The following is a 72,089-nucleotide window of genomic DNA, read 5'->3' on the forward strand; positions in this document are numbered from 1 at the left end:
AAATTGCAGTTACTTAACACTGATAGCATCTCATGTTCTCTCTCTCATTTTAGAATGTCTCCAACACAACCTGAAAGTGTAGGAGAGTTAATGTCCTCTGAGGACAGCTCTCAGTGAAGTGGAAATAAGAACCATAGGTAAAATTGTCAGTTTTCAGGTCTTCATGAGGACAACTTAAAGAAGTTTCTCAGGACCTTTCAGTAAAAGCAAGCCTTCATTTTCTATCCACAACAATTATATCAACAATGTACCTCTTTGACAAAGTTGCTTCTTCACTGTATCACTTTCCCATTCTTTTCTACCTTGGATAATCTCCCAGATAAACTAACAGTACTCAAATCCTTTGTCCTACTCTTTGCTCTCAGGATAAATGGAGCCAAAAGACTTAGATTAATATCAAGTTCTGAATGGGATCTTAGAGCTATTTCTGTCCAGATTTTCATAAACATAGGGACCTTTGAATTATCAGGCTATAAATAAGTTCTAAATGGAGGGGGCAAAAGCAAAAAGTAGAAATTTTTATGTTTGATTTTTAATCATGATTAATTGACTATTGATTATTATAAATACTAACATTATAAAAGTGTGGATCTTTGTAAAACAATGTCTTAATGTAAGAAAGAAGTTGCATAGTCCTTTTGAGAATATTAAACCAAGTGTTCAGGTGCCATCTAATTTCTTGTTTAATCCAGAACTTTGGTGTGCATCATCTTGAGGAATAGGATTTTGAAGTCCAGACAGACTAAGAGAAAACTGATCCAAATGTGTGTGTTTATATTTCTGCTTTTGTTGTAAAAATCAAAGTGTGATTGCTGGTTTAAAATGGTAAAACTAATAATGTTCATGGACTCGATTATAAATTTTCTAATTGTATGGGAAGAATCCAATAAACATAGAATTAATTGATTTGCAAATCCTCAAAGAGCTACAGGATCAGGTAGTGGTATGTTCTGATTCAACAGCATCATAATGCAGCATTTTATATGTGTGGCTAATGGATATTTTCATGAATGTTTGCTAGCTAGTCAGCCAATACAGAGAAATATTAGGTAGCGTAATTACTCACAGTTGTGTTTAATAAAATGAGAGAAAATTATCAAATGACACTAATAATAATAATCCTATAGCAGGCTAAATATTCAATGATAATTACAAGTATTAATCTAGCTTTCTTCCCTGATTATGACTCTGCTCTCCTTTATCATAATGGGAGTGAATTGTCTGCAGTGAATTGTGAAAACGCAGCAGTGACTTTGGCAGTGAAGGCCTCCCATCAATTTTGATAGGTTAAAATGATTCTGGTTGGTCTTGAGCAAATGTGTCAATTTTTTTATTCTGTGTGTGTCATAAAAGAAAGAAGCAATAGTAAATTCTTGCTGTTATTCCATGGAGCCAATAAAATCATACTGCCAACAAGAGGCTGTTGACACCATAGGTGTAGTTAACTGTCTTGAAATACTACGCCTGGAAATAAAATCCTAATATTTCACATAACCTCTTTTTTTAAAAGAAACAAAACAAAACAAAACAAAACAACTATACTGCTTACATTTAGGGCCCTGCTGTTGTGTAACTATTTTTGAACATGTCTTCTGTAAGTGTATATATATATATATATATACATATTTTTCTGTGCAATAAATTCATTTAGAGATAAATTTGGATTGCAAATTATTTTGGGGGAGGCGTGGTATTTGTGGCTAGTCTTACAAGTAAAAAGGACTAAAAGAAAGAAGAAAAACATTTTTTATTACAGCATATTTACATCTGTCCAAAGTACTTATCTACTATAATACTGACTAATGTATAATACTGTACACAAAGAAAGAAGCTAAATGAGTTATAATTCAGTCAGTGTATAGCTGGCCATTTTAAAACTTACCACTGAATCTTTCTGGTATGCAATGTGATATCTGGCAATCTGGTCCAGTTCATTACATCAGGTCATTTGTATGTTCTTATTACCATTTTGATAGCATAGCACATTTTATAACCCAGACATTTTACAATGGAACTATGATGCATGTATTTTCAAAAGTATAGACATACATGAAGCTATGAGGTCAAAAAAGATGAATGTCCGTAGTACCATATAGACTCAACAAATAAAAGTGTCCAAGGGTCTGAGTGTGACTTATGAATATTGTATAAGATTAGGCCAACATGTGGTTTTGATATAAATAATCTGTTCTTAAATTAGAATTACAATCGTTGAGTACAGTGTTGAAAATGGCAGATAGATTTTAGCTATCTTTGCTCACTAGGGAAAATGGAAAAATGTTTAGTTTGGTCAGATTTTCACTTAACTTCTGAAAAATCTTACGTTTGAGAGAACCCTTCTGAAATAAGAATCCTTAAAGACATAACCCCTTTGGCACAAGTTTTCAAGAAACTTGTTTGATGTTGTAGACAATTCTATGGCACACGTACTGTTCTAGATGTTTCATGCCAATAATATGTAAGCCATACCAAGGCTACATATACATATAGAGATGTTCCTCAGCTTACAAGGGGGCTATGTACAGAGAAACACATAAAAAATTGAAAATGCATTTAATACCCCAAAACTATCAAATATCATAGCTTACCTTAAGCTTATTTAAACATACTCAGAACACTTACATTTGCCTGCATTTGGGCAAAATCATCTTAAGCAAAGCCTATTTTATAACAAAGTATCAAATATCACATGCAATTTATTAAATATTACACTAAAAAAAGAAGAATATATATATTCTATATATATATTCTATATATAGAATGCTTGTAAGAATATCAGGTGTTCACCCCTGTAATCTTCTAGCTGACTGGAAGCTGTGGCTCACTGCCGCTGCCCAGCATCACAAGATGGCACCATATAGAACAAGAGTTTCAGGTGGTAGGTGTTGTAAGTTTTACCCAAACTGACATTGGTTTTTGTCATCATATATGTCAAGTAGTTTTCTCAGGTTTATTTTTAGAATATCCTTGTATAATGAATATTTACACTGATATCTAGTATAAAAATCTTGCAATTTAACATTAGAAACATTAAGATATTGAAAATCAATCTATTTCTTTAATTCATTGAAGACATTTTTGGCTTGTTTCCAGTACTTTCTTACTGGTTAAAAAATGAATTTGAAGTAGTCTGGATTTCATTATTATATGGCACTTTCCCTTTGATGAATACAAAGACGATATTCTATATTAGCTATCTGAGAAGAATTTATTTTTTTAATTTTATTTATTTGTAAGAGAGAGAGTGAGAGAGAGCACAAGCAGGGGGAGCAGCAGGATGAGGGAGAAGCAAACTCCCGGCTAAGCAGGGAATCTGTTGCAGAACTGAGTCCCAGGACCCTAAGATCATGACCCGAGCTAAAGGCTCAGGCGTTTAACTGACTGAGCCACCCAGGTGTCCCAATCTGAGAAGAGTTCTGTATGCTATTCCTATTAATATGCAGTTTAAAGTCTAGGTAATTAACTTAATATTTTAGTGGCTATTGCATAGATAGCACTATGTTCCAGGCAGAGAGTAAGAAAGAAATATTAAATCAACCATATTCTATGCATTCTAAATGAAAATAATTAATCGATCATAAAAATCCTTCTATTTATGGAATATCAACTTATAAGCTTTCCTCCATATGAACAATGCCAAATACCAGAATAAAGGGTCATCTAATACAAATAAAGGATAGAATTAAAGAATTCTGGTAAGCCATTTAATTTTGAAAAATGGTGTTCTATTGTTGCTGAGTTGTGGTTTTCCGTTACATAATATCTGATAAGTGTAGAAGTAACATGAGTGTTACGTGAGATGAGAAATGGTATATAATTAAGATATTTTTAAAAGTACAGATAAATACAAATTTGTAAACATAGCATTATGGAGGAGTAAAAATAAATGATAGCTACACACTCTAAAGTGAATAAAACTTGGAAAGCTAATAGAGAAGTAAAACAAGGACAGTGCAAAAAGTATGGTACATTTTTATGAAGTTCAAACAAATTCTGTGAAATCATAGATGGACTTAAAGATACTATTATGTATCAAATATTGTAAAAATTAAGCAAGGAAATAGCAAACATAAAACAACCAAAGCATACAAACTTGGGTAGATACAAGAGGTGTGATCATGTTCTACTTCATAAAGAGATGAGTTAATAGATAAATACAAGTAACTAGACTTTTTAGAAGTTCATAAAACGTTGCCTGTTATTTCTTAGTAATATAAAATATATGGTTTTCTAACAAAAACGTTTATCTTAAAATATTTAAAAATAAATTTCAGGCTACTCCTAAGGTTATATTTACTTTTCCACTGTAGGAAAAGCTGGTTGTTGTAGTTGTATTTGTTTGTTTGTTTTAGTCTCCTCCTAGTTTTTATTATTATAATGTGGAATGAGGAATGTTAGATTGAAAAGTGAATTATTTTATAGACAAAAATCATTACTTGATTCACCTCCTGGTACAGCAGATGGAACTCCTGAAAATATGCCCTTTTGCCTTATGGAAGAGTAACAGTTATGCTTACTTCTGAAACATACTTGGTGGTGGCCCTAAATAGTGACACCATAGTAAACATTTTGAATATTTGCAATTAATTTTTATAGTCATAGGGCTCCAAAAGGCACTGCAGGTATCTTAGCAGGTATTTCAATAAGGCTAAAATTTGCCTGACTGTTTAAAAATATTAGCAAGGCACAAAACATGGCAGAAGTATTGTCCTCAGATATTATTTATTTCCATATGCTCCTGATTCCAGACATGGCAAGTTATTTTTCAAATATTTATTATAAAAGTTTTTATTTATTTATTTGACAGAGATCACAATAAGGCAGAGTCAGGCAGAGAGAGAGAGGAGGAAGCAGGCTCCCTGCTGAGCTGAGAGCCCCGATCCAAGGATCCTGGAATCATGACCTGAGCTGAAGGCAGATGCTTTAACCTACTGAGCCACCCAGGCTCCCCCATGACAAGTTATTTTGATAGATGTATATACAGTGTATTTTCCAGTTATAAGAAAAATGGTTCTGCTATTTTTAACCTTTTTAAAAATTAAATAATTTTTTTCATTGAAATTTTATTTTTTAATGTTTTACTTTTCTTTTCTTTTTTTTTAAAGATTTTATTTATTTATTTGAGAGACAGAGATCACAAGTAGGCAGAGAGGCAGGCAGTGAGAGAGAGAGAGAGAGAGAGGGGGAAGCAGGCTCCCTGCGGAGCAGAGAGCCTGATGCGGGGCTCAATCCAAGGACCCTGAGATCATGACCCGAGCTGAAGGCAGCAGCCCAACCCACTGCGCCACCCAGGCGCCCCAATGTTTTACTTTTCAATATACTACTTAGAATATAAAACCTATTCCATTTTGTAAGATGTTTACCATTTAAAAAATGGTAATTTTCTCATTGTGTCTTCCCCTCACATTGCTTTATTTTGAATAAAAAATTTCACAATAAACATAACTGATGCTTTCCTTCTGATGGTCCCTCTGTTGGTCATATTGTATATGAGCCATGACAATTAGTTTTACAAAATTTATTGATGTTTGTTGATATGTTTTATCATAACTAATTTTCCCTCCCTTATCTAGATTCCCCAGCTTTCAGACAGGTGGACACTTCAATAAACCATACCCAAGGGATGTATCAAGTACTTCTTAGACATTCTCTCAAATCCTTGAGGTCTCATTTTGCCTAGGGATTTGCAATAGGTTCTGCCAGAGGCACCACTGTGACAACTGATGTCCATGGTCTATCTCCTGCTAAGCTCAAGAGGTCACTGGTTTCCAAGTTTATCTATACAATTAATGCATACCAGCAAGTTCTTTTTTTTTAATATTAACAAACTTATTTTAAAGTTTATATGGAGAGGCAAAGACTCACAATAGTCAACATAGTGTTGAAGGAGAACAAAGACTGAGGACTGACTTCAAAGTTTACTAAAGTGATTGGGCGCCTGGGTGGCTCAGTTGGTTAAGCCTCTGCCTTCCGGCTCAGGTCATGATCCCAGGGGCCAGGGATCGAGTCCGGCATTGGGTTCTCTGCTCAGCAGGGAGCCTGCTTCTCCTCATCTCTCTCTCTGGCTGTCTCTCTGCCCATTTGTGATCTCTCTCTCTGTCAAATAAATAAAATCTTAAAAAAAAGTTTACCATAACGATAATTGTAAGCATGATATTGTAATACCACAGAGAGACTAGATTAAAGCAACAGAATATATATTATCAATTATATTTTATATTTAATAGAAAAGCAAAAGCAATACAAGAGAGCAAAATACAATCTTTTAAACAAATGGTTCTGTAGCAATGGTGAAGGTAAATCTAAAAATATAAAATAAAATAAATCCAGGCAGATATCCTACACTCTTCACAAAAATGAACTCAGATTGGATTATAAACCTAAACATGAAACATGTAGAAGGTAATATAGAAGAAAATTTAAATGACCTTGGTTTTCGCAATAACTTTAGCTACAAAAGCACAAGCACTGAATTTAAAAATGTCTACTCTGTGAAACACAATGCCAAGAGAATGAAAAGGCAAAGCACAGACTATGAGAAAAAATTTGCAAAATACACATCTGGCAAAGGACTGTTAATCAAAAATACACAAAGACCCCTAAAAACTCAACAATGGGGGAAAGACTGGATTAAAAATGAGCCAAAGGCCTTAGCAGATACCTCACCAAAGAAAATATTACAGATGGCAAATAAGCATATAAAAAGATGCTTCACATCACATGTCATCAGGAAAATGCAAATTAAAACAAAAAAGAGACACCAGTACATACCCAGAATCCAGAGCACTGACAACAGAACACGAAATGTTGGTGAGGATGTGGAGCAACAGGAATGTTCTTCCATGTGTATTGAGAATAAAGAATGGAAAACAACTTGGCAGTTTCTTACAAAACTAAACATATTCTTGCCAGATGATTCAGCAGTAGCAGCTCTTGGTATTTATCCAAAGAAGATGAAATCTATACCCACAAAGATGTCTATAGTAGTTTTATTCATAACTGACAAAAGCTTGGAAGCAACCAAGATATCCTTCCATAAGTGAAAGGTCAAAGAAAGTGTAGTACATGCAAACAATGGAATATTATTTAATGCTAGAGAAATGAATTACCAAGCTATGAAAAGATGTGGATATAAATATTTAATAAATATTTGATTTTAGGCTTCTACAAGTCTATCAATGTTATTAGTATATTTTAACAGTGAATGCTCAGCATTCATGAATTTACCTAATAAAACATTTTGGGTTCAATATTTTAAATACTTCAACCTCTATGATTATATTCCTAATAATTTTGAATTGGGGTAAATAAACCTTAATTTTTTGTAACTTGTTTCTTATTGCAAGAGAGCTCAATGAAATTTTAGAAAATAAAAATTTACAAAAAAAAAGTTTAGTTTACTATTGCCAAATAATTTAAAACTTTATCTTATATTCAAATACATATATTTTTCTAAATTGATTTATATGCTACTAAAACCAAAAACTTTTAGTTATACTAGATTTCATATCCTGCAATCAATGCCAGAAATCCATCTGGCAATGATTTGTCTTAAATAGAGTTAAGATGGGTGTTATTACAATGCAAGATGGAAACAAAGATAGTATAACAATTGGTGTTACATAACTTTTCCGTTTTGATCAAGTTACTAATCTACAAAAGGCTTTTATCAGTGACAGACTTGGGACTTTAACAAAACTTTTAAACTAGCATGTGCGACTCATTCCTAGAAAACAACACAATCAATAACACTTTATTTAGATTAAATCATGACTATTTCTCCATTTGAATAAAAAAGGTAGCAACCCCAATAAGTTTATTGAACATGAAAAGTTGAAATGCTATAATGCTCCTAAGGAATTAAATGATCCAGTCAAGAATTACTAAAAAAGGATATAAATTACCAAAGTGTTTGTATAATTGTAATGTACAACTGCCCATTATCGTTCCATAGTGTAGGCTTGTACAAGAACTCTATAAAAGAACTCCACTTCTAAACTGTGGAAAATATGTTCCCTTTTCCCCTATATACAACTATTAAGCCATTCATTTAGCTTTTAAAATATCCACTTAATACAGGCTTTTTACACATTTGAACAGGCAGCAGGGCTCTATTCTTATCGCTTACATCTGAAGGATAGACTTCTAGCGTAAGAGGTAAAGCCCATAAAGGAGCCCAATAATAACAACAAAATACAGTTTAGTGAGCCCTTACAATCTGCCAGCTACCTTTCTGAGAATACTTCAATTAATAAAACATATAAAATACCTGACCACAAAGAGCTCACATTCTTTTGAAATATAATAGTGAAATAAACCAATAATAGAGGGGCACCTGGGTGGCTCAGTCCATTGAGTGACTGCCTTTGGCTTGGGTCATGATCTCAGGGTCCTGGGATGTAACTCCCCAGCAGGCTTTCTAGGCAGTGGGGTGTTTTCTTCTTCCTCTGCGCACCCTCCCAATTCTCTCTCTCTCTGTCTCAAATAAGAAAATAAACCAGTAATAGAATAATGATTGATGGTTGATGGTGATAAGTGATACAAAGAAATACAAGAAAGGTAAAAGCCATTGGGGAATGCTGGGATGAAAGTTAATTTTATTTTGTTTTGGGTGGTTATATCTCATTTATGAGATGTTATTTGCACAAAGACCCAGGAAGTGAAGGAGAGTGTTATACAAATATTAAAGGAAAAGATTGCTCTAGGCAGAGCAAGTAAGTATATAGACTTTGTGTGAACAGCTTGTCTGTTACTTTTGAGGAAAAGCAAGGAGGCCAATGAGGAGTTCATAGTGGTGGAGAGAGGAAGAACGTATTGATGTATGACCTTCTAGTACATTGAAACGCCTTCAGTTTTTATTTAATATGAAAGGGGAAGATACCAAAAGTCTTTCAACAGCAGAATAAAATCATATGACTTGATTTTTAGGTTAAATTCTGTACCAAAATAAATTTGCATGGAGAAAGGAGTGCAGTATGTGTGGAAGTGGGGTTATCAATCAAGTCAATAATTCAGGAACATATGATGGTGTTTTTAGCATGCTGGGTGGTAATAGAAGTGGTGAGGTATGGTTTTCATTGTGTATATATTTTGATGGTGAATATTCTGGTGAACAGGATGGGGTATGTGCAGGACAGACATCAACATTTATTTTACCTGCACAAACAGAAGGGTGGAGTCTTCATTCCCTGATATGGAGAGAACTCTGAGTTCAAATGTTCTTTCTCATTAAATGGCATAGTGATGATGAGGATTTAGTCAGACAGTGAAAGAGAGCAGTAAGCATAGTGTTAAGCGGTAAGACATTATAATACATTGGAACATCAAAAAACGTTGTGTTGGATCATCTGTTTATGTGAGTAAATAAATAAATAAAGCTTCCTGGGGTTCTGATAGAGGTAAAGAAGACTGTATATGATCCAAAGGGGCACGTGCACCAAATGTTTATAGCATTAATATCCACAATAGCCAAACTATGGAAAGAACCTAGATGTCCATCAACAAATGAAATATATATATATATATATATATATATATATATATATATATATACACACACACAATGGAATACTATTCAGCCATCAAAAGAAATGAAATCTTGCCATTTGCGTTGACATGGATGGAACTGGAGGGTATTATGCTTAGCAAAATAAGTCAACCAGAGAAAGTCACTATCATATGATCTCCCTGATATGAGGAAATGGAGGTGCAATGTGGGGGGTTTGGGGAACAGGAAAAGAGTAAATGAAACAAGATGGGATCGGGAGGGAGACAAACCATAAGAGACTCTTAATCTCACAAAACAAACTGAGAGTTTCCAGGGGGGGGGTGGGGAGGTTAGGGAGAGGGTGGTGGGGTTATGAACATTGGGGAGGGTATGTGCTGTGGTGAGTGCTGTGAAGTGTGTAAACCTGGCGATTCACAGACTTGTACCCCTGGGGCTAATAATACATTATATGTTAATTAAGAAGAAGAAAGAAGAAGAAGAAGAAGAAGAAGAAGAAGAAGAAGAAGAAGAAGAAGAAGAAGAAATAGGAGACTACTATAAATCAAATGCTATGGTTTTCAGCATAGAGTGTGTAATCAGGCATATTTTATTAAAGTAACCAAGTAAAATGAGGTCGAAAAGTGGAATAACAGAAAACATAAAAATCAGAGATTTTAAAAAGAGATATGGGACAGTGTAGAGAATATAGTCAATGATATTATAATAGTGTTATATGGTGACAGATGGTGGCTATATTTGTAGTGATCATAGAATAATGTATGGAGATCTTGAAAACCTGAAACCAATGTAACACTGACTATCAACTACACTCAAATAAAAAAATAGTAAAAGGAAACATTTTAATTTAAAAAGATAAAAAGAGGGACAAGAATTTGAAAAGTGAATTTCAAAAAGAGTAAAGATGAGGCTAAGACATACTCTGAACCTTGAGGAAAACACCATTTTGAAAATTCTTCCCATTTTGAGAAAACTCAAATGAATCAATACCATAAAAGAACCCATTTTAACCGAGAGATGTAATGAATGCTCAAGAAATAATTTTATGACAGGATAATTCTTCCCTATGAAACAGCATACAGAAACCCGGGGAAACACCTGGAAGCAAAATAAACTATACTGAAAATAAGAATTAGGAAAAAGATAAATGATGAAAGATAAGAAAATTAGACCTGCGACAGAGACCTAGTGAAGAGAATTTTTAGCTTGTGGTTTAATGTTTTTGAGGATAATCTAGAGTTCATAACTGCCTTGAGGCAGGCTGGTTGTAGGCAGTTTAGGCAGACCCCTAAGAGAGGCCTACTTTGGGCAGGTGGTGTTGGAGGAGGCCATTGGGCTGGACAAAGACAAATCCAACCATTTGACTAAAGTGTCTGTGAAGATGTTGAAGTCAGATGCAGCAGAGAAAGACCTGTCAAACCTAATCTCAGAAATGGAGATGATGAAGATGATTGGACAGCACAAGGACACCATCAACCTGCTGGGTCCTGCACACAGGATGGTCCTTCGTACACTATCATGGAATATGCCTCCAAAGACAACATACAGGAGTACCTGCAGGCCCAGAGGCCTCCTGACCTGGAGTACTGTTACAATATCAGCCACAATGCAGCAGAGCAACTCTCCTCCAAGCACCCGGTATACTTTGCCTACCAGGTAGCCTGAGGCATGGAGTACCTTGCCTCCAAGAAGTGCATACACCAAGACCTGGCCACCAGGGAAGTGCTGGTGACAAAGGACAACAAGATCTCAGACTTCAGCCTTGCCAGAGATATCACCACATCAGTTACTATAAAATGAGAACCAACAGTGGACTGCCTGTGAAGTGGATGGTCCCTAAGGCCATGTTTGACCAGATCTACATCCACCAGAGTGACTTCTGGTCTTTTGGGGGTGATCCTGTGCAAAATTTTCACTCTGGAAGCCTCCCATATCCTGGAGTGCCTGTGGAGGTGGTTTTCAAGCTGCCGAAGGAGTCATTTGATGGATAAGCCAATAAGTGCACCAGAGAGTTATACACAATAATGAGGGGTGGCTGGCATGTGGTACCTTCAAGCTGCTGGTAGAAGACCTGGATCATACTGTGGCCTTGACCTCCAACCAGGAGTACCCGGACCTGTCCTTGGCCCTGGAACAATACTGTCTATGCTTTCCCAACACCCAAAGCTTCACCTGCTCCTCAGAGAAGAATTCCACCTTCTCTCATGTGCCGTTGCCCAGGGAGGCCTATCTGCCCTGACACCCAGCCCAGCTTGCCAATGGTGGACTCAAATGACTAGTATCCCTATTACTCCTGTCCAGATTCCGTCATAAGCTGTAACCCTTACCCCCCACCCTCCCTGCAAGACTCACTGCCTTCTCCTTTGTCCCTTTCCTACTGGCAGGAGCCAGCTGCCTACCTGAGGCCTTCACCCCTTGAAGTTCACCTCTCTTCCCCTTCCTCTTCCTCCTCCTTACAACCTGCTCATGAAAGAAAGGAACAGAGAGGCAGGTACTTGCTCGTGGCTACTTCCTTCCCTCCCATATGTTGGACCAAGACCCCTCCCTGTCATCTGGTACTGCCTAGACGTCGAGAGAGTTGGAGATGAGGCATGCCAGTGAAAGCTGTCGGAGCTTTCCTGGTTTGGTTTTGTCTGCTTAGCATAACATGTAAGACTGAGTTCTGGTGGCAGGGACCTAGTCCTTGGGGCTATAGCACTAGCGAGGGGAGGTCAACTGCTCTGGGCCTTGGCTAAGAGCAAGCCCTGCTCCAGAGATATGGTGCCAAGGGCTTATCAATTTTGATACTAATTTGCTTTGCTGACCAAATACCTGGTATCAAAAGATGGGAAGGCAAAGACTGGAAGCAGTGTTGTGACCATGGGGTCCAGCCCCAAACTATGAAGAAAACACAAAGTGTATAAATCTGAGTAAGTATATATTTACACACCTTTTTAAATAGGTTGTTATCAAAGATTTAATCAATGGGTAATATGCTCCTCGTGGCTGGGAAGCATCAGTTGCCATATATTAAAAACAAAGAAAAGAGGTGTCTGGGTGGCTTCCTCCAAGAAGTGTCCCTTCTTTTCAGGTCATGATCCCAGGGTCCTGGGATGAAGCCCCACATCAGGCTCTCTGCACAGTGGGAAACCTGCTTCTCCTTTTCCCTCTGCCCTGCTTATAGTTCCTCTTCCTGTCTCTCTGTCTGTCAAATAAATAAAATATTTAAAAAAAAAACAAGAAAGAAACAAAATGTTTTAAAAGGCCTTTTTTTTTTTTTAATTTTCTAGGGGTGCCTGGATGACTTAGTTGTTTAAGCAGATGTTTGCCTTTGGCTGAGGTCATGATTCCAGTGTACAGGGATCCAGCCCTGCATGGGACTACTTGCACCCCAAGGAGCTTGCTTCTTCCTCTCCCTTTGCACATGATTCCCCCTGTTTGTGTGCTTCTTCTCTCTCTCTCTCTCTCTCTTGCTGTCAATAAATAAAATAAAATCTTTTACTAAATAAATAAAAAAATAAATAAATTTCTAAACCTACTTTCAGTTTAGGTCCCTTAACAAAAATTGCTACTGCTTCATTAAAAAAAAAAGGGATAATTTAGAAAGATGCTTCCAGAGTTAAAAAGCTGTTTTGTTTCTTTGTCAGGATTCAATATAGAAGTGCTTTAAAAAGTAAAAGAAAAAATATGCTATATTAACTCTAATCACACTATAACTTTGGTGGTTATATCAAGATAATGAAAAGTGATTTTAAAGCAAATTTCATTATCAGACATAAAGATCAAGTCAAAATTACAGAAGAGTAAAAGGATGAATTCATCAGGGTGTATAATAATTCTTTTTTTTTTTTAAAGATTTTAATTATTTATTTGACAGAGAGAGATCACAAGTAGGCAGAGAGGCAGGCAGAGACAGAGAGAGGAGGAAGCAGGCTCCCTGCTGAGCAGAGAGCCCGATGCGGGACTCGATCCCAGGACCCAGAGATCATGACCTGAGCCTAAGGCAGCGGCCTAACCCACTGAGCCACCCAGGCGCCCCGGGAGTATAATAATTCTTGAATTTTAATACGTAACAACAGATTTGGGGATATATAGGGAAAAACTAAGAACAAAAATCATAACTTCTACCTTGGACGACAAATGGAAAATAATTTCAACACCCTTATTTTAAGATTACATAGACAAATGGTCATCATATTGGTAAGATATGTAAGACTTGAACAAAATGATCAACTAACTAGATATGCTTGATATTACATTACAGTAACTGAACTAACTGAGGTCAGTCTTTGGTGAATCACAGAAACAGGTGGAGTTATCAAACAAAGGAATCTTTGTTTACAACATACAAGGAGTTCACAGGGAATAAGTTCCAAAGCCTTGACTGTTTGAACAGGAGAGAGATTTTTATTTAGTATTTAAGATGAATACTCAGAAGGGAGAGTTTTATTATCCCGTGTATGGTTGGTCATAAGGTTGTGGATGCATGCACATCCACATATGTATTTGTGCAATATGTATTGCATGTTCACCTGAATGAAGCTTGTATTCCACCGAGGGCAGAAACTTCAACGTTAGAATAAAGCAGAGGTAACTGTTGGACAAGGGAAAGGAACTCTGCAGGCTTCAAGAGCAGATAGAAACTAGATGGGGTCTTGGGCTCATTTTCTGGGACAAGGAATGAAAGGCCTTGATTGCTTTTGAAATAGCACTAGGAGTTTTACCACTGATTTATTGTCTCAATAGCTTAGGCTATTTCCTGCTCTGGTGGTGACTGTTAGTTTTCCCATTGCCTTGTTCCCTCAAAATCCTTAGGAGTGAGGTTTTTGCATTTCTTTGTAAGAACCTCCCAGGAATTTTTGGAAGAAGTGTGCTTGGGCAAGTACACAGGTGGGGTATAGATCATTGAAAATAGCTGGGGACAAAAAATGACTTTTCTTATGTCAGGAAAACTATATCTCTTCTTTAATTTTCTAGGAACCTCTAACTCTTTCTGCTGATGTTACCAGCAGGCATCTGAGATATTACTGATTGTTCTCTTGAACCTAAGGAAAAGGAAATGTAGAAAGCAAAAGAAAAAACTTTAAAATCTATCCTGCAACTCATCAATTCACTGCAGCCACCTCTCTGTCTTTCCCTTTCTCTTTTTCTCTCTTTCTCTTTCTCTCTCACTTTCTCTCTCACATACGCACAACACACGCAAATCGACTTAAAGCAATTTTTAATTTTCCCTATTCCATTTTAATATACTTGAGGCATGATCATTTTCTTAGTAAATACAAGGAAAAAAAATCTAGGATTCCATCATTCTGTGTGATTAAAGTATTGAGGAATTTACTTCCAATAGCACTTATAAAAACATATTTTATTTAAGGAATATTATATAATCAGGTGCCTGCATTTTTCTTATTCTCTAACTAGTGTTATTTGGCAATTAATATTTTGTCAATCAATATTCCCCTATACCTGAATGTGTGGGCAGTGAGAGATGAGTTAGAGGCAAGGATGGTGAACACTCCCAACAACTGCAGACTACATATATCTTAAGCCATGATTTTCTTTGCAAAGGTCAACATTGATAATGTTCTAGTCATACCTCCGTGTACCAGGAAAGAAGTAGCATATTTCTTGAAAGACACAGCTATCAAAGCTCCATTGAGAATCCGTAAAGATGGAGAAGGGATTTGCAAATTAAATATCTGATAATGGACATCTACTCTGATTATTTAAAAATGAATAAAAATAAAAAACCTTACTAATAACCAAACAGAGTATCCAATTTTACATGTGAAGGAAATAATGGAAGAGACATGTCACCAAAAGTATATGGATGGCTTATAAGCACATGGCCAATTTCTCAACATTTAAACATTAAAGAAATAAAAATTAAAATCATAATGAGACATGCTTACATATCTATTAGAATGGCTAAAATTATAAAGGCTAATTGTACTTGGTCTGAGCTAGATTGAGAAGAAACAAAAAATCTAAACTGTTGTTGGCATATATCATGATACAACCACTTTGGAAAATAGTTTCAAAATTTTTTTAAATGAAAAATATGTTGCAGTTACACAAATAGCCATTTTATTCTAGGCATTTCACCAAGAGAAACAATCCCTATGTTCATACAAGGACTTGTATGTGAATTTCATAGCAGCTTTATTTTTAAGAATTGAAAACAGTGGAAATGTTCATCAATGTCCATCAATAGAGCAAAGACAATTGGAGATTCTCAAAGTAATGATGCCGAGAAAAGAAAATCCAGGCCATGAATAGTATATACTGTGTGATTCCATGACTACAAAAAATCTAGAAAATACAAATTTATATATAGTCACAGTCATCAAATATATGGTGTGATTTTAGTGCCTTCTTCTGTGCTCCCATAGCTTCCTACACTTGGATCTCCGAGCATTTCTTACACCATGTGAAAATATGAACTCTTTCTCTTTATTCTGTCTTACTAGAATAAGAATCCTTGAAATTTTATGGACATTTGAACTCTCAGTTATTAGCAAAAATTCTATCACACAGTAAGTTTCCAAATATAAAAGCCAGAGTTTTACAATGACTTCGAAGCTTTTACATGATCTAGCCACTCATTTAACCTCTGTGACCTCTTTCCCTGCTACTCTTCAGTCACTCACAGTGGCCTCCTTGCTATTCCTCAGATATGCCAGGCATGATCCAACCTTATGGCCTTCAAGATAGCCAATTCCTTTGTCTGGAGTGACCTTATTGCTGATAGTTCTGCGCAAATTCATCACCTTTCCATACCTTTGTTCAATTGTCAGCTTCATTGTAACTACCCTGATCTTCCTATTAAAAATTTTAACTCCCCATCCCCTGCCTAGCAACCTTGATTTTTCTCACCCTGATCGAATTTTTCTTTTTCCCCATTGTACTCTTCATTTTTGAATGCACTATGCCATTTTTATTAAGGTTTATAGCTTTGAATTGTCTCACCCATTAAAATAAAAGTTCTACAAAGCCAAGTATTTCATTTACCAGTGTAGTCTGAAGTAATATCTGCCATATAATAGTTCAGTAGACAACTGGTAAATTTCAAAATAAATCAATGTTGAGAGTATACTGAATTTCATAAGTCATTTCAATATTTTTTCCAAAAAATAAACTACATAAAACATACTTTAAATTTACTTTCAAAATATTTTATAGCATATAATGGACAATATACATAAGCCTAAAGAAACAATCCTATAATTAACCATTTCATACCTACTTAAAAACTGCATAATACCACACTCTTAGATCCTCTTTGAATGCTCTAAAATAACCCTTCAAAGGAAATACATTTTTAAAACTCACAGATTTTTTGGCAAATAATTTAATAAAATAAAAGTTTCATTCATCTATGTAGATCAAAATAAATATTTTTAATAAGCATGAAATTATAACTCTGAAGTGTGCTAAAATGAAACCACCTGCTAAGGGTGAGAGAACAAAAATAAACATCCTTTTTCCAAATAAGAGGAATTTATTACCTTTGAATCAAAGCATGTGGATTTGTTTTAACTGGCAATAAAGCAATATGGAGACACAAACCATAGAAAGTCATATTTTAGATTTCTAAAAGACTTCTAAGTGAAGAGTATACATTTTTTAATTGCTACATAATGCTACATAATGACAAGATGACAGGTTGTGACAAATAGCATTTTAAAAGCTCTACTCATAATGGAACGGAAGATGTCATTTCCCTATAATTTTATATATGTCTTTAATTTACTATATCTGGATCAACATATTACCAAACAGATGTTCATCAAAGACTAAATCATTTTTAATGGAACATAATAATTTGAACCTACATCTATTAATCATTTTTTTCGATCTAACATTTATAGTCTCGCTAAACATTTTATCAGTTGTTGACAAAATTCAAAATAAATAGGATAAAAAGTCGTGTTTGGAAAAGTAGATTTTTTTTCAAATTTGCATTTAAATGAAAATATTTGCTGATATTTTTAAAACTTTAAAAGTAATTTATATATATATCTGACCTATCAGATGATATAAAATTTTTGGAGAAAATATGACATATTTTTTGATCTTGGTTGAAGGTATTAATAAAGAGCAACTGTTTGTATTATTTGTATTGTGATATCTTAGTTAATAAACATGGATAACTGGTATAAAATATGTTTTTTTAAAAATTTTATTTATTTACTTGACAGAGATCATAGGAAGGCAGAGAGGCAGCCAGAGAGAGAGGAATGGAAGCATGCTCCCAGCTGAGAAGAGAGCCCACTGTAGGACTCAATCCCAGGAACCTGGAATCATGACCTGAGCCGAAGGAAGAGATTTTAACCCACTGAGCCACCCAGGTGCCCTAAAATATGTTTTTTTTTTAATATAGAAGTATAGTTCTTGCCAAAATATGGAACTAGCTGGAACTGAATGCCTCCTTCAAAGTCAGCTCTGGAGAAATTATGCCAGTGTAATATGGAACTATTTCAGATATTAACCAAAAAGAAAAAATGATGATAAATTCCTTAAAAGACTCAAAGTTGCCCTTGACTGGTATGTTTCAAGCTCTATTCCTGGTTTGAAGACAGGTTTTAACAGGCCTGTCACTGTAGAAATCCACTAGATGTTTAGAGGCTATCAGAACTTTACAAAAACCTTCAAGGGGTAAAGACTTGAAAATTCTTTAGAGAGATTAGCTCCCTAAGGCATTATTCCTCCACACATTTTCCTCCAATCAATTAAGACTGATGGATGAGGGGCACCTGAGTGGCTCTCTCATCACGTGGGTGGTGGGTTAAGCCTCTGCCTTCATCTCAAGTCATGGTCTCTGGGTCCTGGGATCCAGCCCCACATCGGGCACTGCTCAAAAGGAAGCCTGCTTCCCTCCCTGCTTGCCTGCCTCTCTGCTTACTTGTGATCTCTCTCTCTGTGTCCAATAAATAAATAAAATCTTTAAAAAAAAGCTGATGGATGATAAATTATGAAAACTGCTCCCTCCAAATGATGCTTCTTCATAAGGATTTAAGAATTTAAAATTGTAAGAATTTAAAATTGAAACTTGATCATAGGATTTATCTTATAGAATAAAATCAAGTGAAGGCAGTTATTATTAGTTCTGAAGTATTGGTGATTCTGAATTCTTGGCCTCATTAGTAAATTTATTTTTAAATTCTCCCATGGAGTGGTGATTGGCCTTCAGTCTTTCATTGATATACATCATTGGGTCAAATGAGATGTGTGTGCCCAGAACTATATATAATCTTTTTTGTATTTCACTGGAGATGGCATTTCTGAGTTTTGTTCAATTGAATTTGGACAGATGTTTTAATAGTCACTTCTAGAGTTGGCCCTGGAGAATATCTTCCTTTTTTTCTCTTCCCGATTCTCTGAAAAACCCTGACTAATTCACATTATCACAGTAATATCACATTTCAAGTTTTTCCAAACACTAAAGCTGCAAAATAGAAGGAAGCTACTCAGAATGGAATACTATTATGAATGATTGAGAAAGAAAACATTATTATAATTAAGCTACCAGGTTTCAATGTATTTTATTGTTGCTTAGAAAATCCTAGCATACCCAGACTTTACAGAGATTTGATGATCCTAAGAAGAGCTGAACTCATGGACCAAAATAACTATGCACATAAAAAGTACAATTACTTACCTAAAAAATATGATGTGGTTAACTTTATATGCCAATCCAAGTGTTATAGGAACAGGAATTAAAAAAATAGCTTAGGGGCGCCTAGGTGGCTCAGTGGATTAAGCCACTGCCTTCAGCTCAGGTCATAATCTCAGGGTCCTGGGATCAAGTCCTGCATCAGGCTCTCTGCTCAGCAGGGAGTCTGCTTCCCTCTCTCTCTCTCTGCCTGCCCTCTGTCTACTTGTGATCTCTCTCTGTCAAATAAATAAATAAATAAAATCTTAAAAAAAAAAAAAAGAATGACTGTACTTTTAAAAAATAGCTTAAAAGGAGCGCCTGGGTGGCTCAGTGGGTTAAGCCGCTGCCTTCCGTTCAGGTCATGATCTCAGGGTCCTGGGATCAAGCCCCACATCGGGCTTTCTGCTCAGCAGGTAGCCTGCTTCTCTTCCTCTCTCTCTGCCCACCTCTCTGCCTACTTGTGATCTCTCACTGTCAAATAAATAAATAAAATATTTTTAAAAATAGCTTAAAAGTATATGATAAAATAATGATATACATATACAAGGAAAAGAAAGATACTATACTGTGAATATAAATTAAGTGAAAATTGTTGAAATAAAGAATACAATAAATGGAGACTAAGATGAATATAGCTGTAAAATGAATAAATGAGTTGGGAAAAACAAACAAATTAATGACTTCTGCCCAAATACAGCAGAAGAGAAAAAAAAAAAATAAAGAAAATATTTAAATAAGTACTGAGATAAATTTTGGAGAATTAAAGAAAGATAAAAGATACCAGACTTAAAATGATGCCAAACATGAGATATCAGAAACAAAACAAAACAAAAACTACACACACTAAAAACCACTCGTATACATTATGGTGAGTTTTAAGAATATCAAAAACAGAGAAGAGCATAAATGATGCCCAAGAGAAGAACAGATCACCTAAAATGTACAAGAATAATACTGACAGCACAATTCTCAATAGTAATAGCATATAAAGAGACAGCTGGGAGTTTTTATACATGGAAAAGATATTTGAAACTAGGTATTATACATCAATCCAAATTATTGATTAAATTTGAGAGCACAGTAAAAATACAATGAAGCATGTTAGGTCTTAGAACATTTATCACACAGAGACACACATTTTGGAAAACTTCCTTGGAAGACAGCTCAATTTAGATCGAGAAAACAGAATTATGTACTCAAAGGCACATTTTGAAGGAAGGATTGAATATAGTCTGCACTGCAAATATTCTTTAATCGTATGTTCTGAATTTCCTAAATTTAAGAAGTATTTGTTCAAATATTTATCTTTAAATAAATCCTAGGAGACTTTTTCTTGGATTCTGGAAAATCAGTCCATTTGGATACAAATCTTTTTGTCACTGATGGAAATTTTGATAGCCCTTAACTGTGGAATGCCTAATGTATTGTTACAGCAATTGTGATTTGCCAATACATGGGTGATGTGTGTGTGTTGTGTGTGTTTATTTTTATTTTTGATGGTTTAACTCTTCTATGAGATTTTTAAGTAGACATGATTTTAATAAATTATGATTTGTTGAAATTTATCTGAGGTCATATATAATAAAATGAAATTTGTGTGAACTAAAGAAGTGCATCTCCATTTTTTTTGTTTTAAGAGTAGACTGGTCTTTAAAAATTGTCCAAAGAAATACATTATATTCATTATTAAATTTGATAATATACAATAAAGTATTTATGGTCATACTGGACCATATCAAATTCTACTATTAATTCATATTCATAATTACCATAAGAGGAAAAAGGGATATTTTTCAAAATAATAAAAAATTAGCGTATTTTTCAGAATATGATATAGTGTTATTCACTGAACTGAGGGAACAAATGTCAAAGTCTAACACAGTTTACAGAATGTTTTAACATAAATTGAAATTTAAATCTGACCAAATTTCACAGTTTTAAGTAAAATGATAGCACTTTATATCCTTGAAAAGTGGTAAGTGACCCAAAACATGGCTTAGAAAAACAAATTTAACACTACACTAGTCAGAGATGGTTAAGTTATGGTACAACTTGCCATTGTGTATCATCAAATGGTATATTTTTTTCTTTTGGGCTTGTCATTATATTTTATTTTAGCCATTCTGGTAAGTGTGTAGTGATATCTCAGTGTCATTTTAATTGCATTTCCTTGATGTCTAATTATGTCAAAATATATTACTTTGATGTTTAATGCTCTGAACTTTCTCAGTTCAAGACCATGAAGCCACTTAGGAAAAATACAGTTGCAGAGGCACTCATAGACCAACTCTTATTTCGAAATAAGAAGAAACATTACTACCCATTCCAACAAAAAATAGATTTGTTATGCAGCAGGGATTTTATAAATTACCTGACACAACTTATATAGTAAGATGAAATGGGACAGGCGGCTTCTTGCAGCTATATACAACATCATTTTAATTTCAATTTTCAGTATAATTTTTCCAAGGTATACACAGAATATATATTTAATGTAAATTGTGAACATTTTAAACTCTGTATATGGAAATTAGTCAATTTTAAGTTTATAACAATCAAAATTAACGGAAGTTTATTTTAAATTAGTTAGCTTTCTCTGCATTGCAAGACAGAATAATCAAGAATTGGTAAGAAAAAAGTAATCTCTGTAAAATTACCGGGGGTGCATTATAAAGTGTTCGGTAACCGATCAAACTCACAATTTGGATTGAATGGCAAGTGATTTTTAAAATCTGGAACTCATTGTCAATTTTTTTTTCTTCATTGTGTCTTAATAAATTACTGTGTTCATTTGCATGGAAGTGAAGAAAAATGCATGACATTTCATCTCAACACTAACACCTTTAACTGGCAACTCTGAATGTACTTTACAGCAGTGTAACAAAGTAAAGATCAATGATGTTTCATGAAATATCTGTTATAATTCTCAAGGAGATAGGGAGTTTGTGCAAAAATGCAAATCACTTTGCGACTAAACACATTGTTTATTTCAGCTAATTTTAAGAAAATATGCTGAGAATCTCTCAAAAAAGGAAGCAATGATTTAGGTTTGCCTTCAAACTCCTTATCTAATCCTGAACCAACAGCACATAGTTCAAAGAGCAACTAATTTGAGTAGCTCCAATTTACACATTTCCTAACAATGCTTAATTTAGTGGAATTTCTGTCCAATTATGGTAATTTGATGTAATGAAAGACAAAAGTTCAAAAAGATCATCCTTAATTTATATAGATGCCAAACTCTGCATTTTCTGAATGACGCCCAGGAACGTATTTTCAAAAACAAACAAACAATGCCAGAACCACTATTAGGTCATCTCTGGGCAGAAAGTGACTCAGAGCTTACATTACTCTCTCCCTGAAAGTATACTGTAGGCACTGAAACTACTACCCTGAGTCTGTGCTATCAAATTCCTTAAGTTAGAAAGTTTTAAAACCCGTCTGTGTGGGAGTATTTCATTTACAGATAGAGATTTGGTTGTTTATACATTTTCATACTTGATTTTTAGGGTGTAATAACTATGTTTTAAAATTCATGGTGGTTTTGAATACTGTTGGATAATTGAGCTAAAATGGTATATCCATTCCTCCTAGGAAACAGAAATTATAGAAAGGTAGTGCTTTTCAAATCTGACATCTTTGAGTCATTGCAGTTTCATATAAATGCAATAGGAAAAGTGTCATTCATGTTTATGATATTTTCTATAAATAAATTAGAATGTACTGGAGGCCTGATATAAAGTGGGATGCCTAAACTTCAGTAAGATCTTGTTTTCAATTCAAAATAAATTTTATTTTTTATTTTTTTATAATGTCCCTCAATTTCAGATAAGCACCCCCATAATGTCCACTCCGGTTTTTTTAAGATTTTATTTATTTTATTTGACAGATAGAGATCACAAGTAGGCAGAGAGGCAGGCAGAGAGAGAGGGAAGAGGAAGCAGGCTCCCTGCTAGGCAGAGAGCCCGATGCGGGGCTCGATCCCAGGACCCTGGGATCATGACCTGAGCCAAAGGCAGAGGCTTTAACCACTGAGCCACCCAGGCGCCCCCAAAATAAATTTTAAATTGAATTATGCACCTCTAAGTTCAGAGACAATAAACATCAACCAACACAATTAATAAGTTCTATTTCTTGAAATTTCGGGAACATTGATAGTCTCATCTCCTGGAAGAACAACAGCTAAAATTTTTGGTCATGGATTCTTGCTAAAATATCACTTTCCCAAAGAAAATTAATGTTGTGAATTTTTATTGATTGTTATTGATCATGAAGAATATAACAACCACGATAAAAAGAGTAGGAAAAACATGATATCTCATCTGTAAGGGCATGTGGAAAGTAGGAAATGCTAATAAAAATAACTACCATTATTTCCTAAGTTAACATAATATAACAGAACAAAAATATTTCAAAACAATGTTTTCTTTTTTTTTAAGATTTTATTTATTTATTTGACAGAGAGAGATCTCAAGTAGGCAGAGAGGCAGGCAGAAAGAGAGGAGGAAGCAGGCACCCTGCTGAGCAGAGAGCCCAATGTGGGACTCGATCCCAGGACTCTGAGATTATGACCTGAGCCAAAGGCAGCGGCTTAACCCACTGAGCCACCCAGGCGCCCCCATAACAATATTTTCTAGGCTCATTCTGATAACTCTTTTCTACATTCAAATTTAAAGGTTGAGGCATGTGATATATATTACACAAAAAACATCCCAAGGAATTCGTTAAAAAAAAACTTTAATAAAGAACAAATCCAAAGGAATTTCTTTTCTAATTTAATTAACAAATTATGAATTGACTTACCTATTTCATCACAGTGTATCAGGCACCAATAATATTTTTTAATCGTCACACCTGATGCAATAGTTATCATCTTTCAGACATACTGATCACGAACAAGCAAATAAAGAAGAGCACCGTAGCTTAAGATCTACCTGCATAAATATAGGCTACTTCAGACAATCTCTTCACCACAACATAGAAATGAATAGAAATCATACATGCTCTGTATGGACATACAGATGAGATAGAAGGGGATGGATGTTAATATATGCAGAATCTTTATTAATTACATTGTAAACCATAATATGGAAAAACAGAATACAATTTTAGAAATACCCAGGTCACCATCATTGTTTTATTTTTATATGTGTAGATAAGGAGTTTAATAAACAATCCATGACTATTCAACTCTTTATATTTTGAAAATTTTAGTAAAAGTAACAAACCTACCACCTAGAAAATTATACTTATCTGCAACATACAGCTTTGCCAGCATGGTAGAGGAAAAGCAAAACAAAATAAGTAAGAAAAGTTTAACATTTCATAAGAGATTTGCTTTTATTTTTTATTTATTATTTTTTATTTTTCATTAATTATTTACTTCTATTTTCTACTTTATTTTAATGAAAATGTCATGACCATAACATAAGAGCAGAATTAAACCAACATGAGAAATTATTTTTTCATAAGTTAAAATAAACTAGCTTGGTGATTAATTCAAAATTATATTACAAATTTCAGTGTTCTTGAAGTAAGTATCACTGTATAAACAAATGAGTCAGGAGTCATAAACTAATGATGATTCTAAATGTTATTTAGAGAGACATTCTGTACTTAATATATTTCAAATATTCTACACAAGGCAAAGTGGATCCAAGTAATCTGTAGGCAAAATAAGATTTTAGAGAAGTATATATTTCCAACAGTATTTATAAAATATTACCTTTATGTAAGGCATCATCCTGGACTTTGTGGAAAACACACAAAGGAGTAAGAAGTGGCCCTTCAAGAAACATATACAATATCAAGGTTTAACATGAAGCAGCATGTCTTCTCTAAGTAAAAAAAAAAAAACATTGTACCAACTGACTTTACTGAAACTTTATATTTATTGCTCTCATTTTAGGTCATAGTGTCCTTCTGCATGCAGGCTGCTATAACGGACATGATATAGACTTAATAGCTTATAAAGAACAGGAATTTATTTCTCACAGTTCTAGAACGGAGAAGTTCAAGATTAAGGAATGGGCAGATCCAGGGAGAGCCCACTTCCTCATAGATGGCTATCTTCTCACTGTAAACGTACATGATGAATGAATCAAGAGAACTCTCTGGGGTCTCCTTTAAAAGGACTGTAATCCCACTTATGACCTAATCACCTCCCAAAGGCCCCTAAGTTTTAATACTATCACTTCCAGAGTTAGATTCCATAATATGATTTTGGGAGACATAAACATTCACACCATAGTATATATAAACAAAAAAAGACACAAAAACAACAAACAAAAAAATTATTTTAACTACCTATTATTTTCAACTACATAAACTTTTAATTTGTTTCTATATAATATTAAATAACTCATTTGAGTGATTCACTTATATCCAATGCATCTGAGTGCAATTAAATTTGCTTACCCAGCATATCCAGAAGCATATTTCTTCAGACTATCCCATTCCCCACCTTACAGGATTTACCACAATTAGAAGACATGGGATAGAGGATAGATAGATAGATGTATACATAAACACACTTGTACATACACATATGCATATTTTTTCCTGTTAATGATACTCATGCAAATAAAATTTAAGCTCAAGGAAACCTGTCTTGTGTGTTACTTAATATCCAGTTTTTAGTCAACATCCAAAAACAAATAATCCAATAAAACCATGGATAGAAGACATGAACAAGTGTTTCCCCAAAGAACACATTCAAATGTTCAGTAGATACATGAAAAGATGTCCATCATCATGTATCATCAGGAAATTGCAAAGCAAAACTAGAAAGAGATACCACCTCACACCTGTCAGAATGGCTAAAATCAACACTACAAGAAACAAAAGGTGTTGGAGAGGATGTGAAAAAGTAACACTTGTGGGGGCTGCCTGGGTGGCTCAGTGGGTTAAGCCTCTGCCTTCAGCTCAGGTCATGATCTCAGGGTCCTGGGATCAAGTCCCACATCGGGCTCTCTGCCAGGCATGGAGCCTGCTCCCTCCTCTCTCTCTCTCTACTTGTGATCTCTCTCTGTCAAATGAATAAAATCTTAAAAAAAAAAAGTAACAATTGTGAACTGTTGGTGGTGATGCAAACTGATACAGCCATATTTGAAAACAGTATGGAATTTCCATAAATTTTAAAAATAGAAGTCCTCTGTGATCCAACAATCCTGTTGGTGTGTATTTACCCAATGAATATAAGAAAATTATTCAAAGGGATTCTAGCACCCCTATGTTTATAGCAGCATTATTTATAAAGCTAAGATATGGAAAGCGCCCAAGTATCCATCAATTGATGAATAAATAAAGAATAAGTGGTATGTATATACAATGGAATATTATTCTGCCATAAAAAAGACTGAAATCTTGCCATTTGCAATAACATGGTTGGAACTAGACAGTATAATGCTAAAAGTGAAATAAGTCAGTCAGAGAAAGACAAATACCTTTACTCACATATGGAATAAAAGAAACAAAACAAACAAGCAAAGGGGAAATAATAAGACATAGAAAGAGAAACAAAGCAAGAAACAGACATTTCATTACAGAGAACAAACTGATGGTTACTTGACGGGATCTGAAAGGAGTGATGGATTAAATAAGTGATGGGGGTTAATTAGAGCACTTGTCATGATGAGCACTGAGTGCTATATGTTATATTGTACACATGAAACTAATACAACCATATATGTTAACTAACTGGATTTCAAATGAACATTTTTTAAAATCCCAGTTTTTAGCTCACATTCTGGCTTACAAAAGGGATTTAGTCAGGAATTTGGAGATTAGTTAATGAACAAATAAGGGGTGAACAGGCAGTTGTTAGATAAAATTACTATCCTTTCTGGCATTATCTTATACCTTTTATCTAGAAGTATTTTTAGCACTTTAGACTCTTCCTATTTTATTTTGAGTCATTAAACAAAAATTTCCTCAAAGGACCTTAGACTCCATCCAATTTGAGCAACAGTGTGAGAGAGGAAATGGTGTCAGGAGGAAAAAAAAAAAAAAGATGAATCTACTTTTGTTTACTAGTGAATGCATAGTTCTTCCACAGAAGAAGCTCTAAATGGAAAGGGCTCCAGCTTTATATGTGTTCAGTCATATGTTCAGAAGTAGGTAACACTATCAAAAAATATAAAGCATCTGAGATTATTTTCCCTTATTTGAAAGCTGGTGTATGAGTCTGCCGTAGTTTCTTGGGTGTTGATAGAAGACGCAGACTCATGGTTCAGAAATAATATAGTTTATTATTCACAGCAATAGAGGTAGCCAGAATATTAACAGTATTTGTGTGTGTGTGTGTATTTGTGTGTGTGTGTGTGTGTGTGTGTGTAGGGGTGGGAATTATATATCAGTTCTGAGCCTCAGTTCCCACAAGAAGAATCAAAACAGAGGCAGATAATATTTGCAAACACAACAGGTTAAGTTAAAAAAAAAGATACTATTTCTGTCTTCCAAGTCTATTCAATACAACCATCTTCAAAGGATGGCCTAGAACAAATAATAAATGCAGAAATGTAAGCAACCAATTGAAAAGTGTCTCCCAAGAAACACACTTTGAGAGTCTTCATTTGACAAAAATACTATAGGATATTACATGGATCAGGTGCATTGAATACTGGAAGGTTAAAATTACAAGGGACCAAATATTTTTAAGCAGTTCTGGCATCCAGTAGAGTTCAAATAGGTTTTATAAGATTGAGGAAAGAAGCCATCAAAACCTGGGCCCAGGGGCCCCTGGGTAGCTCAGTGGGTTAAGCCTCTGCCTTCGGCTCAGGCCATGATCTCAGGATCCTGGGATCAAGCTCTGCATCAGGCTCACTGTTCAGCAGGGAGCCTGCTTCCCCTCCCCCCCTGCCTCTTTGCCTACTTGTGGTCTCTGTCTGTCAAATAAATAAATAAAATCTTAAAACAAAACAAAACAAAAATCCTGGGCCCAATTTTCCCAAAAGTATGATTCTGATTCTAGTCTCTATGATGTTATCCCTTGAAGACAATGCCTCTAATTGAGTTGAATTAGTTTACTAAAGAGCATACCCCCATTTGTTGTAGGAGATGAACAATATGCAAGAGGCAAAATGCCACATGGAAGCCACCTGGTCTTCAGTGGAATATAGAATCAGTTCCTTTGGGATGAATTTGTTCCACATTTGACTTCCCACTTAAGGGAAAATAAGAGTGCCTTCTAATAGATTTTAAATAGGAAATGACAACGGAAGCTTATACAAGATTATAAAATGGGAAATTTCATTTAGATAAGCAATCATTTCAAAGTCATCTTCTTAATATTACAGACTCTTCACATAATCATAATTTTATTTTGGTATTATATGGTAATTTCAAATATAGTAAATATAAAGAATTTACCTCTGTAATTATAGCGAGTCTGGTCGTAGTTTAATGGCAACAAATCTTCAATTTAGAAGTATGGTCTACCAATTATTAATACATTTGGAAATGGTGTGTCATCTTCACTCCACTTGTCTCACTAAAACAGTGAGCCAAAAAAAGTAGGTCCAAGCTGTTTACTATGGTCAAAATGGGTTGCTTTTGCACTTGGTAAAGAAGCAGTCATATTTTGGAAGAAGAAACTGAGGCTATTAATATTTTCAACTTATTTTCAGAAAAGGAAAGAAAGGATAATCTAAGCTAAAGCCAAAATCTTACACAAGGTGGCAGGAGAATGATCTTTTCCCAGATAAAGGGTTTTTCATCTTAGCCATGTTAGGAGGAAGAAGAGATGAGACATTGTGGACTTGACTAACGTTTGTACACTGTTCAAAAAGTTTTCAAAATAATGTGTATTATTTTTCTTCTTTTAGTTGAGACAAAAACAAACAAACAAACAAAAAACACTAATGAGCTTACTCTTAAAAGGAGGTAAACAAGAAACTAGCAAAGATTGAGTGTTAGGTATTGTCCCCCTCCTTTTCTTTTTAATTATGTTATGTTAGTTACCATACAATACATCATTAGTTTTTGACGTAGTGTTCCATGATTCATTGTTTGTGTAAAACACCCAATGCCCCATGCAATATGTGCACTCCTTAGTACCCATCACCAGTCTCACCCATCCCCACATCCTTCTCATCTTTAAAACCCTCAGTTTGTTTCTTGGAGTCCATAGTTTTTCATGTTTCATTTCCCCTTCCAATCCCCCCACTTCATTTTTCCTTTCCTTCTCCTAATGTCCTCCATGCTATTCCTTAGGTTCCACAAATAAGTGAAACCATATGATGATTGACTTTCACTGCTTGACTTATTTCACTTAACATAATCTCCTACATTCCCATCCATGTTGATGCAAAAGTTGGGTATTCATCCTTTCTGATGGCTGAGTGATATTCCATTGTATCCATAGATCACATCTTCTTTATCCGTTTGTCTGTTGAAGGGGATCTTGACTCTTTCAACAGAATGGCTATAGTGGACATTGCTGCTATGAACACTGGGGTGCATATGGCCCTTCTTTCCAGTAAAATAGAGCTAGCCTATGACCCAGCGATTGCACTACTGAGTATTGACCTCAAAGATACAGATGCAGTGAAAAGAATTAGGTATTGTTAAAGCACAAATGCAGGGGATAGAAGTTATGGTACAGAAGAGGGAAGGGCAACCATATGGCAGAGTAGAATAAAGTAGCTCAGGAAGAAATTAGTCATATCCAGATATTGTAAGGCATGTGGGGTTGGCAGGGAGAGCATGAGAAATCATGAGAGAAGAGAGAGAAAATGGACCAGGCAGGAGAGGTTTATAACATTTTAACATCTAAGGTAAGCATATGCAAAGCAGAATAGGGAAAGAAATAAAAGTTTTTATAAGACTCAATACATAAGGAATAACGTGGAGGACACTGGGAGATGGAGAGAAGTGTGCTGGGGGAAATCGGAGGGAGAGACAAACCATGAGAGACTGTGGACTCTGAGAAACAAACTGAGGGTTTTGAAGAGGAGGGTGGCAGGTGGTTGGGTGAGCCCAGTGGTGGGTATTAAGGAGGGAATTTATTACATGAAGCACTGGGTGTGGTGCATAAACAATGAATTTTGGATCCCTGAAAATAAACTAAAAGAAAAAAAAGACTGACTACAGACATGGAACTCAGTGTAACACAGATATGGAACTCACTGTAATACCAGCCACTTCCCACCGACACACACAGACTATGATAATAATAAATAATAATGCAATTAAGAAAATTTCCTGCCAAATAATTTTTCCTCTTTTTTATTTTTATGATTATTATTTTTATTTTATTTTTAAAGTTTTTATTTAAATTGTAGTTAGTTAAAATAAGGTTAATATTACTTTCAGGTGTACAATATAGTGATCAACACTGCCATACAATGGCTTAAATAAAAAAATGAAAAAAAAATTTTTAAAGATTTTATTTTTAAATAAAACCTCTACACCCAAGGTGGATTTCAAACGTACAACTCCAAGATCAAGATTTATATATTTTACTGACTGTTCCAGCCAGGCACCCCAACAAATAAAAATTTTATAAAATTGTTGAGTTTGTGGGAGTCTCATTTGCTTAGTCAGTTAAGTGTCTGCCTTTGGTTCAGATCAGGATCTCAAGAGTCCTGGGATCGAGCCCCATATTGCTCATGCTCTCTCTCTCTTTCTCTCTGGCTTTTGCTCTTAAATAAATAAATAAAATATTTTTTAAAAAATTGTTGAATTTGTTTAACTAGTTTTAAACTAGTAGACAGAGATGAAGATAAAGTATGATGTCATGGCACGGAATAATACAACTTACACTTTTTAAAAAAAAATGTGCAAGGCAAGTTACCTCACTTCTTTTATCACCACACTGGGACTTTCCCTACTGAGTTGTTGTAATGTAAGGACCTATTTTATATTTTTATATTTTAGCAAGAGGCTTTCATTGAGGTTAACCCTTAAACTGTCCTTGCTCCCCTTCCCCCAGGGGATTCACTTAAAAACAAGTCCTGGAAATCAGCTCCAGGTAACAAAGCCCATATACAAGGGTGGGTCAGGCCAGGTGGAGACATCAATGAGCAGAGGGGGGGCGCGGTGTTTGCATATTGTCTCCCTAGATACTAATGAGTATGCCCCACTCCTCTGCTCTTTGGGAACCTTTTTGGCACTAATCCTAATCAAGGTGTAATAGGCTGGGTCAAATGTCTATACTAGGGTAAATTGAACCTCAATTGGTCACCTAGCCTCACTGTGGAGTTTCCTGTGTGTGTTAAAATCTCATTGGTCACCTGTGCGTGGCCAGGCCTGACTGCATGGCCTTTGCCCTTAAAAGCTAGACTGTGAAACAGCAAAGGGTTGCCTTCTCTCATAAGAGGTGTGGCCCCAAACGTTCGGTTAGATTCTTGATGCTTCGCATGAAATAAAGCTTTGCTTGACCTTTGCTTTACATCAGTCTCGCTCCTTTAATCATAGACCCATTATTGGGGCATAACAGTATTAATCTTAAAGTTATAAGTCCACAATGCATCCATCATCCATTCTACCCCTTAACATTCCCCTTTGGACAGACCCATGATCTAGAACAAGCCTTATTTTATAGTGCCTTGTAGGTGATTTTGGCTGCTGCCTAAATTGCCTACTTTCCTCTCACCATTACCACGGAAATTGGGTCCACTGAAACAAAGGGGTAGTGTAAGAAATTAACACTTCCATAAATCTCTTTAAATAATAAAGTATAAGATAGTGATACCTTTTTTTCTGCCACATAACCAATTCTTGCAAGAATAAGGTCATATAAAAGAATTTACAACACATGCTAGCATTATCCTACTGGACCCAGATCATTTGTATGTTTCTCTGTCTCTGAGAAATGTAGTTATTTACATGACTGAAACCTGAAAATTGTTTGATATGACCACTAATATCACCTTCTTTTTTTAAAGCCTGTTTAAGGCTTCTGTAATACATAGGTTTTTTAAAAACTTATTAAGCATATTGTATATATCAAACACTTTAAAAATCTCTGCTTTAAAAAAAAAAAAAACTCTACCTCAATGGAACTTTGAGTCTGAAAAAGATACAGGCAATATACAAGGCAACAGATAGAATAATTACATATTTGATTATATACTCTGAGGATGTCACATTAAATTGATATGAAAACGATCAGAAGGATCTGGATTTCTTGTCAAAATTTTTTGCCTTACAAAGAAATTGATATTTAGGGAAAGTTGTTACTGAAAGAGGTCCTGTGTCAACCAAAAATGTTAAATCATGATCTCGCTAAATTTTCCAGTTGTGATCATTGCTTTGTTTAGCTGTCTTCTATTAAGACTGAATTTAGTAATTCAGTCTCAGATTTCAGTAAGTCTTTTTTTAAAAGATTTTATTTATTTATTAGAGAGAAAGAGGGAGGGGCAGAGGGAGAGGAAGAACCAGACTCCTTGCTGAGCAGGCAGCTGATGCAGGACTGGATCCTAGTACCCTGGCATCATGACCTAAGCTGAAGGAAGACACTTAACCAACTGAGCCACCCAGGCACTCTAGACTGTAAACTTCTTAAAGGTAAAAAAGTTTATTCTTCTAGTAGTTCCACAGACATTTCTAACATCCATAAGAAAGCATGTACTGATGTAAAATGCCAGCAAATCAAATTATTTAAAAAAGAAAGAAAGAAAGAAAAGATATATCTGGATAAAGAGAAAAACAGAAAATCTAATAATACATTGAATTATTAGAGCAAAGAGTGGAGGAAGAGAAAATAAATATGACATAGAGATTTCCACTAAAAGAAAAAAATTGAATAAGGCAGGAGATTTAGAAAATTATTATGACAGACTTGAGAAAAAAATAAAATAGGAATTTTTAGAAAATAGCAATAAATGAAAAGGTAAATTGTTCCTACCTTTATAATATTAGCTGTTTGTTGTTGTTGTTGTTGCTAATTTACCTATTTAAGCTAATAAACAAAGAAAGGTTTCATTTAGGAATAAGGTTTCTATGTATATATATATATATATATTTTTTTTTTCCATTTAGGGATAAGGTATATATATATATATATATTTTAATTTTAATTGTTAGAAAATGTGTCACAGAAAGTGTTTAAACTTTAAGATACAGATGCAACATGTAATGAACTGCATTGTTTGAACGTCTAATTTGTAAATGCTGTTAGAGGAAACTTGGTGGAAATGTTCCTATGTGCTTGTGTTTCTGGAACTAAGTATATTTATTAATAAGGAATAGTTTAAAATTATGAAATGACCAGGAGTGGACAATTTTCCTAATCCTATCAGCTCTTTGCAGCTCTTTTATTAGCCCCCTTCAGGAATATCAGCTTTTTTATCTAATTAAATTTTATATTAATGTGCTTTTGACTTTTGGCCTTTCTCTTCCTTCTGTTCTTTTTTTTCCCCTAAATTACATGTTTCTGTTTAACAGCTACTATCAATTCTTTGATATGAATTCTCAACATCAATTTACTAACTCCAGAGATGAAGGAGCATCAATATTTAGAAGCGAAGAATACAAAGCCTTGGGCATCTGGATGGCTCAGTCACTTAAGCATCTGCCTTCGACTCAGGTGGTGATCCCAGGGTCGTGGGATGGAACCCCAGGTTGAACTTTCTGCTCAGCTGGGAGCCTACTTCTCCCTCTCCTTTTGCCTGCAGCTCCCTTTGTTTGCGTTCTCCCTCTCTTTGTCAACGAAATAAAATATAATAAAATAATGTAAATAATACATTTATTTATTTATTAAAATGCAATTATTACACAATACATAATGTATTGCATAATTATAATAATGGTTAAATAATTTATTAAATATTTATATTAAATATATCAATTTAATTAAATAAATATTTTTAGAATTTAAAATATTTCAAATTTAGATTATTAAATATTAAATCATTAATTTAATAAATAAATATCTAAACATAATTAAATAAAATAATTTATTTATTAAAATGAATAAAATAATGTTGTCATTATCTCAGCATGTATTTTTAAATAGTCTAAAAAAAAAATCTAATAAAGTCTAAATACATTGAGTTCAGATATTTATACAAGTTAACCCAGACACTCAACCCACAGTTTCAAAACTTTTGTTTTTATCTACTACTCAAAATACGATTTTAATGTATTTATTTGTAACTTTGACATAGCAAGGAAACTTGGAGGAAAAGGAGACATTTGCTTTTAATATTTGAAAATTATTTTGTTGATTTAAAAAAATAAAAACCTTAACACGTGAGCATTTCTTCTTAAATAACACTGTGAAGTTTCTGAGTCGCATTCTATTAAAAGTGCTGATAAAATGGCCTCAGTTACTCATTTAAATTATCAGCTGAATGGGTAACAAATGAAGTAGAGAGCTTTTTAATTATTTATGAATGTATTGCTTGTGGATGGAGTGCCACATAGAGTTACCTCTCTTTTTGGCTTTGTTTTGTGAGCAGCAGTGGAATCTATGAATGAGATTAAACATAAGGACATTCACAGAAATTCTTAATGAACTTCTGGGGAAGGGCAATAAGTGCAAGGAAAAACTGCAGCAAGACTAATTACAAATTTCAAGTGGTCATCGCTTAATTATAGAAGCTTTTAAGTTCAAGTAATATATCTTTTTCATGAGCCTATCATATTGTATTAATTACCACAAACTGCACTCTTGAACACTTATCTTTTCACATATTTCTTATTCTTAGTACTTAAAATTACCCTTATGATTGATAAGTAAATGGATTTTACTGACAATGCATTTATTTACATAAATAAATAATGCTGTTTATATATATAAAAACAATTGAATGTGTTCAATGAATTTTTTTTCAAATTAACATCTTAATTCTACCACATTAGTTACAAATAGATATAGACTTTATAGATTCATCAAATATTTTATTCTCAAATTTATATGTCCTTTGTGAAGTAAATGAAACTGTATATATTAAATATAATCCTATCACATGTAACAGTTACTAGTGCATCCCAGGACATACATAGGTCAGGTCCTCCTCAAGGCATCACGGATAACTGGATTTCACTTTCTATCCTAGGAGTCTTCTGTATATTTCTGTGGCTTTTATACTACAATCAGGAGGAAGAATTCTTTTGCTAAAAGCTTCCAAATGACTATGCGAGTAGATTATTTGTAGACTAGTGATATAATATTATTGTTTAACATGTGAAGCATGATAAAATAAAATGCCATTGCCATATTTAATTTGTTCAGTAAAGCATTCATTTAGTTATCAAGCATTCATTTTCTTTTTTTAAAGATTTTATTTATTTATTTGACAGACAGAGATCACAAGTAGACAGAGAGGCAGGCAGAGAGAAAGGAAGGGAAGCAGGGTCCCTGCTGAGCAGAGAGCCTGATGTGGGGCTCTATCCCAGGACTCTGGGATCATGACCTGAGCAGAAGGCAGAGGCTTTAACACACTGAGCCACCCAAGAGCCCCAAGCATTCATTTTCTTTATACAGAAGAGATAGAACAATATTATATAGTAGAAAAGACAGTAAATAATCTAGAAACCTTGATCAATTTGTTTTGGCAATTTTAGAACATAAAATTAGCTAAAGCTCAAGTGCAAGTTATATTTGTATCATAGGAGGAAAAGTTAATTAAAAGTTTGTTTATTACCATAGTTTAACACTTCAACGAAATGATAACGAGTCCAAAATCAATGAATATATGAAGTATACAATAAAAACAATAATCTTGAGTGTATGTGACTCACTGTAGGTATTGATAGGCTAGAAATCAAAGGGAAAGTATCTATAGGGTTTGTTCAGTTCCATGCTCATCAGATTAATAGGCTTTCTCATATTGCTTCCTTCACCACATTAATTTGTCTAATGAAGTTTTCAAGAGTTAAAGACAGTGATAGGTTCATGGCTGGAGAGAAGGTACAGAATCTAAGATAGTTCAGCAGTGCTTATTATTTAAGAGAAAGACAGCATGGGAGGTGAGGGGTATATCATGCATCCTGTTTTCACTCCCTTTGTGGAGCACCTACCCTGGAGGTCATGTAATAATAACCAATGACCAAAAAACAATAAAAAAACCCAAACATCCATGTGGAAGTGCCATCCTTGCCTGGAGATGAGTAGACTGCTCAAACAGATCCTGGGCAGGCATCTCAGCCCAGGCCTGTGCTGGGGAAGCTGGTTCATGGCTTTGGGCGCAATCAGGAAGCCAGCAAACTGACGGGAGAGTGCAGCCAGGGTTAACAGGACTGATGATCTTTTTGCAGCCAGGCCGCGGGTGGACACCCGCTCAAGAAGCCAGGCTAGGAGGCTGCCCAGCGCCAGCGCTGGCAAAGCTTGCAGCCCCCGGGGCTTCCCCCCGCGCCCCAGCCAGGGCGGGGCCTCAGGAGGGAGGGGGGCGGGGCGGCGCGGAGAAGGGGCTTTGCTAATTGCCAAAGCGAAAAGGGAGCTCGCGGAGGACTCAGGAGGGAGGGGGGCGGGGGCGGGTGGAGGGCGGCGGGGAGAAGGCGCTTTGCTAATTGCCTAAGCTGGAAGTGAGCTCACAGAGGATGTGGCTGAGAGTCTGGGAGGAGGTGGAGGGGCTGGCGGAGGAGGGGCGGGCAGCGCCGCGGTGCTGTGCTGCGGCCCAGTCGGGACTGCAGGACCCACCGGACTCGCCGCCCGTGCGCTCCCATGTGAGGCTCTGCTGTCCCGCTCCTGCTGCCTGCTGCCCCTCCCTGCCCCAAGGCTTCTCCGGACCACCCTCTGCACAGGGGTAAAGTGACACCGCGCCGCGCCCTCACCTGGAGCAGAAAGCGCGGACCCGACCTGGGGGGCGGAGAGGGAGGTTGTGGAGGCCCAGCCTCCCGGAACCCCAGGGCACCGGGACCACCCCGGACGCTGCGCCAAACCCGGGTCCTCATGGGGTCGGGCTGGGGACAGCGCCTTGCGAGGTGCCCCCCGCCAGCAGGCACGCTAGCCCCCATCTTTCCGCAGCCCCATGCGCCCGTGCTGAGGACCCCCTTCCCTCCCCCGCCGTGGCCCCGCTGCTTTTGTTCTGGACTTGGGATCCCAGGTGGAAACTAGTCCCTCAGACCTCCCTGGCAGCAAGGAGGGCAGGGAGGGATTCTTGGTTTTCTGCCCTGGCTCCTCCTCTCTCCCCATTCACAAGCCTTTTGGCTTCCCTTTCCTCTCCTCATTGTCAGTTTTCTGAAATGGTTTTCTTCTGCATGTTGACCCAAAGAGCTATTTCATGAATGAATATACACGAAACTGAGTTGGGGCCCACCTGTGAGAGCCCACCTGTAGAGGCCTTTCATTAGAATGGTCTCTGGTTCTAGCCTCAGTTCAGAATACTGCATGTACCTGAGGACCAAGTCCAGATGTTTCTTTCATCTCTGACTTGAATTTGAAATCCTCCTCAGACTTCAGCTTCCAGGATTTCTCCAGTCCTTGCTCTCCCACTGTCTTGGTGGGGATCCGCCATGAGTGTTGAACACAGGAATGAATGAATGATATATACCCCAGACTGCTGGGGCTTTGTCTTCTTTTGCTGAGGTTGGAAATGCTTGGGAGAGACCCCCTGTATGCAGATAGAGAGCTGCATGCAATTGCTTAGATAAACGTGTTCCCCACTTAATTGCTTGGGCATTGAACATTTCGCCCTTAACCTGTGGCTTGAGCAGTTAGGAGGCTTCAATCTGGAGGTGAATCAGAAGATGGCTGAATCCACATGGTGGTGGTCTGGGTTTGGGAGATTTTCCTGTAGATTCAAAGGAAAGATATAAATTCTTCCAGTGGGGAGTGGTAAACTTTTTATCGATGGGAGATGGAAAATAAATGGTCTGGTTAAACTTTCCCGCCCCCTCAAAACCCATTATTTGAAAACACAAAAAGGGAAGTGAAGGGAGAAATCCTCCCACTCCCATTCCCACTCACCTCCATAGCCATCTCCTCTTCCAAGAACCTAACAGACAAGGTGCCAAGAAGTGTTAGGTACCAGCAGTGGTCTCAGATCTCATTCAAGAATCATGGTGAAAGGCTTTCAGATAGATTGTGGGGGAACAGGGGTCCAATTAGGGGGGACAAGTTTAAGGTTTGCCTGGTCCCCTAAAAATTAATGGCACTAGAGAAGATGACCTTTGGGAACTATAGCTTAATGGATACAATGTGTTAAAAGCTTCAGTGAGTCATGGTGGGAAGAGGCTATGAGGGCAGCAAACACAGTCCTAGATGATGTTATTAATAGCATTATAGGCTCTAGATTTCCTGTGGTGGTGTTCTTGGCAAGACCAGCCTGGCCAAAGTGGATACTCTCAACCTGGAACAGAGGGTCTTGGAGATGCCAGCACGTGAGGTATGATGAGAGGGTAAAATGATAGGAGGTGTCCTTTGGAAGGACTGACTCCTTGACTTTAAAATGGAGAACTCAAATCTGTACGTGAAATCTTTCTGGCTACAAAGAGGGCCAAGGCCTCCTAAGGCCAAGGTCTCCTCGTCACTTTCAAAGATGTCGAAGAATATATTCAGACATTTCAAAGATGTCCTCATATCATTGGCTCCCACTCTGGAATTCTATCAATAAGGTGAGAGTTCCTCTAGTTGAAAAAGAGATCTAAAAAGACTTCCCTTTCTCATGTAATTTCTGTAACCTCCAGGACACACCCACCTCCCCCTTCCAGCTCTGTAATGAAGCCACAGCTGGTGCCAATTTGTGGAACTCCTTAAAGGCTATTCTCCCTTATATACCCCCGGACCAAGTTCCCATGCTCCCTCACCCGATTTCCTGCACTCACCTCCCACCTGGTGTGTTCACACCTGCAAGTGCCTTTTACCAACCCCTTTGCCAAAAGGCAGCCAGAGTGACCTTTCAAAGACCTATCAGTTCCTGGCATTTGTCTCCATAGAAATCTGCACTGATCTTCTAACAAATTCTCAGTCCTCCAAAGGCACCCATAATCCTCCCATCAGTCTATTCATACCCCTCCAACTGACTGATGCCTGTTCTGCCCCATCTCTCTGCCCTTCAACCACACTGCCTCCTTCTTCCTGTGGAGACCTCTCATGCCACCTGCCTCCAAGCACAGGTGATTCCCATTGATGGGAAGACCCTCTTCTCTCCCCCATCTCCCCACTCCAGTTACTCCCACTTATTCGTGAGCTCACAAGCCCCATGGTACACACTCTCCATGCAGCCTGCTCTCTCTTTTCTAGCACTGGCCTCCGTTTCTAGCTGTGGTTGTGTCATGGATGTCCTTCCCCAGCCAGCCTCCAAGCTCTCTTTCCCTTTAGCTCCAACACCTGACACAGTGCCTGGCACGTAGTAAGCCCTGGCTAGCTTCTAAGAGCCTCACTGAGGGACTGAAAGCATTTTAAAAATGTCACTACGTAGGCTCCAAACTGTAGGCAGAAAAAGCTTTGCCTGGATTGACATTTTAGAGACGTATTGGTCAAGTTGGATGTGTTCACTGACTTTGCCTTGTAAAATTAAAAAAAAAAAAAAGGACCTCTGTATCGCTTCGCATCTACCGAAGGCGCATGTATACTACTAGACCACGTTATGAGCTTAATGGAAGGAGACAAGATGTTTTCGCTAAGAAAATGTATAAGACTGTTGAGGTCAAGTGGGAGGAAACAGTCCGTTTGTTGGAGCATTGCTATCTTACTCTATCACAGCCACTCTTAAAAATCTGACACGGGGTGAGTCAGAATTGTCTGTCGGAGATGAGTTAGATCTGGCTCATGTTCCTACAGACATGAAAGCCAGAAACGAAGAAGGAGGCTTTGAAAGCGTGGGTTGAGGAGGCCGTGTGGTTCACTGCGATGAGCTAAGTGCCCAGGGCCACCAGCAGACATGCTGGCCTGTGTCCGTCCTTTGTTCTGGGGTCCCTCTTGCACCATGTGGTGAGGCTGGTGGCTGGGAGCAGCTCAGGACAGGACCTGGTGGCATCTTACCTCTCCCACCCTCCTGTGGGCTCCAGTGGGCTCCAGTAGGTCCCAAGGGACAGCCTGCCTTCCTTGAAAAGCCCAGTAGCACTGGGAGCAGAAACTGGGGCCAAAGAGTGAGCACCCTGTTTGACAAGCTGGACCAGCCACCTCTTCTTCAGATGCAGGGGGAGCCCTGGCATGCTGACTCCTCCCTTCTCCCTTTCCCCTTTCCTCTCTTCCTCCCTCTTTCCTTCCCCTCTCTCCTTCCCTGGTGGTGCCCTTTCCCAATGCCCACTTCATCCCTTTTCCTTTCTACATGCCTGTCTTCTAGAGTTTCTTCTCTTTCCTCCCCATTACTTCCCTTCATCTGAATCTCCTCTTTGGTTCCTTTGTCCCTGCTCTCTGCTCCTCCTCCCCTTCCCTGGCTCCTGTTCAGCTCCATAGCTAATGCAGGCAGAGCTGGATTAACATGCTCACTTGCTAGCTCAGCCACCCTCCAGAGAAGTCACTCTTCGGTGGCCACCTTCCTGACCCCCTGGTCGCTTCTCCACTTGTTCAGATATTGCTCTGAAGTCTGAGGAGGACAGAGCGGGGCTGCCACAGAAGCAGGCCAGAGGAGAAACCAAACCATGTGTCCACACTGTCCCCCAGCACTGCTGCTCTGAGAGCTTTCGGAGTCCTCAACAGGGTTAGGATTTAGGGGCTTCTTCAGAACCGGGAGTGAAAACAAGCATAGGTCAAAAGAAAAGCGACGGCCCCCACACAAAAATAATAATCACAAATGAAAACTATGTTAACTCTGAGTCCCAAAGTCGAAAAATTGCCTTGAATCTGTCACTAGAAAGCACCCAAAACCTCACTCTCTGGGTTCTGGGTGCCCTGGGAATGGCAGGAGGCTCTGACAGGCGCCTGGGAGTGCGGAACTATGGGGGCTAGCCTGCCAGCTGGCGGGGGGGCAGGAGGGGGTACCTCCTGTGGCGCTGTCCTGGCCCGACCCCCTGCGGACAGGGTGTGGCGCGGTGTCCGGGGTGGTCCTGGTGCCCTGGCGTTGGCGGGAGGCTGGGCCCCGACCACCCCACACCCCGCTCCTGTCCTGCGTTTTCTGCTTCAGGTGAGGGCGCGTCGCGGTGTCACTTTACCTGTGAGCAGAGGGTCCTCCAGAGAAGCCATGGGGCGGGGAGGGGCAGCAGGGGGCCTGAAGGCCTGAACGGGAACGGGACACCGCGGCGTCAGAGGCTAGGCTGCAGCGTGGGAGCACAGGGGCAGCGAGTATGGTGTGTCCTGCAGTCCCGAATGGGCTGCAGCACAGCACCCTGGCGCTGTGCGCCCCTCCTTCCCGCCTGGGCAATTAACGAAACCCCTGCTCAAGGCCGCCCCCGACCCGCCCCCCCCTTCCCTCCTGAGTCCTCTGAGAGCTCACTTCCAGCTTTGGAAATTAGCAAAGACCCTTCTCTGCGCTGGCCCCGCCCCCTCACATCTGAAACCTGAGCCATGGCTGGGGTGCGGGGCTAAGTCCTGGCATGCTACTGCATTGCCAGCGCCAGCGCTGGGCAGCCTCCTAGCCGGGCTCCCTGAGCGGGTGTCCACGTGCAGCCTGGCTGCGAATAGATCATCAGTCTTAAACCCCGGCTGCACTCTTGGGTCAGTTTGCTGGCTTCCAGATTGCGCCCAAAGCCAGGAAACAGCTTCCCCAGCACAGGCCTGGGCTGAGATGCCTGCCTGGGATCTGTCTGAGCAGTCTCCTCCACTCCAGGCAGGGATGGCACTTCGACCTGGATGTTTGGGTTTTTTGTTTGTTTTTTTTGGTCATTGGTTATTACATGACCTCCAGGGTAGGTGCTCCACAAAGGGAGTGAAAACAGGACGCCATATATAAGCATACAGCCATTCAAGAAAAATAGCTTGGGGTTCTCCTGGAAACGCTGCATTGGTCCTTGAACTATGGTTTAATAGAAAAGGGATTATGCACCAAGTTACTTAAATGAGCATAGGTTGAAATCGTTTACTGAGAGTAAATATTTTAAATAGTTATATTTTAACTAAATCTATCATCAATCATAAATCTATTACACGAAGGTTACAGGCAATTTAAAAGCAAGAGCACTCTCTTCAGGGTTTTAAATAATCCCTGTCTGTCTTGGCACATGAGAATGCAAAGATAGGAAATGGTTTGTAAAAGATCATATAATAGCTTTTACTAATTCTATTTATTTGACAGACAGAGATCACAAGTAGGCAGAGAGGCAGGCAGAGAGAAAGATGGGGAAGCAGGCTCCTGGTCAAGCAGAGAGTCTGATGAAGGGCTTGATCCCAGGACCCTGAGATCATGACCTGAGCCCAAGGCAGAGGCTTAACACACGGAGCCACCCAGGCGCCCCCAGATGAAATACATTTCTGACTTAGAAACTTCAGATAGAATTATTTTGTCCATGATGACAACTGAAGAAAATGTGTCATCCCTAAACCTAACCTTAAACCCTACCAACGCTGAAACCTAAGCTGACCTTAAAGCCCAAACTAGAACCCTGAATCCCAAACCTGGAATGGAACCCAAAGCCTGTACCTGAGCCCTGGATCCAAGCCCTGAACCACGAACCCAAACCCTAAACCAGACCTCCAAGTCATGAAACCTGAACCCAAATCTCAGCATGAAGTCAAACCCCAAATTTGACCTTGAACTTTATCCCATAAGCCCTGAGTCTTAAAGCCTAAATCATAAACTTAAAGCCCTAAACTATAACTCTGTTCCCTTGTCCTTCACTCTAAACCCTCACCCTAACACTAAACCCAAAGCCTGATCTAGAACTCTGACTAAAACCTGAACCTGTACCCAAATTCAAATGCTTCACCACACTTTGCTTAGGCACTTGCCATTGATGGATATTTGCAGTTTCTACCTTTTGATTCTTGTGAACATTGTTTGGGTTGGGGGCTAGGGTTAGGGTCTTGGATTAGGGTAGGGTCCAGGCTTGAGACCAAGTTGAGGTCAGAGTGTGGGTCTGCATCAGGGCCATGTTCAGTGACACTGTTTGGGTCAAGGACTGTTGTAATTCCACATTGTTTCCAATTCATTGTTCCTTAGCTATTTGGGGGGAAGTTGGGGGGTATTGGGCTCCATGCAGCTTGAATTTCCGGAATGAAATGGCATCAGCTGGACCCCAGGAGGGAGCAGGACCTTCCACTGAAGGGTGAGCTCCCACAGTCCTGCACTGCCTTGCACCGCCTGCAGAGGGCGCCAGACCCCAGCTCCGCCCTGAGCCAAGGCTGCACAGCCACAGCTGGGACCAGAGCCCCGCCTCTTCAGGACCCACTGTGGAGACTTCTGGAGAATGTGGGGCGCCTCCCACCCTGACAGGACAAGCTGAGGAGGGTGTGGCTCTGCATCCACACTGACTGGACCCGTTGTGGAGGACGCGCCCACACTGGCAGCAGTCCAACCTCCTAAGGACCAGATGCTGGAGGAGCTGAGGAGAAGCCGCCTGAGTGCACTGTCAAGGGGTTCGTGGTCTCAGGACCCCACAGAGGAAGGGCGCCCTGTGTAGACACTGGGGCTTCCGTCGTTTTGTGTGAGGAGTCGTGGCCTCCTGCTGTGCTGTGCACGGGGCTGTGGGGTCCCCCCTTTCTGGGCTCGGGTGCTCCTGGGTCCTCGTCTGTGTTTGTGTGCTCGTGGATTCGGTTCCTGGGGCTCCTCAGATGGTCTGCAGTCAGGGAGCATCAGCCTTCTTCGGTGCTTGTGCTCTCCCCACCTCAGCCCTGCGGGGTCCTTCCCGTGTCCACACCCACTCCAGGCTTGCGCCAAGTCCAGAAATTCGGGAGCCAGAGTGAGGACTCTGTAGACGGTTTTGGGGAGAGTAGGTATTTTCCCAGTGTGGGTTCTACCCTGAGCACAGTGCCTCCCCATCTCCGTGTGTACCCCTCCCTGTCTGTCGTCATTGTTGCAGGGCTGTCAGATGACAGGTCTGTCACCTTCTTGGTTCAGGGGCCTCCCGGGTATCTTGCTGTCTTGGATGCAGGTGTAAATGAGATCGTTCTCCGCAGTCTCTTTTTGATGGTTCCTTCCGAGCACCTAGGAGTGCCACTAATTTGTGCATATTGATTTTGTTCCTTGCAAGATCTTGAATTTATTTGTTCGATTGGCCTTAAACTCAATCTGCCAGTTATTTGACCAGCAGCATGGATTTAATTGGGAAGAGCAGAGAATGGCAGTCTGGGCTGAGCAAGCTAAGGTCCCATCACAGGCAAGTGCGAGAAACAAAGGAGAGGAACATTATTTCATGGAGGAGGAAGAAGTTGGGAAGGGTGCTTGAAGGAAAGTCCCTTGGAGAAAGGCAGGGTGATGGAGAATTCTCACCAGCTGAGCTGCAAAGCTCCTACAAAAAGTCAGGAGATGAACCTCCAGCTTCCCGTGTGGGGCCTGGAATTGGTGAGTCTCTCCTGTGGGGAATTGCAATGTGGAGTCTGTAATGGGCACTGAGCAGCAGGCGCCCCCTTCCAGCCTCCCCTTCTGGCATCCCCAGTCCACTTTACTGGGGCTTCCCTTCCTGCTTTTGCACAGTTCTAACCAGCTTGTGGTGGAACGTTGTGGAAAAACTGAAATTCCAAATCCACTGCTTCTACTGCACCTGTGATACAGGGGCCCATGATTTAATTCTCCCACGAGTCTCTTGCTAACATGTGTCCTCTCCATGTTGGGTGACCTGGGTCTGGGAGGGCTTGGACTCCATCCCAAAGTCTGATGTTCTCTCTGCTTCCGTGTCGTCGTGCTAACATGGTTGTTTGGAAGATTCATTTCCTCTGTGGTGATTTCAAAGTGCAGTCAGCTTGTTATAGCAGCACAAATACGTGCTGTCTCCACACTCAGATTCCCCAGCCGTCATTTCTTTACCACGTTTGCCACTTCACACGGGATGCTTCAGTGTGTTTGATCCCACACCAGGACAATGTCCTGCAGAACCACCACATAACCTGAAATGAGGAGATCATTACAGAACCCATCCAAGGGTTAGTGTTAGGAACCAGGGACATGGCAGGCCTGACCTGAAGACCCCATGGAGAGCTGTCAGGGTGGCTGAGTTGACAGTGGAGGTGAGGGTGAGTGTCTGGCTCTGGCTTTGTGTCCAGGAGTCAGCTCTGTGTGGGTGTGTCCTCAGCTAGGCATGCAGATTTCTGCTTCTCTGAATCCTTTCCGGAGTTCCAAATGGCACAGTTTCCTTCTGGGCAGCAGGCTGAGTCCTCTGGGATTGCCCATGTGTCCCCAAATTGTAGGGCACCTACTGCAAGGCCTTTGGGGTCACAATCCTGAGAACCGAACCAAACCAAAGGTTATGGTTAGGGCCCACCACATGGCAGGCCCGATCTGCCAGCACTCTGTCCATCTTTCTGGGGGAGGAAGCAGTCGAGGGATTTGTTCAGGGTGAGTGTCAAGCTCCAGGTTTGCATCCAGGGGCCTGCTGAATATGGGGGTGTCCAGAGGTAGGAATGCAGATTTCAGTTCCTCTGAATCCTTTCTGGAGTTCCAAATGGCATGGTTCCTTTCAGGGTGGCAGGGTGAGTCCTATGGTGTTCCTCACTGTCCCCAATCTCTGAGGATTTGGAGCCAGGCCGTCGGGGACACACCTCTCAGGACAGAATCTAGGCTTAAGAGTTTGTGCCTATGGGCATGGCTGCACTGATCTGAAAGCACTGTGGCGAGGATCACAGGGGTCTGAGTTGAGAGCATGGTTCAGGATCAGTATCAAGGTCTGGGTTTGTGTCCAGTGGACCGCTGAATGTGGGGGTGGTCTCAGATGTCCAAGACGATTTCCCCTACTCTGAATCCTTTCCAGCATTCCAAATAGCCTGGTTTCCTTCTGGGTGGCAAGCTGAAATCTCTGGGATTTCTCAGGTCTTGCCATTGCCCTTGCAAGGGCAAGATACTTTTTACAGTAAAAGAATTCACCAGATGAGCTGAACAGCAGAAAAGACACAGCTCAAGAGTTAATCAGTGAACAGGAATATCATGCCAAAAATTTCTTTGATAACACACTACAGAGCAAGGGAAGATAGGAGAGAAAGCTGAGATATAAAGGACAAACCCTCCAACTTTCCAACATCATTCCCTACTTGTTTATTTCCATTGCTGTCAGCTCATTCCCAGTCAAAAATAAGTCACATGAGCCAGCCTTTTTTCTTCCTGAGATTGGGGCACTGCAAAGCCCACCAGAGGGGCCAAGGGCACCCCTATACCTGCTGAGCTGAGCCCATTTGTACCCCAACCGTGAGGAGGTACCAGCCTGTCCCCCTGGTGCTCCATGGTCTGTGGCAGTCCTTCCTTCTGGACCCTGCTTTGCTGCTCTATTTTCGCTAACCCTGGTCTCAAACTAGGGATTGCTTCTGGAAGAGGAACTCAGGGAGATGAGGCTCAGGAGGGTCTCCCTGCCTGGAATCTTCGTGTGAGGAGTGCACAGCCAACAGATTTTGCCCAGGGACTTGCAAAATGCAGAGAGGCAGATTTCTTTTCTCTCTTTCTCTCTCTCTCTAGCCTCATACTAACCAGGAGTTCTTAGAACTTTCTTCAGTGACTTCTAGGTGTAGCTTGGCCACTTTTTCACAGAAAGGCCACTTGAGCATGATGAAACACACGTATAAGCAATTACATTAAAAAAAAAAAAAACAATAAGCCAATGCACACAGACCTTTGACAGCAGCACAGGACACTCAAGGGACCAGAGTCCCTACCTTGGGCAATAGTGGTAGAGGCCGGATTCTGCCATGCAGGTCCCTAGACCTTTGGCAGTTTCCACGATTGCAAATCCAGACATGCAGAATCCTGAGGGACAACCTACTAACTGCAAAAGAGCAAAAATTCATCAGGATTCAGAGAGTGGAAATCCATTTGTACTGGAAAAGAAAGAAGTAGGCTTGCTGTGAATCCAGCAGGGAGGACAGGCATAGATAAAGGCTGGTGTATGGGTCACGGAAACTATTGTTTCTCAAGGGTCCTGCTGTCTCTGTAAAATGCTATGAGGACTGTCTCTTGGGGACCTCCTGCTTTCCTACCAGTGACACCCCCAGATTCTGCTTTGCTAGTCCCATGGATTCCTGGGGATACCCAGTTGATAAGCTATGCTGTCCTCATGACAACACTTGCTAATGGACTGAATGTTTGTGTCTTGTCCCAATTCAGATGTTGAAGCCCTGACCCTCAAGGAGTGCCATCAGGAGGTATGGGCTTTGAGAGGTGGTGAGGTCATGAGATTGGAACACTTGTGAATGAGATAAAAGCACTTCTGAGAAACGACCTGAGAGATTGTTCTGCCAGCTGTCATCCATGCAAGTCTACAACAGAAATATGGGCATTTGTAGATAATGAAGCAGTCTCTTGCTAGATATCAGATCTCCCAGGATCTTGCTTTTGGACTTCTCAGTCTCTAGAACTGCAAGGAATAGTACATGTTTTGCTGTTTCAGCCACCCAGTCTGTCATCATTTGTTGCAGCAACTTGAACTGAATAAAGCAGAGCCCAAGTCCTGGTTAATCCCTGCTTCTACTCATTTCCCCTCAGAAAGAGCTTCTAATCCAGAACTGACCTCTGCTTTCCATACACGTGCTTCAGACTCCTTCTGTGAGAGCCCAGACTTTGTAAAAGACTCCTCCCTCATGGCAACCAGCATTCTGTGACTCCTGAGGACTGTCCTCCCTGACTGTATTGAGTCAATCAAACTGATTTTGATTCTGGAGTCCCAGGATCAAGGACTGCATCAGGCTCCCAGCTTCATGGGGAGTCCGCTTCTCCCTCTGACCTTCTCCCCTCTCATGCTCTCACTCTCACTCTCTCTCTCTCCCTCTCAAATAAATAAATAAAAATCTTTTAAAAATCTGATTTTAACAGACCATAAGCTTGTTCTTGCTGGTCTTTGGAAGATTAGGCATTAGCCCTTTGGAGAAAGTTCTGAATGGCTGCTTCATGAAGGGGTGAACTGTGTCCCAAAGTCTCTTTTTGCTGCCTTCTAATCACAGATGCTGAGACAAATCCTCCCAGGTGCTGGTTTTTCAAAGCACTTAATGCTTTGGCTTTGAAGTTCCTCACTTGACAGTTCTGCTTTAATCAGTTTGTGACAAAACAGCCAATTGGTGGTGGATGCAAAGTGCACTGATAAAGTTAATATCAGGGAACAATTTTTTGAGTGTCATGCATGTGCACGTGTGTGCACACACATATCCATGTGCTAAGCATTATGGTAAATGTCTGACAAGAACTAAAAGATCAAAAAGTCAGGATACCCCATTAGCTGATATTTTTATTATTCCTACATCCTAATCTATGAAAAACAGGGTCAGAGAATAAGAAGTGGCAAAAAGAATCAAGATTTGAGGCAGTTCGATTTCTCAGCCAGCCTTGATCAATAGGCATGTACACCTGTGTCTAGTTTCAGGTCTGTGTAACCTTGCCATAACCTTGGATAAGCCATTCATCTCTCAAGTTCAGGTTCTTGGTCCAAGGAGGGAAGGGGCACAGGTTGAGTACCTCCAGTGGGACTTCCTGGCAGGCTTGTTCATCCAAGCATTCCTGTTTCAGTTTGAGTAATTGAAGCCAGTCTTTGTTTTACCGAAGGCCAAGCTTGTCCAGTGTGTCCATGCCACCAGCCAACAGCATTTGTCCATGCCATGTAACAACTGAGCAACATTCATAGGAATGGGGGGAGGAAAAGATGTCCACAGGTGTTGACAGATGTTCTGCATGGAGGAACAGGAGCTGGGGCCATCACCTGCTGTTTCTAGTGGCCTTCTCTGTCGAGTTAAAATAAATGGCAATTATTTGCAATGACAGGGGTGAAAGTAGAGGGTATTATGCCAAGCGAAATAAGTCAGTCAGAGAAAGACAATTATCATATGATCTCACTCATATGTGGAGTTCAAGAAACAAACCAGAATCATAGGGGAGTAAAGGAAAAAAATAAAACAAGATGAAGTCAAAGAGGGAGACAAACCAGAAGAGACTTTAAAAAAAAAGATTTTTATTTACTTATTTGACAAACAGAGATCACAAGTAGGCAGAGAGGCAGGAAGAGCGAGAGAGGAGGATGCAGACTCCCCAGGGAGCAGAGAGCCTGATGTGGGGCTCGATCCCAGGACCCTGAGATCATAACCTGAGTTGAAGGCAGAGGCTTTAACCCACTGAGCCAGCCAGGTACCCCTCAGAAGAGACTCTTAATCACAGTAAACAAACTGAGGGTTCTTGGAGGGGAGAGGGATGGGTGGATGGGGTAACTGGGTGATGGACATTAAGGAAGGCATGTGATACAGTGAGCACTGGGTGTTACAAAAGACTGATGAATCACTAACCTGTATGTCTGAAACTAGTATTATATGTTAATTAATTGTATTTAGATTAAAATTTTCTTTAAAAATAATTTTAAAATAAAATAAGTAACAATCCAATAATGATCAGAGTTATCCAGCAGGGAGTATCAGATCTAGAAGTCAGTTAAATTTAAGGGGCTTGCCGAAGTTTAGGAGAGTCACGCTAGGTCATTTTCCTGTGTGGGGAAGTCTTCAGGGGCAGTTCCAAAGACAAAGATTATTAATATTCCTCCTTCCCCCATTCCTCCTAGAGCCAAAGATGTTTCCTCCACTCACCCACTGGCCCTGTATGTAGGTGTTGCTTTCTCTCTACCAATCAAAAAATCAGTGAGTAACTATAACTTCACCTTTTCCAATATCCCCCTACCCCCGACCTTTGGTCTTTAATGGCCATGGGCAACAGGGACAAAGACATTTTTTAAAAACTTACAGAGATCTATTATGTTCTACTACCTTGGCCCGCATGGGCCACTGCAAAGGGATTCTGTGAACCGTGTACTCAGATGAATGGTCATTATCTTCAAAAAGGCAGGGGCAGTGATAGACACAGGAACCAAAAAAGCAAGAGTTAACGGACCATCAGAATAATGGAGTACCAACACTTTTATGTCCTTGGCTTGAATCCTCAAGGTCCAGTGTCTCAACAGAATTTTCATTTTGGTCTCATCTGCCTCACTTGTCCACCCCTGGGCCAGTTGGCAGTTATACTGAGAACCGGAAATTTTCCTTAGAAGAGAGAAAGAGTATTTGTCAGGTAAACCAAAGAAATGTCCATTATAGGAAGTTAGGCCTTTTGTCATGGTACTCCATTAGCACCCTCCTGACTGTTAAAGAAAAAAAAAATATTGTGACACCCATTAAAGAGAGTAAGGAAGATTTTATTCAAGGGATGCTACTATGATGAGATTTTATTGTATAGTATGGGAGAGAAATCTGGCTCAGCTCAGACAAATGGAGATTTACAGCTAAAGAGCATGGTGGGGATCACTGAATGTAAAATTAAGATGGAACATCAAGGGTAAGGATGAAGGGATTCTGGCTAAACCATCTGGACAGTAATATTGTTGAAGGAAGGCTAGGGTCATAAACTATTGAGATCAGGGGATAAGGAATTTTTTAAAAGACTTATTAATACATTTTAGAGAGAGGGAGCAGGGGTAGGGGTAGAGGGAGAGGGAAAGAGAATTTTAATCAGACTCTTCACTGAGCATAGAGCCTGAGGTGAGGCTTAATCTCAGGACCATGAGATCATGACCAGAGTAGAAACCAAGAGTCAAACGTTCAACCAGCTGCACCAACCAGGTGCCCTGGGAATAAGGGATTGGATCAGATATTAAGGGTTATAGATACTGAAGCACCTGGGTGGCTTAGTTGGTTAAATCTCTGGCTTTGGCTTGGTCATGATCTGATCCCAGGATCAAGCCTGGCATTGGGCTTGCTGCTCAGTGGGGAGTCTGGTTCTCTCTCTCCCTCTGCTATTCCCCCTGCTCAGGCTCTCTCTCTGTCAAAATAAATAAATCTTAAAAAAAAAAAGTGGTAAGATACCAGGGGTGAGAGATAAGGAATTTGATCAGATATCAAGAGTAGGATAGAAGATTGCTGAAAAATGACCAAGCAGATTTCTTGCTAAAACTGGGCTAAGTGGGCGGAGCCTAAGGTCAAGGTAGACAGAAAGAGGACTCAGAGGAACTTGACTCGAGTCTGGTCAAGGAGAAAATCTTCATCATCCATGACCATTGTATTTTCTGCAGTCACACATTTTACTAATTCTTTTATCAGACATTCAGTGAACGAGAAACATGAACACAGCAGCAATAATATAACAAATGTAAGCGCTCTGGAAGAGACAAAGGCAGTATGGGAATCCACCTCATCAGATTTAGAATATGCATGACTCCATGACTGAATTACTACCACTGCTTGACTGTTGAGATTAAGATGTAGTACAGAGGATCAGAGGGAAGGGAGGGAAATCTGAATGGGAGTCATCAGAAAGGGAGACAAGCCATGAGGCACCTTTAACTATAGGAAACAAACTGAGAGTTGCTGGGGGGGAGGGGAGTGGGAGACATGGAGAAACTGGGTGATAGGCATTAAGGAGGACACGTGATGTGATGAGCACCAAGGGTTATCCACAACTGATGAGTTACTGAATTCTCTGAAACCAATGATGTACTATCTAATGGCTAATTGAATTTAAATATCTAAAAAAGGCACTTCAAAAAAAAAGATGTAGCATAACTCACAATATCCTTTGAGTGGAAGAATGTGCGGACTTTCCACACCTCTGCTGTCCAAGTCTCATGGCTAGTAGCCACATGTGGCTAATGACCACTTAAAAGGTGGCCAATTCAAATGGAGAAATGCTGTAAAAGCAGAATAAACACTGGCTTTCAAAGACATATTGTAACCAAAAGTCAGAGAGTATTGCCACCCTCACATCACAAACATCGCATGACTTCTACAGCTAATGAGAGTGGGACCCAAGATGAGAGAGGTCAACCTGAAAGTCCATGATGTCAGAAAGAACATGGAGAAGAAAGAGTCACAATCCTGGAGTGGATGGTCTGAAGACTGTCAGAATGCCTTTTTTTTTTTTTTTTTTTTGGTGATTCTGTATACGGACAAGGAGAATTCATTGGAGATGACATCTGTATGCCTCACATTTTCAAGGGAAAATTATGAAAACGCATATAGACCCACAGCCATAGTTTAATTATGTTTGAAATATATTCAGAACTACTCCAGTCAGTAAATTGCATATTTTCACATTTAGCTTCTCAATTTTCTCTTCGGCACCTCCCATTCTTGAAATCCCAACACAAATCACATCTCTTGCCTAAGGACCATAAACTACCTCACTATCAAAGGCTACAGTTCATTCATTCATTTGATTCATTCAAAGCAACCTAATCTTGAGTGATGTCTTAGGCGCTCTTCTAGGGACTGGTGACACAGTGAACAAAATAGGTAAAAATCTCACTTTCATGGAGCCTCTCTGGTATTTAGGGGAAAATCTTTCCTTATCAACATGAAAATACTTTTTATGGATGTTGCTTAGAATTTCAGTTTTTTTTTTTTCTTGACAGTATCTCAGGTGATCATCTTTGAGGTGGTTCTCCTGAAAATATTTTTGGGGGGTACTGACTCGACTTTCTGAGTCAGACACTTTCCTAAAGACAGGGGTCAAAGGAAAAGTGACAACTGTCACTCTTGCAGTAAGAACAGGGATCACAATGCTTGAAACAGATATGCTGCTCAGCTGTCAGAAAGTCCACAAGGCTCCAAATGTGTGTGGCCAACTAACGGAACCTGTAACTCAGAGGTTATCATCCTGAGAGCAATGGGAAATCCCTCTAGTTAAGGACTCTCCTTGACGGAAGCTTGACAATGGCCTTGATTTACTTACTATGATGTTTAGGTAATTATACACATTAAGAAAAGTGCACAAGGCACTTACATTTCCATGATACCATCAAAGATATTGTTGTTTTATTAAAATGTTACATCTAGAGTTGTAACGTATAGAGTAGTTAAGTCAATCACTATGAGGTACAGGTGAGACTATTGTAACAGCCATACTTCCATAAAAAAGAAAAATTTTTTGTGGTTTCTGATCTAGGAATCAGCCAGTGAATAATTCTATATCAGTGTCCAGTTACCGGGCTAAACATGTAATCTATTTATATTTCTGAGGGTAAGCAGAATTGTGATCACTGAGCCAGCTGTATTCTAGTAACTACTCATTTACCCAACATAACAGATATAAGAAGGTAAAAGGCTTCTAAGGAGACTGGTTACTTATATTTTGAACCACATTTTGGCAGGTATAACTTGCAACTTGTGCTTAGTGGTAAGATTTCTGATATTTACTTTCTCCTTCCTTTGGCAAGTCAAGTTAGTTAAAAAGTAATTAGAGTAGAGTCCATTGTTTTTCTTAAATGCTTACAGAGATATAGAACTCTCAAGTTTCTTTACTAGACAGGATTAGATCACATTAGTGATAAAGATCAGAATGATTTACATTGCTAAAACGAGAACTTCCTGTCAGTTTGGAGAAAGCTCATTTTTATAACCAACATATTGGCTGGGCTAGAGATTAATGAGTGCTATGGGTGGGGTGATGAATGTGATATATTCAATGACCTGTGGAATTTGTTCTGTAATTTCCCCACTCCTCTGGTCAGCAGAGCGTCTTCTTCAGTACCCAGCACTGCCCATAACTGCATTCAGAAAATCACTCTCCAAAAATGGTTATTTGTTTTGCCTTTTTTATAATTTTTTAAAACATTTGATTTATTTACATGTCAGAGAGAGGGAATGAGAGCACAAGCAGGGGGAGCAGGAGAGGGAAGGGGAGAAGCAAGCTTCCTGCTTGGTGGGATTGCACAAGGGCTGAAGAAGACAGAATGGGAAGGGGACAAGGAGAATAGTGGGTTTCAGATTCTTGGGAACAGAGCCCACATCTATTTCTATGTTTATCTCACTGCTATAAACCCAGGTCACAGCAGAGTGCCTGCAGCAGAGTCATGGAAGTGCTCCAGAACTGATAACTATTGCTATTTATACTACTAACATTCCTCCACAAAGGGCCAAGTGTCATAGCTTCTCCCAGTTCCCCACACTGAACGCAATGAAGAATCAAACTATCAGGTGAAGGATGGCGAGGGGCATTTAACAGGACCCAGATCACAGGAGCCATATTGTATTGCAGGACCAGGGGTCTTACCAGTGACTAGGTATTCACTCCTCTTGAGAGGCTAGCTCCTTGGATCTCCCTCTTCAATCCTCTGAACCCATGTCTGGCATCAGAAACAAAAGTAAACATAACGTATCGCCCTTGTTTATTTTTTACTATTATTTGTTACAGAGGAAGAGAGAGATCACAAGCAAGGGGAGCTGCAGGCAGAGGGAAGGCAGGCCCCCCACTAGAGCCTGGTATGGGATCCAATCCCAGGACCCTGGGATCATGACCTGAACCAAAGGTAGATGCTTAACTGAGTAAGCTACCCAGGCGTCCCTTATTGTCCTTCTTTAAAATTTAATGTATTCTCTCTCCTTCTCTCTTTGTCCCCACTCTGTCACTCATACTCACACAATCACAGAGTCACAGACAATAGCAAGGCATTTCCCATTCTAATTCGCTAAGGCACTATGAGCTTAAGCTCAACAGAATCACTTTGCCAGCTGCTGCTCTACCGTGCCCTGATCCCTTCTCTATCCCCAATCTCGATCTGTAACTCAAGTGTCATGGTGGTGGCTCTTTCTGCCCTCCCTCCACAAGGCTGCCATCAGCACACTCTTCCCCGTGGCTCCACTCCCCAGCACTGGCTGCCTTTGGTCTACGGGTATGCCCTCTCCTAGAGCTTTTCCACTCTCCCTGAGGGGAAGACAACCCTTACTTCTCCCCGGTGGCTGTCACGTGTCCGCTATATATTGTGACGATCAGCCCGATTAAGAGATTGGGAACTAAAAGACCGGCTTCTGCTTATGGATCAAACTAACTCTGGGGCTTGGGACACATGACAGCAGCACATGGTGGTAGAACTGAGATGGTTAGGGAGTTAATCTGCATTTTCACATCTGGTCAGCAGCAGAACAAAGAAGACACCCCAGATCTCCTATCTCCCAGAACAGTACTCTTCAAGTAACTTACAGCACCATCCTTCTCCAGCTTTGGAAGTGGCACTTTTCCAACCCCAAAGTCTTGATTCTAGGCAGCACTCCGAGAGATACTCCCTCCAGAATCACCCCTGGCTGGAAGTAGTGGTCGGCCAAGGCCTCCCAAATATCTTCCCTTCAGAGTTGCGCTTGCATCAAACTCAAAACTGTGGCACGTACGGGACTTTCCTGTCAGCCTCTAGCTCTAATGACCTATTGGACTTCAGAGGTGCTCTTTTATACCCACTTACCTTATAACATCAACGTGTGACTCCTCTAGAATTCTCTCCATGGCTTTTCTCCTGTACTAATTGTTATGGACTGAATTGTGTCCCCACAAAAGTCATATGAAGAATTCCTAATCTCCAGTGTGACTGCATCTGGAGATAGGGCCTACCTAGAAGGAGGTACTGAAGGCTTGGTGAGGTCACAGGAGTCCTAATCTGCTAGGACTGGTGTCCTCATAAGGGTGAAACACATGAAAGCACTCCCCCTACCTCCCCTCTGGGGGCCCACAGAGAAGAGGTCATCTGAGGGCACAGTTGAAAAGGTAGTGATCTATAGAACAACAAGAAAAAGCTCACTGGAGACCAACCTTGCTGGCACCTTGATCTGGAACTTCTGGCCTCCAGATCTGTGCGAAAATACATTTCTGACATTAAAGCTCTCCAGCCTGTGTTTGTCTGTCCCCGACGGCCTGGCTCCAAAGCCTCAGAGATTGGGGACAGTGAGGAACACCATAGGACTAACCCTGCCACCCTGAAAGGAACCATGCCATTTGGAACTCCAGAAAGGATTCAGAGGAACTGAAATCTGCATTCCTACCTCTGGACAGCCCCATATTCAGCAGGCCCCTGGATGCAAACCTGGAGCTTGACACTCAACCTGAACAAATCCCTCGACTGCCCCCTCCCCCAGAAAGATGGACAGAGTGCTGGCAGATCGGGCCTGCCATGTTGTGGTCCCTAACCATAACCTTTGGTTTGCTTTTCAAGATTCTGACCCCAAAGGCCTTGCAGTAGGTGCCCTACAATTTGGGGACACATGGGCAATCCCAGAGGACTCAGCCTGCTGCCCAGAAGGAAACTGTGCCATTTGGAACTCCGGAAAGGATTCAGAGGAGCAGAAATCTGCATGCCTAGCTGAGGACACACCCACACAGAGCTGACTCCTGGACACAAAGCCAGAGCCAGACACTCACCCTCACCTCCACTGTCAACTCAGCCACCCAGACAGCTCTCCATGGGGTCTTCAGATCAGCCCTGCCATGTCCCTGGTTCCTAACACTAACCCTTGGATGGTTTCTGTAATGATCTCCTCATTTCAGGTTATGTGGTGGTTCTGCAGGACATTGTCCTGGTGTGGGATCAAACACACTGAAGCATCCCGTGTGAAGTGGCAAACGTGGTAAAGAAATGACGGCTGGGGAATCTGAGTGTGGAGACAGCACGTATTTGTGCTGCTATAACAAGCTGACTGCACTTTGAAATCACCACAGAGGAAATGAATCTTCCAAATATCCATGTTAGCACGATGACACGGAAGCAGAGAGAACATCAGACTTTGGGATGGAGGCCAAGCCCTCCCAAATCCAGGTCACCCAACATGGAGAGGACACATGTTAGCAAGAGACTCGTGGGAGAATTAAATCATGGGCCCCTGTATCTCAGGTGCAGTAGAAGCAGTGGATTTGGAATTTCAGTTTTTCCACAACGTTCCACCACAAGCTGGTTAGAACTGTGCAAAAGCAGGAAGGGAAGCCCCAGTAAAGTGGACTGGGGATGCCAGAAGGGGAGGCTGGAAGGGAGCGCCTGGTGCTCAGTGCCCATTACAGACCCCACATTGCAATCCCCCACAGAAGAGACTCACCAATTCCAGGCCTCACACGGGAAGCTGGAGGTTCATCTCCTGACTTTTTGTAGGAGCTTTGCAGCTCAGCTGGTGAGAATTCTCCATCACCCTGCCTTTCTCCAAGGGACTTTCCTTCAAGCACCATTCCCAACTTCTTCCTCCTCCATGAAATAATGTTCCTCTCCTTTGTTTCTCGCACTTGCCTGTGATGGGACCTTAGCTTGCTCAGCCCAGACTGCCATTCTCTGCTCTTCCCAATTAAACCCATGCTGCTGGTCAAATAACTGGCAGATTGAGTTTAAGGCCAATTGAACTAATAAATTCAAAAACTTGCAAGGAACAAAATCAATATGCACAAATTAGTGGCACTCCTACGTGCTCGGAAGGAGCCATCAAAAAGACACTGCGGAGAACGATCTCATTTACACCTGCGTCCAAGACAGCAAGATACCCGGGAGGCCCCTGAACCAAGAAGGTGACAGACCTGTCATCTGACAGCCCTGCAACAATGACGACAGACAGGGAGGGGTACACACGGAGATGGGGAGGCACTGTGCTCAGGGTAGAACCCACACTGGGAAAATACCTACTCTCCCCAAAACCGTCTACAGAGTCCTCACTCTGGCTCCCGAATTTCCGGACTCGGCGCAAGCCTGGAGTGGGTGTGGACACGGGAAGGACCCCGCAGGGCTGAGGTGGGGAGAGCACAAGCACCGAAGCAGGCGGACGCTCCCTGACCTCAGACCATCTAAAGAGCCCCAGGAACCGAATCCGCGAGCACACAAACACAGATGAGGACCTAGGAGCACCCGAGCCCAGAAAGGGGGGACCCCACAGCCCCGCGCACAGCACAGCAGGAGTCCACGTCTCCTCACACAAAACGACGGAAGCCCCAGTGTCTACATAGGGCTCCCTTTCTCTGTGGGGTCCTGAGACCACGAACCCCTTGACAGTCCACTCAGGCGGCTTCTCCTCAGCTCCTCCAGCATCTGGTCCTTAGGAGGTTGGACTGCTGCCAGTGTGGGCGCGTCCTCCACAACGGGTCCGGTCAGTGTGGATGCAGAGCCACTCCCTCCTCAGCTTGTCCTGTCAGGGTGGGAGGCGCCCCACATTCTCCAGAAGTCTCCACAGTGGGTCCTGAAGAGGCGGGGCTCTGGTCCCAGCTGTGGCTGTGCAGCCTGGGCTCAGGGCGGGAGCTGGGGTCTGGCGCCCTCTGCAGGCGGTGCAAGGCAGTGCAGGACTGTGGGAGCTCACCCTTCAGTGGAAGGTCCTGCTCCCTCCTGGGGTCCAGCTGATGCCATTTCATTCCGGAAATTCAAGCTGCATGGAGCCCAATACCCCCCAACTTCCCCCCAAATAGCTAAGGAACAATGAATTGGAAACAATGTGGAATTACAACAGTCCTTGACCCAAACAGTGTCACTGAACATGACCCTGATGCAGACCCACACTCTGACCTCAACTTGGTCTCAAGCCTGGACCCTACCCTAATCCAAGACCCTAACCCTAGCCCCCAACCCAAACAATGTTCACAAGAATCAAAAGGTAGAAACTGCAAATATCCATCAATGGCAAGTGCCTAAGCAAAGTGTGGTGAAGCATTTGAATTTGGGTACAGGTTCAGGTTTTAGTCAGAGTTCTAGATCAGGCTTTGGGTTTAGTGTTAGGGTGAGGGTTTAGAGTGAAGGACAGGGAACAGAGTTATAGTTTAGGGCTTTAAGTTTATGATTTAGGCTTTAAGACTCAGGGCTTATGGGATAAAGTTCAAGGTCAAATTTGGGGTTTGACTTCATGCTGAGATTTGGGTTCAGGTTTCATGACTTGGAGGTCTGGTTTAGGGTTTGGGTTCGTGGTTCAGGGCTTGGATCCAGGGCTCAGGTACAGGCTTTGGGTTCCATTCCAGGTTTGGGATTCAGGGTTCTAGTTTGGGCTTTAAGGTCAGCTTAGGTTTCAGCGTTGGTAGGGTTTAAGGTTAGGTTTAGGGATGACACATTTTCTTCAGTTGTCATCATGGACAAAATAATTCTATCTGAAGTTTCTAAGTCAGAAATGTATTTCATCTGGGGGCGCCTGGGTGGCTCCGTGTGTTAAGCCTCTGCCTTGGGCTCAGGTCATGATCTCAGGGTCCTGGGATCGAGCCCTTCATCAGGCTCTCTGCTTGACCGGGAGCCTGCTTCCCCATCTTTCTCTCTGCCTGCCTCTCTGCCTACTTGTGATCTCTGTCTGTCAAATAAATAGAATTAGTAAAATCTATTATATGATCTTTTACAAACGATTTCCTATCTTTGCATTTCTTGTGCCAAGACAGACAGGGGTTATTTAAAACCCTGAAGAGAGTGCTCTTGCTTTTAAATTGCCTGTAACCTTCGTGTAATAGATTTATGATTGATGATAGATTTAGTTAAAATATAACTATTTAAAATATTTACTCTCAGTAAACGATTTCAACCTATGCTCATTTAAGTAACTTGGTGCATAATCCCTTTTCTATTAAACCATAGTGCAAGGACCAATGCCGCGTTCCCGAGAGAACCCCAAGCTATTTTTCTAGAATGGCTGTATGCTATATATGCCGTCCTGTTTTCACTCCCTTTGTGGAGCACCTACCCTGGAGGTCATGTAATAACCAATGACCAAAAAAACAAACCAAAAACTCAAACATCCAGGTCGAAGTGCCATCCCTGCCTGGAGTGGAGGAGACTACTCAGACAGATCCCAGGCAGGCATCTCAGCTCAGGCCTGTGTTGGGGAAGCTGGTTCCTGGCTTTGGGCGCAAACTGGAAGCCAGCAAACTGACCCAAGAGTGCAGCCGGCGTTTAGGACTGATGATCTTTTGGCAGCCAGGCTGCGCGTGGACACCCGCTCAGGGAGCCAGGCTAGGCGGCTGCCCAGCGCAGGCGCTGGCAATGCAGCAGCATGCCAGGGCTTAGTCCTGCACCCCAGCATGGGCTCTGGCCTCAGAAGTGAGGGGGTGGGGCCAGCGTAGAGAAGGGTCTTTGCTAATTTCCAAAGCTGGAAGTGAGCTCTCAGAGGACTCAGGAGGGAGGGGGGCGGGGGCGGGGGCGGGTCGGGGGCGGCCGGGAGAAGGGGCTTTGCTAATTGCCCAGGCGGGAAGGAGGGGCACACAGCGCCAGGGTGCTGTGCTGCAGCCCATTCGGGACTGCAGGACCCACCATACTCGCTGCCCCTGCACTCTCATGCTCCAGCCTAGCCCATGAGGCCCTGGTGTCCTGTTCCCCTTCCCGCCGCCTGCTGCCCCTCCCCGCCCAATGGATTCTCTGGAGGACCCTCTGCTCACAGGTAAAGTGACACCACGACGCGCCCTCACCTGAAGCAGAAAACGCGGTCCAGGAGCTGGGCGTGGGATGTTTGGGCCCCAGCCTCCCGCCAACCCCAGGGCACCAGGACCACCCCAGACGCTGTGCCACACCCTGTCCGCAGGGGGTCAGGCCGGGACAGCGCCACAGGAGGTACCCCCCCCCCCCGCCAGAGGGCAGGCTAGCCCCCATAGTTCAGCACCCCCACGCGCTTTTCAGAGCCTCCTGCCATTTCCAGGGCACCCAGAACCCAGAGAGTGAGGCCTTGGGTGCTTTCTAGAGACAGATTCAAGGCAATTTTTCGACTTTGGGACTCAGAGTTAACATAGTTTTCATTTGTGATTATTATTTTTTGTGGGTGCCATAGCTTTTCTTTTGACCTATGGTTGTTTTCACTCCCGGTTCTGAAGAAGCCCCTAAATCCTAACCCTGTTGAGGACTCTGAAAGCTCTCAGAGCAGCAGTGCTGGGGGACAGTGTGGACACATGTTTTGGTTTCTCCTCTGGCCTGCTTCTGTGGCAGCCCCGCTCTGTCCTCCTCAGACTTCAGAGCAATATCTGAACAAGTGGAGAAGCGACCAGGGGGTCAGGAAGGTGGCCACCGAAGAGTGACTTCTCTGGAGGGTGGCTGAGCTAGCAAGTGAGCATGTTAGTCCAGCTCTGCCTGCATTCAGTATGGAGCTGAACAGGGGCCAGGGAAGGGGAGGAGGAGCAGAGAGCAGGGACAAAGGGACCAAAGAGGAGATTCAGATGAAGGGAAGTAATGGGGAGGAAAGAGAAGAAACTCTAGAAGACAGGTATGTAGAAAGGAAAAGGGATGAAGTGGGCATTGGGAAAGGGCACCACCAGGGAAGGAGAGAGGGGAAGGAAAGAGGGAGGAAGAGAGGAAAGGGGAAAGGGAGAAGGGAGGAGTCAGCATGCCAGGGCTCCCCCTGCATCTGAAGAAGAGGTGGCTGCTCCAGCTTGTCAAACAGGGTGCTCACTCTTTGGCCTCAGTTTCTGCTCCCAGTGCTACTGGGCTTTTCAAGGAAGGCAGGCTGTCCCTTGGGACCTACTGGAGCCCACTGGAGCCCACAGGAGGGTGGGAGAATTAAGATGCCACCGGGTACTGTCCTGAGCTGCTCCCAGCCACCAGCCTCACCACATGGTGCAAGAGAGACCCCAGAACAAAGGAAGGATACAGGCCAGCATGTCTGCTGGTGGCCCTGGGCACTTAGCTCATCGCAGTGAACCACACGGCCTCCTCAACCCACGCTTTCAAAGCCTCCTTCTTCGTTTCTGGCTTTCATGTCTGTAGGAACATGAGCCAGATCTAACTCATCTCCGACAGACAATTCTGACTCACCCCGTGTCAGATTTTTATGAGTGGCTGTGATAGAGTAAGATAGCAATGCTCCAACAAACGGACTGTTTCCTCCCACTTGACCTCAACAGTCTTATACATTTTCTTAGCGAAAACATCTTGTCTCCTTCCATTAAGCTCATAACGTGGTCTAGGAGTATACATGCGCCTTCGGTAGATGCGAAGCGATACAGAGGTCTTTTTTTTTTTTTTTAAATTTTACAAGGTAAAGTCAGTGAACACATCCAACTTGACCAATACGTCTCTAAAATGTCAATCCAGGCAAAGCTTTTTTTGCCTACAGTTTGGAGCCTACGTGGTGACATTTTTAAAATGCTTTCAGACCCTCAGTGAGGCTCTTAGAAGCTAGCCAGGGCTTACTACGTGCCAGGCACTGTGTCAGGTGTTGGAGCTAAAGGGAAAGAGAGCTTGGAGGCTAGCTGGGGAGGGACATCCATGACACAAGCACAGCTAGAAACGGAGGCCAGTGCTAGAAAAGAGAGAGCAGGCTGCATGGAGAGTGTGTACCATGGGGCTTGTGAGCTCACGAATAAGTGGGAGTAACTGGAGTGGGGAGATGGGGGAGAGAAGAGGGTCTTCCCATCAATGGGAATCACCTGTGCTTGGAGGCAGGTGGCATGAGAGGTCTCCACAGGAAGAAGGAGGCAGTGTGGTTGAAGGGCAGAGAGATGGGGCAGAACAGGCATCAGTCAGTTGGAGGGGTATGAATAGACTGATGGGAGGATTATGGGTGCCTTTGGAGGACTGAGAATTTGTTAGAAGATCAGTGCAGATTTCTATGGAGACAAATGCCAGGAACTGATAGGTCTTTGAAAGGTCACTCTGGCTGCCTTTTGGCAAAGGGGTTGGTAAAAGGCACTTGCAGGTGTGAACACACCAGGTGGGAGGTGAGTGCAGGAAATCGGGTGAGGGAGCATGGGAACTTGGTCCCGGGGTATATAAGGGAGAATAGCCTTTAAGGAGTTCCACAAATTGGCACCAGCTGTGGCTTCATTACAGAGCTGGAAGGGGGAGGTGGGTGTGTCCTGGAGGTTACAGAAATTACATGAGAAAGGGAAGTCTTTTTAGATCTCTTTTTCAACTAGAGGAACTCTCACCTTATTGATAGAATTCCAGAGTGGGAACCAATGATATGAGGACATCTTTGAAATGTCTGAATATGTTCTTCGACATCTTTGCAAGTGACGAGGAGACCTTGACCTTAGGAGGCCTTGGCCCTCTTTGTAGCCAGAAAGATTTCACCTACAAATTTGGGTTCTCCCTTTTAAAGTCAAGGAGTCAGTCCTTCCAAAGGACACCTCCTATCATTTTACCCTCTCATCATACCTCACGTGCTGGCATCTCCAAGACCCTCTGTTCCAGGTTGAGAGTATCCACTTTGGCCGGGCTGGTCTTGCCAAGAACACCACCACAGGAAATCTAGAGCCTGTAGTGCTATTAATAACATCATCTAAGACTGTGTTTGCTACCCTCTTGGCCTCTTCCCACCATGACTCACTGAAGCTTTTTACACATTGTATCCATTATGCTATAGTTCCCAAAGGTCATCTTCTCTAGTGCCATTAGTTTTTAGGGGAACAGGCAAACCTTAAACTTGTCCCCCTTAATTGGATCCCTGTGCCCCCACAATCTCTTTGAATGCCTTTCACCATGATCCTTGAATGAGATCTGAGACCACTGCTGGTACCTAACACTTCTTGGCACCTTGTCTGCTAGGTTCTTGGAAGAGGAGGTGGCTATGGAGGTGAGTGGGAATGGGAGTGGGAGGATTTCTCCCTTCACTTCCCTTTTTGTGTTTTCAAATAATGGGTTTTGAGGGGGAGGGAAAGGTTAACCAGACCATTTATTTTCCATCTCCCATCGATAAAATGTCACACAGGAGAGAGGTGGCAGAAACGCACTTTCAGGTTAATTTTTTTACAAGGAAGATTGACTTATGAACCTACTTTGTTATTCCCTTTCATTCAATTTCCCTGTACCTCCTTTTCTATGAAGTGTAACGGTAACCCATTATTATTTTTATTGTTGGCACGTGCTTTGTGAACCATAAAGTGTACGCTATAAATGGGAGCGCTTTTCTTTTTTTTTTTTTTGTAGTTTACGAAAAACTAATATTTTTTAAATTAATTTTTTATTTATTTTCAGCATAACAGTATTCATTCTTTTTGCACCACACCCAGTGCTCCATGCAAGCAGTGCCCTCTATGATACCCAACACCTGGTACCCCAACCTCCAAATCCCCCGCCCCTTCAAAACCCTCAGATTGTTTTTCAGAGTCCATAGTCTCTCATGATTCAGCTCCCCTTCCAATTTCCCCCACCTCCCTTCTCGTCTCTAACTCCCCATGTCCATGAAAAACTAATTTAAAAACATTCATCCACCAGAGTACCCAAAGGGCTCCCATATAAACTATCTGTCGTTACATTATGTCCCGATGTGGAGCTCGATCCCAGGATCCTGAGATCATGACCTGAACTGAAGGCAGAGGCTTTAACACACTGAGCCACCAGCCCCAATGTATTCTCTTCAGTACCAGAATTTGTAACCAATTGACAGATGAAAAAGGAGGCAGTCAAGTGAAAATCAATAGGTCTTAGACCTGCAAGAAATTTGAATTAGATGAATTCAGCTACTCAGGCACTGTTTCACATTTTCAGATCTCTGCAGAAAAGGGGTTAACCTTTTTACAGCATGTAAAAGAGAAGACTATAACACATACTATGTGTAAGCATGTAAATATCAAAAAATATCCCATTAGATGCTAAGACACACAGGGCCTATATTTTCTCTCAAATTCATGAATATGTAGGAGCAATAAGTGAGAAGTGAATGTATACTCTTCACTTCGAAGTCTTTTAGAAATCTAAAATATGACTTTCTATGGTTTGTGTCTCCATATTCCTTTATTGCCAGTTTGAACAAATCCACATGCTTTGATTCAAAGGTAATAAATTCCTCTTATTTGGAAACATGATGTTTATTTTTATTCTCTCACCCTTAGCAGGTGGTTTCATTTTAGCACACTTCAGAGTTATAATTTCATGCTTATTAAAAACATTTATTATGATCTACATAGATGAATGAAACTTTTATTTTATTAAATTATTTGACAAAAAATCTGTTATTTTTAAAAATGTATTTCCTTTAGGGTTATTTTAGAGCGTTCAGAGAGGATCTAGGAGTGTGGTATTATGTAGTTTTTAAGTAGGTATGAAATGGTTATTTATAGGATTGTTTCTTTAAGGCTTATGTATATTGTCCATTATATGCTATAAAATATTTTGAAAGTAAATTTAAGGTATGTTTTACATAGTTTATTTTTTGGAAATAAATATTGAAATGACTTGTGAAATTCAGTATATTCTCAACATTAATTTATTTTGAAATTTACCAGTTGTCTACTGAACTATTATATGGCAGATATTACTTCAGACTACACTGGTAAATGAAATACTTGGCTTTGTAGAACTTTTATTTTAATGGGTGAGACAATTCAAAGCTATAAACCTTAATAAAAATGGCATACTGCATTCAAAAAGGATGAGTACAATGGGGAAAAAGAAAAACTCGATCAGGGTGAGAAAAATCAAGGTTGCTAGGCAGGGGATGGGGAGTTAAAATTTTTAATAGGAAGATCAGGGTAGTTACAATGAAGCTGACAATTGAACAAAGGTATGGAAAGGTGATGAATTTGCGCAGAACTATCAGCAATAAGGTCACTCCAGACAAAGGAATTGGCTATCTTGAAGGCCATAAGGTTGGATCATGCCTGGCATATCTGAGGAATAGCAAGGAGGCCACTGTGAGTGACTGAAGAGTAGCAGGGAAAGAGGTCACAGAGGTTAAATGAGTGGCTAGATCATGTAAAGCTTAGAAGTCATTGTAAAACTCTGGCTTTTATATTTGGAAACTTACTGTGTGATAGAATTTCTGCTAATAACTGAGAGTTCAATTGTCCATAAAATTTCAAGGACTCTTATTCTAGTAAGACAGAATGAAGAGAAAGAGTTCATATTTTCACATGGTGTAACAAATGCTCAGAGATGCAAGTGTAGGAAGCTATAGGATCACAGAAGAAGGCACTAAAATCACACCAATATATTTGATGACTGTGACTATATATAAATTTGTATTTTCTAGATTTTTTATAGTCATGGAATCACACTGTATATACTATTCATTGCCTGGCTTTTCTTTTCTCAGCATCATTACTTTGAGAATCTCCAATTGTAAATAGTTCATTTTGATGTTGAATAGTAATCTCTTTAATGAATAGATCATAATTTTTCTTTGCTCTATGGATGGACATTGATGAACATTTCCACTGTTTTCAATTCTTAAAAATAAAGCTGCTATGAAATTCATATACAAGTCCCTGTATGAACATAGGGCTTGTTTCTCTTGGTTAAATGCCTAGAAGTAAAATGGCTATTTTTGTAACTGCAACATATTTTGCATTTAAAAAAATTTTCAAACTATTTTCCAAAGTGGTTGTATCATGATATATGCCAACAACAGTTTAGATTTTTTGTTGCTTCTCAATCTAGCTCAGACCAAGTACAATTAGCCTTTATAATTTTAGCCATTCTAATAGATATGTAAGCATGTCTCATTATGATTTTAATTTGTATTTCTTTAATGTCTAAATGTTGAGAAATTTGTCATGTGCCTATAAGCCATCCATATACTTTTGGTGACATGTCTCTTCCATTATTTCCTTCACATGTAAAATTGGATACTCTGTTTGGTTATTAGTAAGGTTTTTTATTTTTATTCATATTTAAATAATCAGAGTAGATGTCCATTATCAGATATGTAATTTGGAAATCGCTTGTCCATCTTTACAGTTTCTCAATGGAGCTTTGATAGCTGTGTCTTTCAAGAAATATGCTACTTCTTTCCTGGTACACGGAGGTATGACTACAACATTATCAATGTTGACCTTTGCAAAGAAAATCATGGCTTAAGATATATGTAGTCTGCAGTTGTTGGGAGTGTTCACCATCCTTGCCTCTAACTCATCTCTCACTGCCCACACATTCAGATATAGGGGAATATTGATTGACAAAATATTAATTGCCAAATAACACTAGTTGGAGAATAAGAAAAATGCAGGCACCTGATTATATAATATTACATAAATAAAATGTGTTTTTATAAGTGCTATTAGAAGTAAATTCCTCTATACTTTAATCACACAGAATGATGGAATCCTAGATTTTTTTTTCTTGTATTTACTAAGAAAATGATCATGCCTCAAGTATATTAAAATGGAATAGGGAAAATTAAAAATTGTTTTAAGATGATTTGTGTGTGTTGTGCATATGTGAGAGAGAAAGTGAGAGAGAAAGATAAAGAAAAAGAGAAAGGGAAAGACAGAGAGGTGGCTGCAGTGAATTGATGAGTTGGAGGATAGATTTTAAAGTTTTGTCTTTTGCTTTCTACATTTCTTTTTCCTTAGGTTCAAGAGAACAATCAGTAATATCTCAGAAGCCTGCTGGTAACATCAGCAGAAAGAATTAGAGGTTCCCAGAAAATTAAGATGACATATAGTTTTCCTGACATAAGAAAAGTCATTTTTTGTCCCCAGCTATTTTCAATGATCTATACCCCACCTGTGTACTTGCCCAAGCACACTTCTTCCAAAACTTCCTGGGAGGTTCTTACAAAGAAATGCAAAAACCTCACTCCTTAAGGATTTTGAGGGAACAAGGCAATGGGAAAACTAACAGTCACCACCAGACCAGGAAATAGCCTAAGCTATTGAGACAATAAATCAGTGGCAAAACTCCTAGTGCTATTTCAAAAGCAATCAAGGCCTTGCATTCCTTGTCCCAGAAAATGAGCCCAAGACCCCATCTAGTTTCTATCTGCAGAGTCCCTTTCCCTTGTCCAACAGTTACCTCTGCTTTATTCTAACGTTGAAGTTTCTGCCCTCGGTGGAATACAAGCTTCATTCAGGTGAACATGCAATACATATTGCACAAATACATATGTGGATGTGCATGCAGCCACAACCTTATGACCAACCATACATGGAATAATAAAACTCTCCCTTCTGAGTATTCATCTTAAATACTAAATAAAAATCTCTCTCCTGTTCAAACAGTCAAGGCTTTGGAACTTATTCCCTGTGATCTCCTTGTATGTTGTAAACAAAGATTCCTTTGTTTGACAACTCCACCTGTTTCTGTGATTCACCAAAGACTGACCTCAGTTAGGTCAGTTGCTGTAATGGCTTTCACTACTCTGATTCTACCTCTGCAAGTCTCCAAATTTAACTATATTTTCTCCCAATTCCGCATGTTCTTGGCTTTAAACTGCAACTCTGAAGAGAAGATTTGCTTGTTTAAAAAAAAAATCAAGAAAAGGGAGTAGTAGTCAACATTGTTACTTTGAACTTCCTGCCCTACGGGGCTCTCCTGTTCTTTCTCTTTGACTTCCTGGACTAAAACGACAGAAATTTGGCAATACATCACTCCCCAATCCAGATTACTGCCAGAACAGTTTATACTCTTAGAAAAATAATAGTTTAAAAGATCACATAATTAAATACTTAAGCATGTAGTGTAATATAGTGGTTTACAAGAAATATATTTTGGTCATCTGAATATTTGGTTTTCAACCATGGCTACTGACTCACAGCTCCTAAAACTCTTGGGATTTCCTGTGATAAGGGTGAGAGAGGTGTGTTTTGTTCTGTTAATGAAGTGACCTTCAGACCTCACTCAAGGCAAGGGCTGTTTGCCTGAAGGACCAACCACTTGGTGAAAGCCTTCACAACTTTTTGCCCAACGTGCCTCCCCTTCCTCCCAATACAGGATTATCTGGGGAGGGAAGAGGATCTGGAGATTAGATCAGCAAATGACAATGATTTAGTCAGTCATGACTATGTCATGAAGCCTCCACAGAAAAGCTGAAAGGACTGGGTTCAGAAAGCTTTTAGTTTGTGAAATGTATGAAAAGGCAGGAAGAGTGGCAGTCTTACAGAAGGTAATAGAAGCTCTGTGCCCATTCTCCATACCTTGCCCTGTGCACTTCTTTATCTATCTATTGATTTAAATCTTCTATTATATCTTTTAATAAGCTGGCAAACATAAAGTAAGTATTTTTCTGAGTTTTGTGAGTCCCTGTAGCAAATTAAAAGAACGTAAGAAGTAGGCCATTGGGACCTCCAATCTGTAGTTGCTCAGTCACAAGCACAGGTAATAACCTGGGGCCAACAGTGAGACTGGCATCTGAGGTGGGGTTGGAGATAGTCTTGGAGGACTGATCCCTTAACTGATGAAATCTTACACTATGTTCAGGTAGATAGTGTCAGAATTTAGTTGAATACTTGGAGATCCTGCTGTTGTCTGAAAATTATTTGGCATTGTTGGTATGATGTCCTAAAACCCAAAAAGATATAGCTACCTCAAAATAAGAATACGGTTGACAGCTTATATATAATAAGTGAGTATTTCAGGGATTTAAAATATACCCAATAAATAATGTAAGGAAATAAGGAAAGATTTTGAAATAAAAACAAGAATAAGAACCTAGTGGTACTAATAGATTAAATATATGTAATCTAGTTGAATTAAGAATACAATGGATAGAATATGTAATGGATTCAATAGAGATAAGAAGTCACTTAAGGATATAGTCATCTGGATACCAGCAAAGCATTAAAATTATCAATATAAAAGAGGTGTAAGATGTAGGTGATGTGTGTGGAACAAAAGCTAGAGAAGAAATTAGATTTCCTTACTACTCATAGCCTGTTGACAAGTCCTTGAAGCTCCTCTGGGGACTCAGCTGCTTCCATGTGGACACATCCACTCAGGGCAAAAAGCATTCTTAGTCCTCCCCCCAGGATACTGAAAATCTACTTTCACATGTAAAAATTACTTTGGAAACTTCTTTATCTCTACTCCCCACCCCTGCCCTCAAGATATACATTGGCAATCATCTCCCAAGCATATACCCACTGATACACATCAGAAGAGTCTCTTCCCTGAGTTTTTACTAAATAGTAATAAATGACCTTTCCCTAACAATAGCTAGCCCCCTCAAGGTCCTGGAAACCTTGTTTATAAAATACCTTGGAGGCTTGTGCTATCCCTAACCTCCTCCCAAATTGAAAGTATATAATCAGCCACTCTTCATGACCCTCTCTCTCTACTCCAAATAAATAAATAAATATTTTTAAATAAAATAAAATAAATGACTTTTTTTAAATGAAAGAAGAAAAAGGAAAGAAATATTTGAATATTAATGTACATCTATTTCTCAAGCATAAAATAGTCAAGACACTGGATTAAAACTTACATACAAGAAAAGAAAGAAAATATTCATAACTAGAGTTGACTCTATGAATCCCAAACTAGGGCATACATACCAAAGACACACAAAAAAAATCACAAGTGTTAGAGAGAAAAAAAATAATTCATTAATAAAGAAACAAGAATCAGACTGACAGAAATTTTTAAATAACATCAGATATAAAAAAGAATGAAGTAATAGCTTTATTATCTTGAAAAAAAATCACAAATGGAAACATTTAGATCCTTATAAAATGTCATTGGCATAGGAAGGCATAATAAAAAAAATATTTTCAGGAATACAGACCACAGATAATTTGCCTTAATTTGTGTAGGCAGCACTTAAATACTAATATTATTTTAACAGTTAAAATATACTCTATGATCTTTGAGGTTGGGGAAAAGAGGATGACCAAGTCATCTTGAAATAATTCAGTTTTATGAAAAAAGTAAAAAGATCAAAAAAAAAGACTTGTAGAAAAGAGAGATAAAACCTATGCATAATAAAAATAAATAAATAAATAAACAGCTGGAGTGCCTGGGTGACTTAGTCGGTTCAAGTGTCTGCCTTCAGCTCAGGTGATGATCCTGGTATTGAGCCCTGCATCAGGCTCCCTGCTCAGTGGAGAGTCTGCTTCTCCCTCCCATTGAGAAAAAAAAATTTGACTTATTATTTGAGAGAGATAATCTTTAAATTTTACTTATTTATTTGAGAGAGAGTGAGAAAAGAAAAACATGCACACAGCAGAGGGAATAACAGAGGGAGAGGGAGAAGCACGCCACTGAGCAGGGAACCCCCTGCGGGGCTCTATCCCAGGACCCGGGTATTATGACCTGAGCTATAGGTAGACACTTAACTCAGGTACCCCAATAAATACAATCTTTTAAAAAAAATAAATAATAATAAAAATAAATAATATTTCAGATAGTATGATTTTTTTTAATGTAAGACTTGGTATAAAAACAGGATGACATACTTGTCTAATTATAGCAAAAGACTTTGATAAGTTTAGATGCAGTAGTACATAAAAAATTTAACTTCTTTCATTAACTGATAATTTAATTAGATTAAATTAAGAGACATCAAAATTTAGAGAATCTAATAGTCCTGATCTATTAATAAATGTAGCCATCCTGACCCCAAAACAAGAGTCTTCAGTAAGTATATAAGCATAAGTTGAACATTTACACAAACAGGCCATTATTTAGGCCAGAAGTATATGCCAATAAATTCCTAGAGTTAAATATCAGGCTATATTTTCCAAGAATAAGGCAATAAAATTAGAAAACAATGACCAAAATATTAAATTCATATAATTGGAAGTTAACTTCATACCTAAAAAGAAATAATACAGCTAATTCAGAAATTTTTAGAATTACAGTACTTTGGTAATATCAACTATCAAAATGAGTAACGGACAGATGGGGCTAGCAAGAGACTCGTGGGAGGATTAAATCATGGGCCCCTGTATCTCATGTGCAGTAGAAGCAGTGGATTTGGAATTTCAGTTTTTCCACAACGTTCCACCACAAGCTGGTTAGAACTGTGCAAAAGCAGGAAGGGAAGCCCCAGTAAAGTGGACTGGGGATGCCAGAAGGGGAGGCTGGAAGGGGGCGCCTGGTGCTCAGTGCCCATTACAGACCCCACATTGCAATCCCCCACAGGAGAGACTCACCAATTCCAGGCCCCACAGGGGAAGCTGGAGGTTCATCTCCTGACTTTTTGTAGGAGCTTTGCAGCTCAGCTGGTGAGAATTCTCCATCACCCTGCCTTTCTCCAAGGGACTTTCCTTCAAGCACCCTTCCCAACTTCTTCCTCCTCCATGAAATAATGTTCCTCTCCTTTGTTTCTCGCACTTGCCTGTGATGGGACCTTAGCTTGCTCAGCCCAGACTGCCATTCTCTACTCTTCCCAATTAAACCCATGCTGCTGGTCAAATAACTGGCAGATTAAGTTTAAGGCCAATCGAACTAATAAATTCAAGAACTTGCAAGGAACAAAATCAATATGCACAAATTAGTGGCACTCCTAGGTGCTCGGAAGGACCCATCAGAAAGAGACAGCTGAGAACGATCTCATTTACACCTGCATCCAAGATAGCAAGATACCCAGGAGGCCCCTGAACCAAGAAAGTGACAGCCCTGCAACAATGACGACAGACAGGGAGGGGTACACACGGAGATGGGGAGGCACTGTGCTCAGGGAAGAACCCACACTGGGAAAATACCTACTCTCCCCCAAAACCGGCTACAGAGTCCTCACTC

Source organism: Mustela nivalis, assembly GCF_964662115.1.
Source record: "Mustela nivalis genome assembly, contig: HAP1_SCAFFOLD_75, whole genome shotgun sequence".
Lineage (NCBI taxonomy): Eukaryota > Metazoa > Chordata > Mammalia > Carnivora > Mustelidae > Mustela > Mustela nivalis.